At 40.8% G+C, this 60,460-nt stretch overlaps 2 protein-coding genes and 1 pseudogene across 4 annotated transcripts; 2 read left to right on the top strand and 1 right to left on the bottom strand.

Moving 5' to 3' along the window:
- Positions 1–6,029: 6,029 nt before the first annotated feature.
- LOC107305130 lies at positions 6,030–8,453 on the top strand. 2 transcript variants are annotated; one of them, XM_015841780.2, is made up of 3 exons: positions 6,030–6,120; positions 7,224–7,829; positions 7,928–8,453. In XM_015841780.2, the coding sequence occupies exons 2-3, from the start codon at positions 7,298–7,300 to the stop codon at positions 8,068–8,070; spliced, it is 675 nt and encodes a 224-aa protein (XP_015697266.2). In that variant the 5' UTR covers positions 6,030–6,120; positions 7,224–7,297; the 3' UTR covers positions 8,071–8,453. The 2 variants fall into 2 exon arrangements, with proteins under 2 accessions (XP_015697266.2, XP_015697267.2); XM_015841781.2 differs by having other exon boundaries at positions 7,224–7,820.
- A 5,276-nt stretch (positions 8,454–13,729) lies between these two features.
- On the bottom strand, positions 13,730–16,660 carry LOC102707807 (annotated as a pseudogene).
- A 7,809-nt stretch (positions 16,661–24,469) lies between these two features.
- LOC102721481 lies at positions 24,470–54,334 on the top strand. Of its 2 annotated transcripts, XM_006661577.3 has the most exons (33): positions 24,470–24,695; positions 24,798–24,971; positions 26,226–26,321; positions 27,406–27,475; positions 28,417–28,541; positions 29,962–30,102; positions 30,195–30,352; positions 30,467–30,626; positions 30,717–30,815; positions 32,528–32,605; positions 32,709–32,768; positions 32,859–33,016; positions 34,588–34,792; positions 38,377–38,496; positions 38,717–38,802; positions 38,888–38,998; positions 39,129–39,200; positions 39,845–39,930; positions 40,118–40,266; positions 40,496–40,639; positions 40,723–40,830; positions 41,633–41,737; positions 43,593–43,700; positions 43,841–43,951; positions 45,758–45,930; positions 46,181–46,375; positions 46,689–46,932; positions 47,216–47,323; positions 49,376–49,434; positions 50,584–50,968; positions 51,222–52,760; positions 53,837–54,044; positions 54,182–54,334. In XM_006661577.3, exons 1-33 carry the CDS (start codon positions 24,534–24,536, stop codon positions 54,280–54,282), a joined length of 5,898 nt encoding a protein of 1,965 aa, XP_006661640.3. In that variant the 5' UTR covers positions 24,470–24,533; the 3' UTR covers positions 54,283–54,334. The 2 variants fall into 2 exon arrangements, with proteins under 2 accessions (XP_006661640.3, XP_040384027.1); XM_040528093.1 differs by lacking the exons at positions 24,470–24,695; positions 24,798–24,971; positions 26,226–26,321; ... (1 more) ...; positions 28,417–28,541; positions 29,962–30,102 and having other exon boundaries at positions 30,255–30,352; positions 30,544–30,626.
- The last annotated feature ends 6,126 nt before the right edge of the window (positions 54,335–60,460 follow it).

Here is a 60,460-nt window from a genome sequence, read left to right on the forward strand (position 1 = left end):
TTTTACAAAAATGTACTAAGTATGAAAGGGACTTAGCTGTTTGATGTTCCCTAAGTCACCACTTGATGGCGATGAGGGTGTAGCCGATATGGTGAGTAGGTCACCACTCAGCGGCGATGGTCGTCGATGACGATGGTAGATGCAACCGGTGTGGTGATAAGAGCACCACTCATCGGCTATGAACTTGATGCTTCTAGCGCGGTGATGGTGGATACATCGGAGAGGTGATGGGATCACCACTCGGTGACGAAGTTGATGCATCTGGCGTGGTGACGTTGGATGCATTCGGTGGTGACAAAGTTGAAGAACCTACGACCTTCTATTGGAAACTAGGTTCGTTGATGACCACTCGTTTCATCTTGACCACTCGGCGGACTTCACTCATGTCTTGGGTTAATCTGTTTTCTTGGAGTCTTTTACTGTTGTATGTTTCTTAGTCGTGAGATGAGTTGGCTTCGTGGCGTGTGCCCATACCGACAGCTCCCGGGTGGACTTAGCCAGCGGAGCGTAGCGTCGTTTACCCAATTTCAGTATCTGGGCAAGGATATAAAGTTACAAGGAGTATCTACTGATCTCCATCACTGCAGTACGATCAATTATGACCAGGTTCAGGGAATTATCAAGCGGGGGTCACTTCTACATTTGGTTCAGATACAAATGCAAAATGCTGAATTGCCTGCAGAAGTGCCTGATCAAATTAAGGAACTACTGGATCAATATGCTGATATATTTGCTAAGCCTACCGGCTTACCACCTGTCAGGTCATGTGATCACACCATCCCCTGTTACCAGGAAGCAAACCTGTCAACCTAAGACTATACAAACATAACCTAGCTCTCAAGGATGAAATTGAGAAGCAAATTTCTGACATGTTGGCTTCAGGTGTTATTCAACCCAGCCATAGTTCTTTCTCTTCCCCAGCTATTCTGGTCAAGAAAAAGATGGCACATGGAGGATGGTGGTTGACTATAGGAAACTGAATGAGCAAACAGTCAAAAGTAAATACCATGTTCCCATCATAGAGGAATTTTTAGATGAGTTATCTGGTGCACAATGGTTTTCCAAGTTGGACCTGAGAGCTGGTTATCACCAAATTCGCATGGCTCCAGGAGAGGAGCACGAACTGCAGTCCAAACACACACTGGACATTATGAGTGGTGATGTCTTTTGGTGTTACAGGATTACCAGCTGCATTTCTCGCTGCTATGAATGACACTCTGCATCCAGTCCTCAGGAAGTGCGCTCTGGTATTCTTTGATGATATATTGATCTATAGCCCTGATCTACCGTCACACATTTCTCATCTGCAACCTGTTTTTCCGCTTTTCAGGGAAGGACATTGGAATGTAAAGTTAAGTGTTCTTTTGCCCAGCAACAACTATCCTAGCTATTTGGGACATGTGATTGGGGGTGCAGGAGTGTCCACTGAACCCAGTAAGGTTCAGGATGTGCTCAATTGGCTTCCACCCCCAAACCTTAAGAAACTTAGAGGATTTCTTGGGCTCACTGGTGTTGACGTCAAAATGTGAACGTTGAAGTGTCACACACGAAGGCCTAGAAGTCAATCTTAGACCACTCCAGTGCAGGACCTAAATCTTAGAATACGCGGGCGTGCCAGTCAGTTTGATCCTGCAACTAACAAGATGAATAGTAAAACAAGCCGATCGGCTATCGAGCCGATAGGTAACAAATAATCCAGTCGTAGGCCTGGGCATTCGGTCTTTGGTTCGGTCTCGGTCTTTGGTCTCCAGAGAAAATTCGTTGTTCCAGAACTCGGGCCCGATTGGTCTTGAAAAAAACACAAGACCGAGAAATTCGGTCTCGGTCTCGGTCCTGACTGAAGTGGCCAGAATTTCGGTTACCCAGAGGCCGACGGGAGGAGGCGGGGAGGCCGGCGGGAGGAGGCGGCGGAGGGGAGGCATCGGAATTCGGTCTGTTCGGGTATATTGGTTACGCGAGACCTGTACCCGAAGACCGGACCGAATTTTTCGGTCTTTCACCTCCTCCACCTGAGACCGGGACCGAATTTATTAGTCTCAGTCTTTTCGGTCTCGGTCTCGGTCTATTTGGTTTGGTCTCTCGGTTTCGGTCTTTTTTGTGCCCAGGCCTATCCAGCCAATCGAATGTTGATGCTGCAACGGTTAGCCGATAGGATAAACGATCGGCTGTAAAAGCTTGGATCGGCTAGAAACAGACTTGAATTAAATAGTAGACCGACATAATCCGCCAAGTTACTTATTAATCTTAGTCGATCGGATGAGCCCCTATAACCAGATCGAACTAGACATACAGAGATTGAACTTAACCAACACAGTATGTAGTTGAGCACGATATGATTATATGAAACATGAAGATCGATAAGGGTAATAAATAAACCAATGAATTACTTGAAATAAACAATGAATCATATGTTACGATCGGCTAAACCCAATTTGCGTATGATGCCCACAAACCGATGCAACATAAATAACTGCCGATCTAACTAAATCAAGCCAATTGGTATAAAGGTAATGCGGTAGGGCAATCGGCTACTCTATTGATGTAAATATGATAAGCATGTAGATCGGCAAAGATCATCGGCTATAAACGGCAGACAAACAACCAAGATCTATAAAATATCTAGCCCTGATTGCTAAGAATAATTATAGAAGATCGGACCCAACCGAGATAGTTCAAGATTACGTCTAGCAATATCAGGATAGATACTAAACATACCTAGATTGCTATCAAGCCAATGAGTCGATGACCGATAACTTATCGGCTGGTACTCCGATAAAACAATGAGAAAAATACATCAATCTGATATAAACCATCTGATAAACGCAATCTACTAGATCGGACCGAACTGAGACAGTACAAGATTGAATATGTCAAACGGCGAATATCAGACCAACATAGATCACCCAAAGTGGTCGACCAAATCAACTCAAAACACAAAAGTGCTCTAAGCTGAAACTGATATGATAACTAGCAATCGCACAACCAGATTAGAAGATCGGACCGAACTGAGATAGTCCTAATCTAGTCGCACGATTACCGTGGCCTGGCGGCACGATGGACTTACCCCTCCGCTGCAGATCGAAGCGATGCAACCCCGCGTCAGGTGCCAAGTTCCGCTGGAGTTGAAACATCGGTTAGGAGGGTGGCGATGCGCCGAAAGTAGTTGATCTAATTATGATGTAGATGATTTACAATGACTCCGGGCATACATATTTATACCCTCGGCTGGATGCTAATCCGTGTCGGGCACGACTCCTAACAGATAAAAAGAAATAACAAACTCTATCTCTAACACGACACGGCTTCTAATAGATAAAAGAAAGCAAACAAGTCCCGATCGAACTCCTAAAATCCTAACTAATTCTAACTGCCAGATAAAATTACGCCGCCAAGCCTTGGTCTTCACGATTCCTTGTCGAATTCAATTGCATTCTGGTGGTGGTGGATAAATTCTCTAAGTATGCACACTTCCTCCCACTAGCTCATCCTTTTACTGCTCTTGATGTGGCCAAAGTCTTTATGTCTCAAGTCTACAAACTACACGGTTTACCCCTCACCATAATTTCTGATCGGGGCAAGATATTCACTAGCAATCTCTGGGAGCAACTATTTTCTTTAGCTTGCACTTCTCTGCACTACAGTTCAGCATACCATCCTCAAACTAATGGTCAAACTGAACGGTGCCTGGAAATTTATTTGCATTGTTTCGTTCATGCTACTCCTTCTGAATGGTCTGATTGGCTCCACTTGGCTGAGTACTGGTACAACTATTGCTACCACTCATCCCTACAAAAATCTCCCTTCCAGGTTCTTTATGGCCATTCACCCGGTCACTTTGGTATCTCATCTCGAGATTGTTCCATTCCTGACCTGGATGAGTGGTTGAAGTACAGAAATCTCATGCAACAACTAATCCAACAGCATCTCCATCGTGCTCAGCAACAAATAAAGTACTATGCTGACAAGAAGAGAAGTTTCAGAGAATTTGCAATGGGTGACTGGGTATATCTCAAGATTCAGCCTTATGTTCAAACTTCAGTAGCTAATCGTGCAAATCACAAACTGGCATTCAAGTATTTTGGTCCATACCAGATTCTGGATAGAGTGGGCGCAGTTGCTTATCATCTGGATCTACCACCTGACTCCTCATTCATCCAGTCATCCATGTATCACAACTTAAGGGGGCCAAGGGATTCCCAGTTAATGCCATTTCGCCATTGCCAGCTGCTGAAGTGGTTCCACCTTACCCTCTTCAGATCTTGGACTCTCGTTTGTCTCAGAAAGATAATCGCGTTACTTCCCAGATTCAAGTTCAGTGGTCTAACAACAACAGTGTAGATGCAACGTGGGAAGATGAAGTGGAACTACGCTCTCATTTTCCTGGTGCTCCGGCTTGGGGACAAGCCTCTTTTCAAGAGAAGGGGATTGTCAGGGACGAGCAAGCTGTTGCCGGTGACGAGCTACAGGACAACGCGACGACAAGCCAACGCCTGTGCAGGATTCGTAAGCCTAACGCTCGAGTAGTTGGGCCGGAATGGGCCGTGTAACGTTGGCTTGTGCGCCACTGGTCGGCCTGCGTGCCACTTCTCTCGTTGTACAGCTGGTTCGGCGGAGCTGGCTTGTGGTGAACAGTATAAGAACAAATAGAACTAGGAGAAAAGGCTGACTTTTGGCTCGGCGGCGGCGACAGCTCACCCGGTTGGGTTGAGAAGTTGTAATAGCCACAAGTATCTATCTACTTAGCCAGTTCTTCTTCTTCCTGAAAATTCTCATGCTCGGTTGTTGTTGATTGTGCGGTGACCTAACAGACGACTCCCCCACCATCCTGGAGGGCCTCGCCGGCTTAACTTCATGAAATTGATTCTTGTGATGTAATCTTGGTTCTTTGGTAAGTGTAGGACATCATTAGCATTGCAGTAATCTGTGCAATAGTGATTTGTACGCTAAAATATTTGCTGGAAAGAAGCAATGCCATTGTTGCTCAATTTCTTTGAAATATCAATATAAGCTCCTCGACGTGGCTTCTCCTTTAGTTCCATAATTGTTAGGGAAAAATAGAACATTGTGTCCTGTTCTTATTATTTGGAAGGAGACATCCTTAGTTCCTATCAAAACATAATAGTATTGTATGTGCCCTGTCATACGATCACCAAGACATTTTTAGTTTTTATTTTTAATTTTTGGGACTACCCTAATATCAATTGATACCAACCGAGTATCATCTGAGATCTCCCTACTATCAGTTTATAGCAACTAAGTAACAACTAACACCGTGCAGGCATTAGTTGTTATTGGTGTGATCAGGGTTCCCATTACTGCGGTAAAAGTGGTAACCGGATCCTCCGCAGGGGCGTGGTATGGTATGTACCGCGGTTTTGAGTTTAAATATGAGGAGGATTAAAAATTTTTGAGAAAATTTAATGCAAAAAATATATGTTGTATAGGTTGATAAATAGTATAATTTTGTCAAAGAGATTCATGAAAAAGTGAATTTTTGGCGTAATTAAAAATCATAACCGAGAATTTCGGGGAAAAAATTTAAAAATTGCCTATTGCAAATAATATTTCGTACGAAGATGGTTAAGAATATTTTATTGTTGAGTCATTATTAATTTGCACTAGACACGTGTTGTACATAATATTGAAATATAAATATACAATGATGGATATTGGGAAAATATGTATAGAGGAAAATTATATGTGCATGTTAGTACATACATAATAGTTTTGTTTGTAATAATGGGTAGTAGGTATATTTGTGACTGCGGAATACCTTTACTAGGGGTATCCGTAGACTATACATATACATATGGTAGGGGGTTACCGAATAGGAAAGCAATTATATTTGTATGTATCAACCAGAATTTGGTAACTGTAGGATTACATGCTGCATGTGCCGGATCCGAGTTGTAACCAAATTAGGATAAGTCTTAGTCTAATCAGATTAGGAATCTACCTTATCTATAAGCCATATCCCCCACTATATAAGGGGGACAGGGGCACCCCTCATGGGGGACGACATATTCAGATCGGTTATCTTCTCGTTGATCTATCCACAATCGAATACAATCACCAAATAGGAGTAGGGTATCATCTTGTATATCGAGAGCATAAACCTAGGTAACCCTGTGTCTTCATCCTAACCATCTATCTTTGTGCCTGCTAGCCACCACATATATATTGCCGACATCCAAATCGTCGACTGTGACACAACAATTAAAATGAAGTTGTTGTTACTTGTTATTGAGATGAATTATTTGCTGAAGGGTGATATGATGGTGCATGTTTGTATGTTGCAATGTCAAGAATTTACAAAAGATCATGTCCAATTTTCTTGTTTTCCCTGTAACATGTCCTAAATGTCACAAATATAGTCACAAGATATTTTTCTTATTTTTCCTATATGTTTTCAGATTTTTTTAGTTTTTTTTGCATTTGACATCTCATAAATTTTCTTGTTTTTAAATCTTCTTCTCCCCGCAATTTTCTCGCGGTAACCGCGGTTTCTGCCGCAAAAACCGCGCGGGAAACCACGGTTTCCGCCATTCTCATGCGCTATTCCGGCAAGCACTAGCCACGGTTACCGTGCCAAACCGCACGGTAACCATGCAAAACTGTGCGGCAACCGCGATTATCGCAAAGATTTGAATTTAAATTTTTATTTTCAAATTCATCGCGATTTTTACGGCATCCGCGGTTACCTTGGTAACCGCGCTAACGGTTACTGCGATAGGGGCGGTAGGGGCGGGAAGTGGAACCTTGGGTGTGATACCAGATCTTATACCAGTGAGGTATCATGTTTTGTTCCTTATAGTAATCATCTTGTTAAAAAACGAGATACCATGAAATAACAGCCCCTAATTCTTAAAGTTTTAGATAAAATTAGAACCAAAATGCTATCGTTGTTCTTTTTTTTTCAAATATCCATGTAAAATGGCTCCTCTTCACAGCTAGAGAGAAGAAAAAAAGTAGAGAAGATGCACACTATTAATTGCATTGAGTGTCAAGATTATAATTTTACGCACCATAGTAAAATTACGATTGCAAAAACAAAAAAAAAGTAGTTTAGTTTGTAACGGTAAGATCATATGCATGATACAATTGGCTTACGAATTGATTTATAATAGAATTTGGTTTGAAAATATTTAAGATGCTGGTATGAGTGTGTGATTAATGTGGGTCAGATTGCGATATGAACAGTTGGTTTACTTTTATGTATGCAGATGACTTGGAAGTTAATATTGGTAACAGGGTCATGACTAGGCCCAGGGAGAAGCTAAGGTTCAGATGATCGAGAATGCCGGGTGACGATATTCAATACAAAATAACACATGGTGGAAAAACACCGTATGAAAATAAATATATAACGGGCTTCACCAATTGTGTGTGCAAGCACCAAAACAAAATCCACCACCATGGCACCAACCAAATCACGCCCCCGCCTCTTTCCCCATCTAATTTTTCCCTTCCTCTCCCCATCATGCATGCTCCGGCGACTCGCAATTGCGTGGCAGCGGGGGATCCACATCCCACCGGTGTGCCTTCTTCCGTGGGCAGGGTGAAGCGGTGGAGGTACAACCTGGGGAGCACCGACGACTACGAGAGGCTGGACGTGGTCGGCCAGGGCGCCTTCGGGGTGGTGGTCAGGGTGCAGGTCCTGCAGGATCACGGCAAGAACATCGCGCTCAAGCGCCTCCTCGGGACGGATGACGGCGCCCACTTCACCCCCGACTTCGACGCACTCAGGGTCAAGGCCGCCTGCCAGCACGCCTGCCGCAGCCACCCCTCCATCGTCGAGATCAAGAACATCGTCGCTGACGGTAAGACAGGTGAGATCTTTGTTGTCATGGAGTTCGTCGGGAGCAGCCTCCGGGAGGAGATCCCCAGGGCGCGACTGGAGGACCTAATCCGGGAGATGATGTGGCAGCTCGTTACCACCGCCAAGAAGGTGCACGACTCACAGGTCATCCACCGCGACATCAAATCGGAGAACATCCTCATCAGCGTCGTGGGCCATATGATCTCCATTCTAAAGCCAATTCCAATGAAGGTTTCATTTTTATTAAATGAGGTACCACATAAGCAAATTTAATAACATGCCACTGCAGTCACCAATGGAGATATAGAATGAGTTTCATCTAGAAATTAGCTTTATAATCTTTCCAAAACTTGGAAACTGCTCCATACTAGCATTGGAGAAAAAACATTTCATTTCATCGGCAAATCATCCAATCCCTGTCATGTGGGGCCACCATTATAGGCGCCGATCAGGGGCCCAAGATAGGGCGTGAGTTTAGGCATGTACTCGGCATGCATGAAAAGCTTCATTCAGGGAGTTGGTTTCCTTAGTTAGTTAGTCTATTTCCTTAGTTATTTGGGTTGCGTGCCTATATATAAGATGTAATCGGTACTCTTGAGGATTAAGCAAGAAATAATACTTTTACCCCCTCCCCTTTCATCATCGGGCAGCCGGGCAAAAACCTCGACACCGCTACCGGCTGAGGCTACGAGTTACATAGCCGAGGTCCCATCGTCTTGGGCATCGACGCCCTTGACAACTTGGTATCACGTTCCAGCCGATCTGCCTCAACTCCGCCGCCGCCGCCCACTGCGCCACCGCCCACTGCTCCCCTATCCTCTCCATCACCGTCCGTCTCATTACCAATGGCAGACCCGACACCGGCTGACCTTGTGGACCTCGAGAACCTGCACGCCAAGATCACGACGCTCAAGCAACGCACCACCAACTCTTCATCATCCGCTCCACGAGGACCGCACTCGGGCGAACACCATCATGACCGGTGCGAATCCTACTTCCACCAACAACGCATCCACAAGGAGGAAAAAGGTATGGATGGCTTCCTACAACCTCGAGGCAGGCGCCCAGCTGTGGTACATGCAGATCCAGCGAGACGAAGCCACACCGTCGTGGCAGTTCTTCACCGAGCTCCTCAACCCGCTTCGGGCCACCTCTGCGCTCCAGCCCGCTTGGTGAACTCGCGACATGCCGGCGCATGGGTTCAGTCGTCGCGTACCAAGACCGGTTTGAAGCTCTACTGCCCTGCGCCGGTACACTCACATAGGCCTAGAAAGTACAGCTCTTCACCGCCGGTCTGCAACCGCCCCTTAGCCTCGACGTCGAGATCCACAACCCGCAGACCCTCGCCCTCGCCATGAGTCTCGCGCGCAAGTTGGAACTGTGCGATCAGTGCGCGGGGGCCTCCATGTCCCAGCCTCGCCACCAGCACAAGGGCCTCCTGCCGACGCCCCCGCCAGGCCCCGCCTTGCATGCGCCCACCCCACCGGCCGCGTCCCAGCAGGCCCTAGCAACGCTTGAAGGGCACCAAGTCTGGCACCTCTCCCAGGCCGAGATGGAGGAACGCCGCCACCTGGGCCTCTGCTTCAACTGCAACGAAAAATTAGGCGCGGACACAATCGTGTCTGCCAACGCATCTTCCTCCTCAACTTGGTGTGCAAGGATGACGAGGAGGATCCCGTGGCAGACGCGCCCCAACACTGATGAACCGCACATCTCGGTCCATGCCATCACCGGCATCCGCACCAGTGAGACGATGCAGGTATCCATCAACTTAGGAGGTGTCTCCCTCCTCGCCCTCCTGGACTCTGGCTCCACCCACAACTTTGTAGCAAAGGAGGCGGCCACCCGTACCTTGCTGCAGCTCTGGTCCGAGAAGCCCCTGCAGGTTACGATGGCCAATGGCGACCACGTCCCATGCCCGGGCGTGTACTGTGGCGCGCCATTCAGCATCAACGGCGAGTCGTTCACCGCGGACTTCTTTGCCTTGCCACTCGCTGGCTATGATGTGGTCCTGGGCACGCAGTGGCTTGCGTCCCTAGGGCCCATCCTCTAGGACTTCGGCGCCCTCACCATGTCTTTCTAGCGTGGGGACCACCAGGTGTGCTGGCACCGCCAGGCCGGCCCGCCCAGTCCAGCCATCCGGGCATGCACTGGCTCCGACCTTCTACCGGCTCTCCTGGACGAGTTCGCCCCGGTCTTTGCCGAGCCCAAAGGCATGCCACCACCGTGCTCCCACGACCACGGCATCACGCTTCTCCCAGGGTCAACACCGGTGGCGGTCCACCCCTACCGTTACCCCGCTGTGCACAAGGACGAGCTGGAACAACAGTGCGCCGCGATGCTGGAACACGGCATTATTTGTTGGAGCTCCTCGGCCTTCTCCTCGCTTGTACTACTTATGCGGTAGGCAGATGGCAGCTGGCGCTTTTGTGTCGACTATTGCACATTGAACGCACTCACGGTCAAGGACACGTACCCAATTCTGGTGGTTGACGAGCTGCTCGACGAGCTCCATGGCGCCTGCTTCTTCACCAAGCTAGATCTCCGCTCGGGCTATCATCAAGTCCGGATGCGACCCAAAGATGTTCACAAGACTGCTTTCCACACACACGACGGCCTCTACGAGTTCCTGGTGATGTCGTTCGGCTTGTGCAACGCCCCGGCAACATTCCAAGCGCTCATGAACGACATCCTGCGGTCGTTCCTCCGGCGGTTCGTCCTCGTCTTCTTCGACGACATCTTGATCTATAGCACCACATGGACTGATCACCTACGTCATGTCCATGCCGTCTCGATGTTCTACACCAACACCGCCTCTTCGTCAAGCGATCCAAGTGCGCTTTCGGTGCCAACTCCGTCTCCTACCTTGGCCACATCATCTCCGCATCGGGCGTCGCCATGGACCCGACCAAGGTATAGGCCATCGTGGACTGGCCGGTCCCACGGTCCGCACGTACGGTGCGCGGCTTCCTCGGCCTCACCGGCTACTACCGCAAGTTCGTTAAGGAGTTCGGCTCGATAGCCATGCCCCTCGCTGCCCTTCTACGCAAGGAGGGTTTCTCCTGGTCCGACGAGGTTGCGGCGGCATTCACGGCACTCAAGACCACCGTCACTACGGTGCCCGTTTTCACGCTACCCGACTTCCCCTAGCCCTTCGTTGTGGAGTGTGATGCTTCTACACATGGGTTCGGCGCCGTCCTCTTGCAAGGGCAGCACCCGGTGACCTTCTTCAGCCGATCGGTCGCACCATGCCACAGATCGTTGGCGGCCTACGAGCACGAACTTATCGGCCTCGCTCTCGCCGTCCATCATTGGAGACCATACCTATGGGGCCGTCGTTTCCTGGTATGCACTGGTCATTTAAGTCTCAAATTTTTGCTCGACCAGCACCTGGCTACCATTCCGCAGCATCACTGGGTGCGCAAGCTTCTCGGGTTCGACTTCTCGGTCGAGTATAAGGCGGGTGCCACCAACACTATGGCCGACGCCCTGTCCCGCCGTGACACCGAGGAGGCTGTCGTCCTCGCCATCTCCGGGTCGTGCTTTGACTTCATCGACCGGCTACGCCACGCCAACTCCACCAACCCGACCTTGGTGGCGCTCGGTGAATCGATCGCAGCAGGTCAGCGCGCCGCACCATGGTCCATCATCGACGGCCTCGTGGCATTCGCTAGCCGCCTGTACGTCCCTGCAGCGTCACCCCTCCTCCACGAGCTGATCACCGTCGTCCATGAGGATGGTCACGAGGGTGTGCAATGCACTCTACATAGGGTGCGTCGTGATTTCTATTCGCCCCAGCTCCGCCGAGTCGTCCAGGACTTCGTTCGCGCCTGTGCCACTTGTCAACGGTACAAGTCCGAGCACTTGCACCCGACCGAACTACTGCTGCCTCTTCCAGTTCCCTCGGTGGTCTGGGCGAACGTCGGGCTGGATTTCATCGAGGCACTTCCACGCATTGGTGGCAAATCTGTCATCCTTACGGTGGTGGATCACTTCAGTAAATATTGTCACTTCATTCCCCTCGCGCACCCGTACACGGCAGAGTCAGTGGCCCAGGCATTCTTCGCCGAGATCGTGCGCCTCCATGGCTTGCCCCAGTCCATGGTCTCGGATCAGGACCCAGTCTTCACCTCCATCTTCTAGCAAGAGCTCATGCAGCTCACGGGCGCCAAACTGCACATGACGACCGCGTTCCATCCCCAGTCTGATGGACAGACGGAGGCAGCCAACAAGGTGATCGTCATGTACCTCCGCTGCCTCACTGGTGATCGCCCTCGACAATGGCTGTGCTGGCTACCTTGGGCGGAGTACGTCTACAACACGACATTCCTGACTGCCCTGCGCGACACTCCATTCCAAATCGTCTACGGTCATGACCCGCCTTCCATTCGCTCCTATGAACTTGGCGAAACGAGGGTTGCGCCGGTCGCCAAGAACATGGAGGAGCGGGATGAATTCCTCGCCGATGTTCGTTATCGCCTGGAGCAGGCCCAATCTGTGTACAAGCGCCACTACGACAAGAACCACAGGGAACTTCACTTCGCCGTTGGTGATTGGGTGTGGCTCCGCCTTCGACAATGCGCCGCGGCTTCCCTCCAGGCTCTAACCTCGGGCAAACTCAAGCCCCGCTTATACGGACCGTACCGCGTCGCTGCTGTCATCAACGACGTCGCCTACCGCCTCGAGTTGCCACCCCGGGCCTAGCTACACTACGTCTTCCACGTCGGCCTTCTGAAGCAATTCATCGGCACACCGCCAGACGCACCCTCGGCGCTTCCACCGATCCATCACGGTGCTGCTGTTCCAGAGCCGGAGCATGTCACTCGTTCGCACTTGGCCCATGGTGTCTGCCAACTTCTGGTCCACTGGAAAGGTGAACCGACTGCCTCTGCTACTTGGGAAGACGCTAAAAGCTTCATGGATCGATATCCACACTTCCAGCTCGAGGACGAGCTGCTCGTCGAGGGGGAGAGATGTCATGTGGGGCGGCCACTATAGGCGCACTATAGGCGCCGATCAGGGGTCCAAGATAGGGCGTGAGTTTAGGCATGCACTCGGCATGCATGGAAAGCTAGATTTAGGGAGTTAGTTTTCTTAGTTAATTAGTCTATTTCCTTAGTTATTTGGGTTGCGTGCCGATATATAAGATGTAATCGGTACTCTTGAGAATTAAGCAAGAAATAATACTTTTACTCCCTCCCCTTTCATTATCGGGCAGCCAGGCAAAAACCCCGACGCTGCTACTGGCTGAGGCTACGAGTTACGTAGCCGAGGTCCCACCGTCTCGGGCATCGACGCCCTTGACAATCCCTATGTCACGCATTAATTGCTACAATTATCCTGAAACCGTAACGTTTCATTTCGCAAGTCTCCTGCTCCCATTCAGAGAGCACTCATAGCAAATCAAGAGATTTTATCATATGACGTTTTTAACTGAAAACTGTCAAACTGATCATATACCAACGATGTCACTTGCTTTTCCATCTAATCATTTGAAAAAAAAATAATGATGTGTCTCTTCTAGAGTAAGAACAGATTGTATGTGAAACTGGGTCTCACTTCCCAGAGTGACCTTTAAGGCATGTCCAAAGCAGAGACTTGGTTGTCTCTAACATATGTATATAGACAGATATACAGACAGGTAATACTTCGCGCGTCATGGGATCTGAGCGAGCTGTCGCCGGGAGAAGAAGAGGCCGTACAACGCTGCTGCAGCCGCCTGTTCGGTCTTGGAGCACGCGCAAGCATCGTCGTCTCGCGAAACTACGGAGCGCTCGTCTCTTTAGATCGGCGGGGTTTCTTTGCAAAATATGCATCACGGAGACGGCAAATCAACGACCGCTGTACGTGCCCTTAGTGGGCAATGAAAAAGGTGGTTGATAAATCAACTAAAAGTGAAAGCAGGCCATGGGTTGTACCACAACATCAGAAAAACATGCACCTACATTACAGTATTTTGGTCATGTTACCAATGTTTCTGCGAAGAACAAGGTATCCACTCCGGCAGAACCAACATCATCGAACAGCAAAACACTGGCATACATTATACCTTACAAGCAATGGAGCAACTCAACAGCCAAGACACAAGATTGTGTCCACTCAAGTCGTAGCACCAACCAAAAGCGGTTGGTGCCATTGAACTCAGCTGGAATCCATCAACGTATATACCCATCGAAGAAAGAGAGTTATTTTTCTGTGGGACAAGTGAATGGATCATTTGATATTTCATATCTACTCAAACCAGGAAATTGCTCGCTCTCAACGCTGCATCTGGCTCTAGTGTTTGATGTGAATCTGAGCAGGCGTCATACCACTACTAACAAAGAAGTCAACCACGTGGTTGGCCAGGGGATCATTCTCTGAGCATATGACTTCAACGATCCCAAGGTGCTCACATGTAAATGATCTATCATTAAGCTCACCAACAATTCTTTGCGATATTTGCTGAAAACGAAACTATAGCAAGAAAAACAGGTAAGCTATATCCCGAAGACAAATATGCATGTGCAAAATTTTCATGTTGGGTCAGTACACATTTGGAGAAGATCATTTACCGGATTGAGTTTCAGAGTTAACTTCTCCAGTCTTGGTGAGTTCTGCATAAATATAATTAAAGCATAGAAGTTTGCATCCAGGCACCATCGACCAAGAGTCAGGTTCACAAGATTGTGGAATTTCGGACACAATTGCAAATTTCTTTCAATTGTCAGCTGCACAAGATTCAGATGATTAGCTGACTACAAAAAAAAAGAACTAGCCAACAAAATTTTGTGAGCTAACATTATGTGATAGATATTCTGTTTTGCACTGCAGGTATAGCTGTCAGAATGTTAAAAGACCAACTTATCAAAACAAAAATACAACATTAAAACATGCTATAATTTTTTTTTCCATCAGCAGGAGTCCATAGCCAGGAGAATATGTGAATTAATTGTCAGGATGCTTTCTAACAATGTTGGTTACAGAAGTGAAAATACAATGCAAATATGATTCATGAGTAGAAGTACAAGCCAGACTTCAATCATTTTCCATTTGTATGTTGCCTTTGAATAAATAATCACTCAAATATTAGACAAGATGCATTTTCAGTTGCTAACCCCAATATTGCCTCCACATTATAACATACTAGAGTTGTCAAATAGGAAATGCTCCAGTCCCTTGTGAAAACAAGCTTCCAGCTAAGGTATTTCTGATCAAGTAATAAACTAGTTGATTTATCTACAGATGACAGGGGTACATGAACTAGATTACATTGAGTGGTTGAGTCATCGTATTGGCACATAATGATTTCATGACATAACAATTAGCCACGCAATGCATAGTTTTTCAGTAAAGCCATAGAGGTAAATAATATACTACCTACGTTTCATATTGTAAGTCTTTTTAGTCTTACCTAAATTCATTTATTGATGAATGTATATAATTCATATATGTGTCTAGATTCATTAGCATTCATATGAATCTAGGCAATGCTAGAAAGACTTATATTACGAAACGGAGGGAGTAGTTCAATTGTGACGTGTCAAGAAGCATACATGCTTTAAGTTTCACCTTTTCTAGTTGGTACCTAAATTAAGAAGGATGGATATACCAAGACAGGGGGGCTATGTAAGATCAGTAAGCATACCTTTTTCCCCAGATAATAGAACTCCAAACTTTTAACACCAGAAAGGGTCCAGAGATATTGGCACAAACCCCTAGCGTCAAAATCCTCGCTGGACACACTAAGTTGAACTGATGCGGTCACTGCTGATGCCATATCCTTTAGTACAGCTATGCCATCCACAGGATTCCACAACGTCAGAGATGTAACAATTGGAGTAGAAATAGAAGTCTCATGTTCCATGGAGAACTTAGAGTCATTGATGGTCAAAACCTTCAGTGTCAGGGAGGAGATCTCATCGGCGCTAATGGTGCAGTCATGTAAGGAGAGATCTTCCAGTGTTGGACAGCCCATCTCGAGTTGCTTGAAGAAACCATCGCCCAGAATAACATTGGAGAACAAAACTCTTCTCAGGTAGCGCGAAGTGAACACGGAGTGATCGAGCACCAAAGTGTAGAGGTCAGCGTACACGAGGTCAACGTAGACCTCTACAGCCTGGACCTGCTTCTGCAAAGCGTAGCTGATCCACCTGTTGGCGACCGCATCTTGCGAGCCAGTGTCGTCGTCGTCGTCGTCGTCGGATATGGAGTAGCGGAGACAGAGCCTGTCCATGCAGACGACAGGTCGCGGAGCTCCAGCAGCCGGTCGACAAACCTCTTGAACAGCGCCAGCGCCTCGTGCCCCGCTTCGGTGTCCGCCACCTCGAACTGTCTGTAGTCGGCGTCGACGAGGGGCATGGAGCGCTAGAGGTTGCGCCACCGCCGCGACAGCACGCACGTCTGCACTGCCTGGCGCAGGGCGAGGAAGGACATGATGCGGTGGAGGACTCCTTCGGGGAGGCCGGTGAGCAGGTCCGCATCGGGGGCGCTCGTCGGGGCCGTGTACCCCGCCATGGTGGGCGGCGGCGGCGGCGGCGCAGAGGCCTTTCGTCGAACAGCTGGCGTGCGTGCGAAACCGCAGGACGGGGAAAGAAACCAAGCAACAAGAACCATTAGTCCATGAATCCGCAGCTCGACCGTAAGCAAGATTCGAGATCACGGTGCCATATTCGAGCAGAAATTGATTGGGTTTGGGTGAAAGGTCTTCAGCGATCGAAGTGCGGGACACGCAAGAAGGATTTGGAGGAAGAAGAAAAGGAGAAGCAAACCTCAGATTTGGTGATCCCGCCTCGCAACCGCACTCCACCTCGGAAGGGAAAGGCAGGCAAGAAGGAGGAGAAAATGGTCATTCTGCCACGTTCAAATAAATACTGTTTCGCTAGAATGTCATTTTGAAAACGTGTTTTTTTTAAATGTCATATTGAGTGAGTGCTACCAGTCGCTTTGTTATTTTTTTTGGTTTTTTGAGTTTTTTAAAAAATTTTGGCTTATCGGCTAGGCGACATGACAAAAATGTCTCTAGTTCCAATTGAATAAAACGTGCTGGTCGCCATCTAAGTCGGCGTCTTCTTCCTCCTAGGACAGCGACTGAGCACGGGGGCACAGGGGCGGCACGGCGACTGGGGACACGTTTCATTCAACTAGAACAGGGGCATTTTCGTCACATCACCCGGCCGATAAGCTAAAAAATTTGAAAAACTCAAAAAACTAGAAAAAATGACAAAGTGGCTGGAAGCACTCACTCAGTATGGTATTTTATAGAAACACGTTTTCAGAATAGCGTTCTAGCGAAACTACTATTTAAAACGTGGCAGAATGTCCATTTTCTCAGGAGGAAGAGATCAAGCTTTTGTCTAAGAGCAAGGCCGCTTTCGGCAGCCTCAACCAGTTAACTAAACAGCCACTTCTTTCGTGCGCACTTCTCGAACTGTTAAACGATGTATTTTTACGAAAAATTTCTATGTGAAAGTTGTTTAAAAAATTATATTAATCTATTTTATATTTTTAGTAATTAATAATTAATTAATCATGTGCTAATCTATTAGTACTTTTTCGCGCCGGGATAACTAACCCCCTCCCTCCTTCTATCGAACGCGGCCCAAGTTCAATAGTATAGCCAACTACTGGCTCCAATTCATCTATAGTCAATCTAATAGCCAATTCATATAATAATTAACAACAGAATATTAAGTACATGGCCTCACGTGTCATAAACACATTATGTCTTGGAGTCCGTATGCAGCTGGCTACAAATTAGTAGCTCACTTCTCTTCTCTCTCCTCTTATCTCTTTAAAATATGTTTATAGCTGGCTTATAATCTACTATTGTACCTGCTCTAAAGTGGTCTCAAGATCAGCACTAATAGTACTAAGTCAGGTCGTCAATGAAAATCGGACGGTTCAAATTGGTTGATTGATTAATAGTACTCCGTACTATGTATCTTTGCTGCAATGAGTTAATTAGTATTCGCTCCGTTCAGACTTTTTTTTAACATTATTTAGATTCATATGTGTGATAATAGATATAGATATATATAAACATTAAGGAAGTGTTTAGATATCAAAAATTTTTGCCACAAATGTCATATCGAACGTTTGACCGGATGTCGGAAGGGGTTTTTGGACACGAATGAAAAAACGAATTTCACAGCTCGCCTGAAAACCGCGAGACAAATCTTTTGAGCCTAATTATACCGTCATTAGCATATATTAGTTACTGTAGCACTTATGGCTAATCATGGACTAATTAGTCTCAAAAAATTCGTCTCACGATTTCTCACATAACTGTGCAATTAGTTTTTTTTCATCTATGTTTAATGTTTCATTTAAATGTCTAAAGATTCGATTTGATGTTTTTGAAAAAAATTTAATAACTAAACAAGTACTAAGACATGGATGAACTTAGGTAAAGCCATAAACTTATAATCTAACATGGGGCGAATAGTATACTATATTTTTCTTTTGTTATGATTGAAATGACAGTCGTCCTCGTGACACTTGAAAACTGCTTTAGAATTCAGCGCAAATGAATACTCTTATGTAACATAGTTTATTATACAGACGGACAGATGTACGATAAAGGCTGCGTTCGGCAGCTTGGCTACATAACTTTATGCTCTCTCTTTTTTATGTGCACGCTTCTCGAACTGCTAAACGGTATATTTTTTGCAAAAAAATTTTATAGGAAAAGTTGTTTTAAAAAATCATATTAATCTATTTTATATTTTTTTAATAATTAAAAATTAATTAATCACATATTAATCTATTACTACGTTTTCCGCGCTAGATAAGGTAACTTACAACCCCTTATCCTCAAACGCGGCCAAAAAATATTACCTTGTTTCACTATAAGATATTTTAGTTATCGCTAGATTAATATGGATACTCATAAATACGAAGACATATATAAATCATATATTGATTCATGAATAAATTTAGGTAGCACTGAAAACACCTTATAATATAAACAGAGAAAATACTTCTTTTTGAGATAAAAGGATTAACTACATCAAACTAGCTCGTGCTAACGCTACGGCCTAATTATTTGCAATATAGTCGTGCTAACGCTACGGCCTAATTTAATAATGTAAAAAGACCAAAAAATATGTTTCCGTATAATCAATAAGAGCAACAACCAATAGTCGCGGCTAAACCCTTAAACCCTATTGCATTTGCATAGCATGTGTACAATTGCCTTTTTTATGAAACAATAATGATTCTTACTAGTTTAATCTTTGTGAATACACCCCCCCAAAAAAATTCTAACTTCCAAAGGCATTTTTAGTTTCCTGAGACCTCTGCTAGGCACAACAATTTGCCCCTATGACTAGATAATGAGACTGAAATTCTAGGGAGATAGCCTATAGGGGGGTGAATAGGTGACCCAAAAATTCTTTCGAATTGCAGCGGTTAGTAGGGCCGGACCGTCCGGTCTGGGCCTTTGGGTTGAGCCGAGGCCTCTGGCCGGACTGTCCGGTATGAACACCGGACCGTCCGGTCAGTAAAAAAGAGAATTTTTCAGTCCTCCTTTCTTGGTGTGGTTCCAGCGAACGTGTAGTGTGTGTTGAAAATGAACTCAGACAGAACACAGAAATAACGAAAAGTGAAGGAAGGCACAAATATGAACACGAGAGATTTTTACCCGAAGTTCGGATCCTTCAATCCTACTCTCCGTTGAGGCGCTCTACTAGGCGGGATCTCTCTCGATCCTTTTCCTCTCTTGGCTTCTTGACACAAGATCGACACGGGTCTCCGAATTCACTCCTAGCCACTAGCAAGTCCTTGATCGACAACCAAGGTCAAGATCAACCTCTTGCCTAGTCCTTGTATGCAATTCGCTCTACCCTGCAACCTTCTAAGAAGAAGTTCAAGAATTCACTAGAGAACTTGCATTTTTCCTTGCGGAGGTTAGGCGTCACCTTCACAAACTTGATCCCGGGCAATCCACAAAGCTTGGAGGCTCGCGGGTGACGCCTATCCGTCTAGGAGCTCAAGCTCCAAGAGTAATAGGCCTCCACGTCTTCACATGCATCCTTTTGGTCACTCAAAATCAAGTGATCACCCTCTTGAAGGTTCAAGAACTCTCAATGTCACACACTAATCCCTCTTAACGCAACCTAGGCTAGATTCTCTCTTTAGTCACTCTAGGAGGTGTTGGGATTGGTGGGGGAGGCTTGGAAAAGGTTAGAACCAGTCTAGGAACCCTATGATTTGAACTGCAAGCCTCACTAACGGCTAGAATCCCGAGGTGGGTTATATAGGATTGTCAAACGTCAGCTAGCCGTTGGATAAAGTTATATGGGCCGGACCGTTCGGCCCACACTTAGGTTCTGGAAGCTGCCTGGGGCCGGACAGTCCGGTCTAGACTCTTTGGAAATTTTCTTTCCTAGCCTCTAACACTCACTAATCACTCACGAATACATGTGTTGACTAGGTGAACCCTCTTAATAGTACGGATTATCCTATGACTCAAAGCGAAAGAGAACAATACATTTCTAAGGCTTCAAATCCGTTCGCTTTTCATCTAGCGGGTCACTCCTAGTTTAATCTTGAACCTTTCGCAATAGAGCACGAATAAAGCTTCGCTTTACTTCTCTGCAATCACAAGCGCTTAGTGCACACATGCTTTGACTAGCATTGTCATTAATCATCCAAAACCCGCTTTAAGGACTAGATGCACTTTCAGAGACATCACACAAAAATTTATATTCTGAGTTAAGTTCCATGAAACTCATTTTTCTTCTATAAAAGGTATATATTAGCAATACAGGGTATAAGTTATACCACACCATTAGTTATGGTCCAATAATGTCTCTCACTAACTATTTTTGTGATGTTTCTCATTCACTGTGGAATTTTAAAAATGACAACCCCGTGGTGAGCTACTTCATTGTGGGTAGGGTTTGTTTTTTATTTGGCACCCTAATCTTTTTGCTTCTGTTTATGCTTATAAGCCAAAAATTTAATTTTTCAACTTTAAACTTGGAGTTGATTTTATGTTTTTTTATCGTAGCTTATTTTCACTTGATTTTTAGATCACTAAGAGCAACTTCAAGAGTTCCCAATCCCAACTTGTCATTCTCTATCTTTTTTTTTTTGCAAATTGAAACCAACATTGTGTCATACGGTTTCCTAAGATTTAGCATTTTTTCATATCCTCCTGTTTACGTATATATATGGGAGTCGACGTTGATATTCAGAAAAATAGTACGCTGGGCTTCTCTCGCGCGTGACCTGAATTTTCATCGTGCGTATCTCTTCCTCTGCCGACGCCGCCCCCTCGCCACGCCCCGGCCCTGCGCGCCCGCATGTACTGCCTGCCTGCCAAAAGTTAAGCTAGCTTGGCTACGCATGCGTCTGCAGGCTACTGCTGCTGCTGCTCATGTCGATCGGTGTCGACGCGAAACGGGCTCACGTACACATGTTGGCCCGATCGTCCCCGACCCCAGGGCAGCAGTGCACCGCAGGTGACACAACAAAACACCTCGTCGGGGCGTTGTGAGCGTTGGATGGACTCGTTGCGCTGTAGCTAGCAGCCGGTGGCCGCTGCGCTGCCAACTCCGAGCAGGACGCCCGGCCGGCCAATCATTTCCCAGATCACGCGAGTCACTGGGACGGCGCGCCGCGGGGCGCGGGACGACGCACGGGCGGCGCAGGCCGGGACGGGGCGCGCGGCGTTGGGATGGACGGCGCGACGCGTGGGACGGGGGGAGGGGGGGTGGTGGTTTGCACTTATGATGGACCGCTGCTCTTTTTGGCAAGTGAAATATCAAAAACTAAATTTTCTTTACAAACTTTTCAAAACATAGCATTTATAAAACGAAAATTGAGGAACTCTCGTAAATGCTCTAAAAACACGTATATAAAAATGTTATTCATAAATTATAAAAAAAACCAGACAATCACCCCTGAAAAAAAGTAACACCGCACATTTCTAACTATCATACGAGATCATCATAGGATTTCACTCGTCATAGCTCAACTAGTAACATAGTTGTGCTAATGCTACAACGTAAGCTATATCAATTGTTAAATTTTATATCATATGAAAAGCGATCGGGTTTAAAATCGATCCACGTTACATATTAAATATTATAATATAAAGTGCAAATAGTATGATATGTATATATACATATATTGAACATAATATTTGGGTCGATACAGTATTTCGAAGTCATTGAGGCCCTGTTTAGTTCCCAAAAATATCATATCAAATCTTTGGACACCTAAATGGAGCATTAAATATAGATGAAAAAAACTAATTGCATAGTTATGGTAGAAATCGTGAGACGAATCTTTTGAGTCTAATTAGTCCATAATTAGCCATAAGTGCCACAATAACCTATATGTGCTAATGATGACTTAATTAGGCTTATAATATTCGTCTCGCGGTTTCCAGGTGAGCTGTGAAATTCGTGTTTTTATTCGTGTCCGAAAACTCCTTCTAATATCCGGTCAAATATCCGATGTGACCTTTTCCAAAAAAATTGCTATCTAAACAGGACCTGGAATCACTCCATATACAGTTATAGGCCTCAGCTACAATAGAATGTGCAGCCCACTATGTTGGAAAATTTTAGTATAGCTGTGCAGCCTCTAATTATTATAAATTAGTTTGATTGATAAATTAGTTTCACTCCATATATATAGTTCTTGGCCTTTCTTATTGCAGTGGAAAATCTAAATGAGTAGATTGTGCACCCGACATAAACAAACTTATAGTCAATGATTCACCAAACAGCTCCTAGTGAAAAATCTTATCATATTAGTTTTACGAAGCCAAGCATACAAAGGCCACGTTCGTTGGGGGCGATAAGTTAACTTAACCTCCTCGTTTTCCGTGCGCACGTTTTTTGAACGGCTAAACAGTGTATTTTTTGCAAAAAAATTTCTAGAGGAAAGTTGCTTTAAAAATCATATTAATCTATTTTATATTTTCTAAATGATTAATAATTAATTAATCATAGATCATTTTCCGCGCCAAATAAGTTAACCTATCCATACCCTTAGCGAATGCGGCCTAATTGTGTTTTCTTGTGTAACGCACAAGCAAATCCAAAATCCTGAATGCAAAACTTCGGAATAAAGTTTTATTCTATGGCAAAAGTACATCAGCGATAAAACTAAATCATTTCCGTGTGGCCCCTTCTCGTTGCTGAACTATTCCATGGAAGTCTCGATAACAAGATGGTTATCATGTATGTACTCAAAGACCATTTAGATAACATTTTCATGCCCCACATAATGATGCTCCTTTTTAGTGGTGACCTGATGTGGTGAATCATCGATATCATCCATAGAGGCCATGAGTAACTGAGATGCATGATAATACAAAAGTATGAAAATAAATGAATAGTAAAATGTACATAAATGAAAAGAAATATTGAAGAACACTACCAAAGGTCTCGAAAAAGAACACTAAGGATCAAGTAAAGCAGTTATACAAGCAATAAACTTCACCAAGGCTGCAAACAATTTTTATACTAACAAGGATTTATCAATGTATAAAATATCAATTATTGCCATGCACAGATAAGATTTCCTAGGCACTGCATTAAATATAATACTAACATGGATTCTACTTAGGTATGGTAAAATAATTAATGAAACAGATCTGAGAATGTATTTTTTTTTGTACATATCATTTTTCTACTTAGGTGCATGCCAACAAGATAACCAAAGTTGTAGAGGATTAACCTGTGGCTACTATTGTATAATTTGCTCAAATATGATCAATGGATAAACGTGAACATAAAAGTCAGCGACTTCATATAAAAATAGATTTTATATAATACCGTTGACTTTTGAATGTACTCTTGGCCGTTCATCTTATTCAAAAAATTATCCAAATATGAAAAATTACAAATCATTCATCTTATTCAAAAAATTATCCAAATATGAAAAATTACAAATCGTACTTAAAGTTTATATAATAATAAATCAAATTATAACAAAATAATTAATAATTATATAATTTTTTTGAATAAAACGAATGATCAAAGAAAAACATAAAAGTCAACGATATCATATAAAATATAGAGGGACTATTATATACCAGCATTAAAATTAGCATTAAAATCCGGTGCTAACCACATTGACACAAATTCTGATCCGAATCGTGATGCTCCGTTGTTGAAAATATACTCTTTCTTAGGGGCTGTTTGAGACAACGGGCTAAAGTTTAGCCCCTTGTCCCATCGGATATTTAGACACTTATTATAAATAGTAAATATAGACTATTAATAAAATCCAAAGTCGCGAAACGAATCTATTGAGCCTAATTAATCCATGATTAGCATATGTGATGTTACAGTAAACATGCTCTAATTATGGATTAATTAGGCTTAAAAAAATTATCTCGTGGATTAGCACTTATTTATGAAATTAGTTTTTTTATTAGTCTATGTTTAATACTTGAAATTAGTGTCTAAACATCCGATATGATATGGTGCTAAAAAGTTTAGCCCCATATAAACCCCTTAGATGCTGCCGCTGGAAATACCCAAAGAGTACAGCAATGCTTGCAGCACAGAGAGAGGCCACAAGGCCGAAGCCCAGAAGGCCCACAGCTGCGCGGCCCAAGTCCAACGGTGCCTAAACCCCTGGCCACACTCAACACAAAACCCCTTCTCTTCCCCGTCGCTGCTCCTGCTCGGCGGCTCCCAAATTCCGAAAAGCGTCGCGCAGGGAGTCGAGCGCGGGATCTCCACCTAGGGTTTCCGCCCCACCACTCATGGCGAGCGGCGGCGCCTCGGCCCCCACCACCGCCTCCACCTACGCTGCCGCCGCCGCCGCCAGCAAGACTGTGGCCGCCTCGCTGTGGTGGGACCGGTTCGTGGACCTCGCCGATGACCTCGACCGCGCCGCCGCGGCTGGCGCCGTCCCGGACGCCCTCGTGAGCTCTGTTCCAGCGCTTCCGCTCCCTGGCCTCGTCCCTCTGGGTTGCCTCCTGTAGCGGCGGGGTGGGTCAGTGACGTTGTTCCCTGTTTGTTTGCAGGCGGAGCGGATCAAGGCCCACCACGCGTGGCTCCGGGGCTCGGTGTCCGTGTTCGGGAAGCCGAATGATTCGTCGCGGACCGCGTTGGATGCCTCCGAGGTGGTTGTTGGGAAGCACCGTCTCGCTGTCAAGCCCGAGCTCAAGGTGGCCGCGCTTCACCTGAGCAAATGCATGGTACTTTGCTTGCCTGAACTCCATTTCCGCCACCATTACCGCCATTTCGTGCCTCTATGGTTGGGACGCAATTAATAGTGTTCACAACTTCAGAATTTGAAAAACTCAGGCAGGGGTTGCCTAACTCAGTACTTTGTGCGAGCAGTCAAACCTTTTAGATTCCTGTGGAACAACCTTTCTCGTAATTTTGAGGATTATTAGCATCCTGATGTATTCATGTATCCATTAACTCCACTATTGCTGGGAATGCTAATTGTTATTATTGCTGCACTTGTCTTCCTGTTGTAGTTATGAGTTATCCATGAACAATGCTATTACTTGGGAGTTGGGAGTCTTTGGGGCTGTTTGGATGACATACTCAAATTGCCTAAGATTGACACACATTTCTAGCTAACACGCCAAACTTATGGCCAACAAAATTGAAGCCACACTTTAGCTAGAATAGTGTAAATTTGTCACACTTTATGAGTCATTGACGTGTGGGACCCTTATAATGATTAAAGAATCATGTCACAAGTGTGGCATGAACCAAACGGACACCTAATTCAGTCAAACCTGCCTAACTTGAGTTGTGTCATGGTGAGGCAAATCGTGGCAATGAACAAAACAGTCATTTATTCTTTCCCTAAATGTTTTTCAAATAAATTCCAGTGTAGAAGAACAATGTGATTAAGGCCCATGAAATCTATCTTTTGGCCTCAATACAGTTCATTTACCCTGATAACTATACTCATACGCATATGCTTGTGATGTACTGCCTCCGTTTCATAATGTAAGATATTTGACTTTTTTGGTTGCAACGTTTGACCATTCGTCTTATTCAAAAATTTAGTACAAATATAAAAAATGACAAGTCATGCTTAAAGTTCTTTTGATAATAAAGTAAGTCGCAAGCAAAATAAATGATATTTCCATAATTTTTGAATAAAAGAAATGATCAAACATTGGAAACAAAAAAGTCAAACATCTTACATTATGAAACGGAGGGAGTAATATTTACTGAGTGTCCGAGTTACATACAATAATGCAAAATATTCATAAAGAGCACATTATATGTTTAGTGTTTATGATGTTCTTGTATCCTGGTGGTGTAATATTGCCATATGCTGAATGAGCTTATCCCACCCGTCTTTCTGTCTAACTTGAAGTTTGAAGATATTCTTTTTCTGGGGGCCTATTTGTTTTTATTCACAAAACCATTGCAGACCTTGGCTGTGCTGTGGCATTTCATTTTTATATGTTCTCTTCTGCCAGAACTTGGATGAGGTGCAATCATACATTCTGGTCAAGAGAACTTCAGAAAACACTCCAACAGCCCTTGATGCTGGTACTCAAGAGTTTGTTCGTCAGGTATGTTTGTTTGGTTTTCTTCTCCAATAATCGTACTTCATCATGCAATGCAGTTATTGTGGATTGTAGAAACTACTCGCTCTGCCCCAAAATAAGTTCATTTCTAGCCCTTGGGATTTGAAGGAAAAAAAACAAAGTGCCCCTCATCAATAGGAAAGTAGTATTGATGAGTGTGTATCTAATGGGTATTGAAGGGATGAAATTTAGAACTCCTCGATTTGCAGACTGAGAATAGCTAAGTGGATAGAAATGAACTTATTTTGGGATGGAGGAACCGGTAAGTACAATGATGCAATGTAGTTCATTATGCAACGTGGCCTAACTGCATATTCCTTTTGGGTGCCTTTTGTCAGAGAAAGGAAGGCATAGTGTAATTTCAGTTAAAATTAAATTCTAAACTTCTAAACTTGCAACCAGAATAACTCGTGAATAATTTAATTGCTTTGTTCTATCTTGTAACAATCCTCTTTCCAGAGAAATTAATGCATAATTTCATGTGCAAGCATGTTTGCTGTGTAAACTTTGTAAAGCCAATGTATAGAAGTTTCCAATTAATAAAGAAGAGAACACATATAGATTTAGATGTTACATACTAGGCTTGCAATTTCAAGACAGTTTAATTGCTTTTGAAGACATTCTTTTAAAAGAGATTGTTGCAGTTTGCTATATTGTAAATTCGATTGGATTCAATTTTCAATTTTACTTGGTTATACAATGTCACATTCTGAACATCTGGTTTTAAAGATTTTTTTTTCAAAACACGTACACCTTGTTTTCCTGGAGATGGTTAATTTTCAACTGCGTGCTCAAGGTGCAATGAATTATTCAAAATGCATGATGGTATTGAAGGACTTAGCAATTGGTAATTTTGGCTACTAATTGTCTGGACGTGTACAGATTACTTTTTATTGTTTACTCCCTCCATCTCAAAAGGAGAAAACCTAGGACTAGATTAGATATATCCTAGTACAACGAATCTGTACATAGCTCTGTTCAGATTGGTTGTACTATTATATGTCTTATCTAGGACAAGACGAAGGTAGTATGAGGTTCCATCTACTAATAATGTTTCCTTTTTCTGAAGGTCTCTCTACAATATTACCTTGAGCGTCAATGCTTACTGAAGTGCATCCGAAGAATCTTTGTTCATGCAAGTAAGTTTTTATATAGTTGGGTTACAATATGTTGTTTGCAGTATGCAGCATAAGTGAATGGATTTACCCTAACGAATGATTGGACTCTAGGAAATGATGCATCTACATATTCCTAGTCTTCACTTATGGTTAAGAAAGTGAACCATGCGTGTCTGAGTCAGTGCTGTTAAAGTGAAAAGTGCACTCAAGATGCAATGCCCTCGTATTGCTTAGGCACAAAGCAACAAGAAATTGCAGGCACAAAAATGCGAGTCTTTACCCCCAAGAAGGAAGTTCTTGCAGCTATTGTAGATGACAACAAAAAACTTTTAAGAATATATAACGGGTCTTAATATGAGATTAGCAAACTGCTGCATTATACAAGTCTTAAGCTGCTGTATTATACAAAATTTATCATTTTCTGATATAGTTCTCTAAGAAGCATTTTGCTTAATCCTTCCGGACCATATTCTGGGGCTATACACCAACATCCCTTCCCTATTTTCTGTTCTGTTCTACCTGGCAGCTAGTGACCTAGGAGAGGCTGAATAATGCGGCTGTGAGGGTTATTGCTGCACTTAAGCCCTAAAGGCGCAGCGCCAGCCTCGCCAATGGTGCTGCACCTGACGCTACTCAAGATGCTTTAGCTGCTTGCATTGCCTTTGAGGCAAGCGAGCACTTCTTGCTCTTTTGGCCGCGCTGGTCTGAGTAAGGAATGAATTAATGCTCAAAATCATGGGTGGGGTTTTGTTTGACCATGCCATTTTAAACTTTAGTAGTTTAGTTAATGTTTCCTATTCTTAAAGTGTACCTTTTTAACCAACTTTGACATATATAAATGCTGGGAAATATAAATACATTTTCTGTAAATCAGGCATTCTTTTGTTCAACAAATATCACTTGGTTATTGTCCTATTGGTTTTAAATTGTGCATCTCAAGCTATCTTTTTCACCATATGCAGATGATGGTTCTGAATCAATTGCTGCTGTTAAAGAAGAGGCCTCAGTTTTAGTTAGTGAAGGGATGGAACAGAGACTACTATCCATTGTTGGAGATTCCCTTGCATCTGCAGTCTCCGCGAAAGGAGTACGTTATATTACTAGCTTAACACCTGTGCTTTGCTACGGATGAAAGAAAATATAGTACAATATTGTCTAAAATAAATAAAAGTATAATTTCCATGAAATGTGTTACCCAACCTAACTTTATTTTATATGTTGCTATCCTTTTGGATTTGATTGTTTCTTAATGTTAAAAAGTTCAAGGGGTAATCTGAAAAATTCACAGAGTAGATGGGTGGCAGATTCACTTCCACCTCCATTATCTACTTTTAAAGGAGTATAGACAACCCTTGTTCTAGTTTGATGAAAATGTGGCCATTGCATGTATTAGTACCAGCTTATCATTATTGCATCATTCAGTCAACGATTTCTTTATGGTTCGCTATCCATCTTTCAATTGTAATACCAATTTTCTTGTTGGCTATATTGCCTCCACATGTCCATGCCCTTCCCAAGACTTTAGCTTAATGTCATGATTGATTTGACTTCAGTAAGCTGTCTCAACTCTCAAATGCTACTATATTAGGATTTCTACGAACTGAGATTCAAGTTGTCACATTGTGATATATGTATATGCTTTATTTTACATGATGAATTTTTTGAGGGAGTTTGCTAAACTTGATAAACATTAGGAGTTACTTTATTGGAAAGTAGGGAACACAACAATTATTTAAGGAATTGTTACTTGATAAACAATTATTTAAGGAGTTACCTGATAACAATTATTTACGTGCAAGCCAAAATCTCCGTGTTTCCTCTGCTCTATCAGACACCACACCAATTTTGTGCTTCTCTACTGAACCCCCAAAGGTAAAGCGTAAGCCAGGTCAAAACAGTCCCAAAACCATGGGGATTTTGGAAAAACTAAGTGGAACCATCATTATCTAATAAAGAAAGGTAAACTATGCCTAGGGTAAATGGGCCCTAAGGATACTTAAGAAAAATCTAGGTTTGAGGAGGTTAATGAGGAAAGTCCATGTGCCTGGCCTTAAATCTGCTGATTTTATTCCTAAGAGAATGAGAAACACATAAATGACAAATAATTATGTTGTACTCAGTCAAGCTTTTGGACCTTCTGGCTTTTATTTGTGCAGAGCATTTATGCTCATCCTAATTCTATAGGGAAGAACAAAACTACTGTTAGCCCCCCTAGAATTAATTAAAACTGCACTGCAAATATTTTACCATCTTGTTGAATATCGGTTCACATGATGGATACATTTCCCTTAGACTGTAGAAGTTCATTGATAGTATCAGGTCACAATATCTTTCAGCATGTGCTAACGCTCTACTAGTTTAAAATATGTTTATGAGCAATAAATCTGCTTGAAGAGCATAATGTTTGAGGACATAGGCAATCATGTGCAATTGCTATTCTGCTCTTTTGGCACCGCTGTTGTTATGTGGTGTCTTCTATACATGCTGACATGTTCATTATTTTACAGGGATCTGAATTTACGATTTCTTGGCTGGAAGAAACGCTGATTGAAATTAACTTGATTTTTGACATCTTGTTTCTTTTTCTCTATGATAACCTTTCAAGGTGTAATGGTAGGATGTGGATAACCTTGTGTTTGATTTTTAAGGTATGTCTTTTTGGTGTCTTTGCACTCTGTGCGGAGCTCACTTCTTGTCACTTGAATATCAGTTTTTATTTCTTGACTACTTAACCTTTTAGGATATGCTATCTGGTTCTTATGATGTTGGAAAATTTGCTGTATCTGTTGAAGCAAAAAGTTCGTTTCATTATGCTAAAGCTCAACTGCTGTTTATTCTCATTGAAACACTGGATTTTGAAACTCTACTCCGGATGATCCGCGATGAAGTTCCTTTTAGGTATTTTTGACTTACCTTTACTTTGTCCAAAGGCATATTATGTATGGGAGCATGCCACATGAGTATCTTATTTCTGTTTAGGAGCATAAATGATATATATATTTTTTGTCTCAGCGGAGGCTATTCCACATTTTCTCTTGGTGATATTCTTGAAATGGACGTTGAAGTATCAAAATTATCTGAATTTGCAGTGGTAGAATCAGGACCACTTATTCTTGCATGGGCAGCTTTCCTCTGCCTGGTCATGTCGCTCCCAGGAAGCAATACCAATTTAGTAAGGACAATTTAATCTGATACTATTTTAACACCATTAGGCCCATTACAGCAGGCAACACTGTATTCTTCTTACACTCTATACTCTCAGGAAATTGATCACACATCTTATGCCCGACGTGCCTTTGAGTTGGCACCATTCAATTATTTACAAGGGGTTCTGTGCTCAAGCATCTTCAGGGAATCAGATGTAAATGCTCTAAACAAATGTTTTCCTCTCTTATCTCTGTTCTTTTGGCAAGGTTGCCCCTAAATAGTTTGAAGTCATGGATATTTGTATGGAGCAATGCTTTCACTGATGCTAGCTATCTCCATTAATACAATGTAATACTCCCACTCCCTCCGATTCATATTATAAGACGTTTTGGCTATACCTAGATTCATCTATATATCAATGTATATTGTTTATATATATGTCTAGATTCATTAGCATCCATATGAATCTAGGCAATAGTAGAAAGTCTTACATTATGAAACGGAGGTAGTAACACACATTGTTATGTTTAAATGAGAACATAAAAGGAGGCAAGAGAGGTGGTCACAACTGCAAGAAATAATTCATGTAGTGATTATGCATGCACACCTTAGTGATAATTGCGTCGTACATGTTCTATAATAAATGAATGGTTTAAATACTCTTGAATACCCCTATGATAGTCCCAAATTTGGTAGTTTAAATACTCTTAAATACCCCTGTGTCATGTTCATGCTATCACTGTTGAAAAATATAAATATTTGAAAATGAATACATTGCTCGAGCAAGACAGGGGTGTGGCCTGCTGAAATTATGAACTAAAAGTGTGAAAACTGACTCTGCTACTGTATCTGTTCAATGTACATAGCTGCATACTATGTTGTGAATACTCATAAGCAGTGACTGTGTATCTTGTAGTATAAGGCATCTGCGATTCACTTTGTTGTTATATATATGGTTATATAGCTTTGTAGTTGGTCATGTGGCCTATTTCATTTCTGGACTGGTTTGTGTTCAGCATCGCCCATGTGGGGAAGAGTCTACATAGTTTACTGACACATATTATGTGTATAATATATTACTCTCTCCGTTTTTTTAATTGACGATGTTGACTTTTGGATCTACGTTTGATCATTCGTCTTATTCAAAAAAATTATATAATTATTAATTATTTTTTATAATTTGATTTATTATTATAGTAAGTTTAACCATAATTTATAATTTTGTATATTTGCATAAATTTTTTTGAATAAGATAAAGGATCAAACTTAGATCCAAAAGTCAACGGCGTCAGTTAAAAACTCCCGGAGGGAGTAATATTGTTTAGGCCCATATTTTTGTCTGTCAGTGACAACCAAAACTAGGCATAGAAACTGACTAGCCAATTGTCTAGAAATTGGCTTGTAAATTGTCAGTGATCAGATCTTGGAAACTGAAAACTGGTTACATGGCTATGTTCTGGTTTTCAGTTCCCGTCTTTGGTTCCACATACCCAATGCAGCATGAACTAGAGAACTATAATAAAATGATAATGCGATGACTGAAAAATTGATGTGGACAACACTGAGTATTCTAGCTAGGGTATGTCTGTAAACTATGCATTATTTTGACGGATGAAAGATTATCTGATTTTTTTTAGCTATTTAATGGTATAAACAATGAAATTAACTAATATAAAGTTGAAAAATCTACTTTAGAGCAGTGAGATGATGAACTTCTATATAGAAATTCTTTGCAAAAAAAAAAACACCGTTTAACAGTTCGGGAAGCGTGCGTGCAAAAGCTGAGAAATAATCTGGGAAAATCTAATCGTAACAAACAAAACCACATTTATTCGCTCCACATTTATGTATGACGTGTGCGCTAGATTTCTTATTTATTGTAACTTAGAGAGCATTCTGTAAGTGCATGACAAATCTTACTTTCAGGGTCCTGTTTCTGGTTTTCGTGGCATATTGAGAACATTCATTTCAGCATTTGTTGCTTCATATGAGATCTCTTATCAGGTAAATCATGGTTTTTATAGTGTACATTTAAATTGAAATATTTCCTTGGCAAAGCCTCAAAAGGTTGCCTTCATATTGAGTTACTTGTATTTCATCTATGCAGACAGAAGACAGCTCTCTTGGCATGATTTTAAATATTCTATGTGAAGTTTATGATGGAGAGGTTTGACTACCAAACATGTGCTATTGATATGGAACTATTCATGTATTTGCATAATATAATTAAGTCGATCTGATCCTTTTTATGGTCCAGGAATCTCTCTGCATGCAATTCTGGGACAAAGATAGTTTTATTGATGGTCCAATTAGATCTGTTCTTCATATGGTGGAAAAGCAGTATCCTTTTCAGATATCGGAGTTGATTCGCTTCTTATCAGCTGTTTGCAATGGGAGTTGGCCTGCTCAGTGTGTGTATGTATTCATTCATTCTTCTGCTCTTTCACCGTAATATGTCTGTTTATAATCTCTGATGTTGTATTGCTGATGGCTTTGGCTATTTTACCAGGCTTAATGCTTGTAATATTTCTCTGTGTATTTCTTTTTCATCTTTTGAGAACTTTACCGATATTCATGCCCATAGTCATAGGCCCTGTTTGAGGAGCTTTTGCCAGTTGTTGCTTCTCACAGAATCTCCAGCTCCCCCGAACAGTTCAAATTCTCACCTAGGTTCTCACTAGAAGCCAGAAAATCTGGAAATTTTCTGGAAATGATTGTCACCAGCTATCTTCTCACAAGCTTCTTCTCAGAATATTAAGCTCCCCAAACAGGGCATAGTCTCATAGTATATGCTGGGTTACTAACATAATAAAAAACTGGATCTCTCTAGTGGATGTCCCGTATTTGAGGAAAAAAATGGCCATTGTATTATCTCAAATTGGGGTGTCGATGTTTTGTATTGGCAATAAGGGTGACACATAAGACCGAAAGTACACGGGATACCCCATATCCGGGTATTCCACATTAGGATTCGTAGTATTATCTCAATATATTGTCATTTTCTAGTAGTTTTGACTTGTGGATAATGCTCCTGTTACATTCATGCGTTTTCTAACACAATGTGATTTGTAATTTGTAGGTGTCACATTTATTTATAGCTATTGATGAGTATAATTAGTTTTGACATTGTTTTTGTTCAAATCTGTACATGCATACTTAGATTGTGTTGCAATATGCCTTTTGAGATCCAAATGGTTATGATTGCTTGCTAAATTAGGAAATAAAATAAATCTTAACTAGCTATTTCTGCATATTAAGGAGTGGTATCCTATTCATGTCCCAACAAACAATGGAATATACACTCTCTGTTAGATCATCCTTTCCAAGGTTGTTACCCATCCAGTCACAATTCACAATCCTTCTGGCCATATCCAAACACTATCATGTCCACCCAATCCTACTTTTGTTCAACTCCCCTGCTCTCTCTCATTAGTTGATCTGTTGATGGTGTGGTGAGACCGTCATATCTGTGACAACAATGCCACAATGGGTTATGATGCTACAATGGAAAATGCATTAATTAACATATTTGAAGTATGCTAGCTCCTTTGTGAATATTTTCATGAAACCATGTTGAACATTAAGACACATTAAACAGGCTCCATATTTGTAATATTTACATTGAACCTGCCTAAAACATTACTCTTGGCACTTGAAACTTGCAGGCCTTATGCCTTGAACCCCACCTGAAACATTGCATGTGGTACCTGAAACCTGTTAGCTCATTGATTTTTGTTCCAACAGTATTCCATTTTGTCATTGTGTAGCATCTTCCTTGCCATTGAGATGCCCAAAATTCTAATAGCAGATGTCTATACAGTAATGTATAGTTTATTTTTGGGGTTTGGTGCCAAAATGGTCTATTGTCATATTCCTTAGCCAGTTATAAACTTATAATCACACAGTACTGGTAGTTTCTATATTTTTTGATCACCTGCAATGCAATTTTACCTTCTAAAAATTTTCTAGGGTTTACTGTGTTGCAGATATAGTTACCTTGAGAGGATGAATGGGGTGACTACGTTGTATGCAGTTCCTAGTGGCATTAAAGACAATGTGAACTATTATGATCAAATTGAAACTCATCGTCCAATCAGCATTCCTAGTATTGAAGGAATTACAGTTCCTGTTGGAAGCCATGGCTACATCTTGAAAGTTCTTGAAGATGATGTTGCATTAGTTCGCTGGGAGGTAATAATACCTTCTGTATTGTACTGTACTTACCTATATATATGTTTTCTCTCTGATATAAAAATGAGCTTTTTTACCATCCTTAAAAAAGTGTCTCGACATACCACATTTTTTAGTGTAAAAATTTAGTACCTTGAGATACCAGAATTTGGCACTAAAATTTTGGTAACTCAAGGTGCTTCTAAAGGATGGTAAAAAAGCCCTAGAAAAATTGTTAGCAAATATTCTTGTCTAGTGAAATCAGTTGCATGTAGTGTTTCATTGTGCCCAGTATTTACCTTGATGGTGTAAATTGGCTGTTCATTTGCTAACACATATCGGGTTAAACACATTAGAGATGAAACTGGTACTTATGCCTACAAATAGAAGGGAAAAGTCCATTTTACTCTTTTAACTGTTTGACAGATCACTCTACTTCTAAACTATTTCAGTTCACTTTACCCCTTGAATTGCTGAAATTAATTCGCTTAACTGCCTATTGAAATTTCTTGTTTTTGTTTCTAAGTCGTATTTTAATTTGACATTTTGTGGGATGATAGATAGGATACTATGTTATGTCAGCATTTTTTTGTAAATCTTCAAGTCACTACCTGAGTACCTGCATAGGTTGGGAGCACCTAAGACTGACTTAAACATCAAGGTTCAAAACTGTATGTAAACTGGCATGAAAATTTTTGAACTTGTTTTTGTAACACTTTATGTTGTCACCTTTCGTTTTACAAAGTTTTAGCTTTAAACATGTCTTGCATATGGAGAAAAAAGTAAAACAAGATTGACATTATGGAGTAAAGTGAGCCATTTTTTTAAGGGTTAATTAGATCCATGCCATTACAAATATATCAGTTTAGAAAAATGCCATTACAATTCACCTAATAGTAGATATGCCATTATAATTTCTTCTCTTTTAGAGCCATGCCATCTTCTACGTCTTGGAGATGGTTGGACCCACATGCAGACGAGTGTATTTTCGTATAGTCTAAAATACCCCCAACTTCATCTCTCCAATGAACGACGCACTCCTCGCCACGTGCAATGGCGTCACAACCACCGTCGTCTGTCACCGAGGAGTGGCTTGGCCTGCTCGGCGGCGTGGCCGCGACGAAGGAGTGGAGCGTCCGCCACAAGGCCATCCCCAGCATCGTGCCCTCCGAGCACGACCGCGCCAGCCACGTGCTCGAGTTTGCGGAGGTACACCAGGATAGAGGCGCCGTTCGAGCATCGGCTAGGTGCAACGGCGGCGGTGTATCCTCGACCGGCTCGACGCGTGGCGGCGGTGTCTCCTCGACCGGCTCGACGCGACGACGGCGGCGTCTCCTCGACTGCCTTGACGCGACTGCGGCGGTGCCGTTGGCTATCGTGGCCGGTGTCGGCAACCGGAGGGGCGGTGGGGGTGGATCTCCGGTGGTAGCTGGTGGGGATCAGATCCACGGTGGGGGACGTCGATTCAGGCACCATGGACGCTGTCGTAGCCGTAGTCGGCACGAGGAGCCAGATCTGCTACCATGGACGATGACGGCGCCGCATCCCCATCGTCATCGCTCTCCTCGTCGTGCTCTCCGTCCCCTCAACCGGCTTGACGCGACGGCGACGGTGTCACCATGGAAGACGACGACGTCGCATCCCCGTCGTCCTCGCTCTCCTCGTTGCGCTCCCCGTCTCCTCAATCAGCTCGGCGCAACGACATTGGCGTCACCATGGACGTCAACGGTGCCGCATCCCCGTCGTCCTCGCTCTCCTCGTCGCGCTCCCCATCCCCGCTGCCCGTCGCCGACCCCGTCACCGTCGTCGCAGCTCTCCCTGGCCACCTCGCCGTCGCAATCGCCATCGAGAAGCCTGGACTCCACCCGCCGTCGTCGATGGGGCCAAGCAAGAAGAGGGGCCTAGGCTGTGGGGGAGGGGCCCGCGTGTCAGTGAGTGGAGATAAGGGTATTTTAGACAATACGAAATTAGAGTGCCTTGTAGGTGGGTCCAGTTGCCTCCGGAGGGTAGAAAATGACATATCTAGGATAGAGTAAAATTTATAATGGCATCTATGCGAATACGGAAATTGTAATGGCATTTTTCTAAACTGACATATTTGTAATGGCATGAATCTAATTAACCCTTTTTTTAATAGTTTGAGTGGTAGGCCATGTGTGTATGGTGTGTTAATATTACCTAAAAAGTTGTTTTAAGTGCTCTGAAAATTAGTCCGACAGTAAAATGGACCTTTCCCAATATTGAGTTAGTGGCCAGACAAGATGATCCTGCGCAAGAGATAGAAGAGAGCTTGCCTAGGATGGGAGGTAAATTTTGGTGAAACGTAGGAGATTTGTGTATGTATCGTGTGATTATTGATGAGTGTAATGCTACTTTATGTAAGCATGTCAACTGATGGACGGGTATTGACAAATTAAAATTTATCTTACCTAAGACACATAATAAATCAAATTGATCCTAAGATGTAGCTGATACTATCTTACCTATTGCCGTGTTGGCATGTATGGCGTTTTGTATGTAGGATTGCTCAAGATCTTGGAACACTGATTCGCCATCATAATAAGTATTGGATACTAAAGTACCGTGTCTCTCTCTTTCTTCACAATAAACTCCAATACTCCATTATGAGGCTGATGTTTCATGGCAGGATATGTCTTTGCATATAGTCATCGATCTTACCATTGTTTTGTCAAACATAAACAATTAATAGAAACTCATAACTTAATCTTCAAAGAGAAGACTAACTCATATAGGACAACAAGGATCAAAAAAAGAGAAGAATCAACTCAATAATTCTCCAACGGTTATTTACTTTTCTCACTCAGCAACACACATTCACCTGCTATCTAAGTGGGCTCACAACTGATGGTGCACCTAGGGTTCAAATGGCATGCATTGGCTGTTTTGTGCGAACCCCAGAAAAACATAAGAAAAGTCCATTACTCCTTAAAACTATTTCACCATAGCACTTAATGTTGCATCCTTCTCTTGTCACTTTTTACGGTTTTACGACTAGAATCAAGCCACTTCACTCCCTAATGGCATCTGTTTCCTTGTTTCTCCTGTTACAACTTGAAGTTCATATCATATCACAAGAAACTCAAGTTGGCACTGCAAAACTCCTATACAAGTATACGGGCTAACCTAAACATTGATGTGTCATAAAACTCTGAAATTACATTAGCCTGTTTATATTATGTGCACATATAAATTCGGGATTATAACAATGCAGACTTGTCCACACAAGTCCTTATGTGCAATGTGGATTGGTTGACTGACTAGCATATATGTAATTATTGAGGTGGTTCAGTCTTGCGATGTAGTTTTGTAATGCATGTCTGCTATAGAAATGATGCCTATCACTAGACATGAATAACTATTGTTTAAGTGCAATGTAGTAATAATTGGATGCATAGATAGAAATCAGGGAAGACATGCACAATTTGAACTATTTTAAATGCACATGTCCGTTTTTTGTACATGGTTTTGTTGTACCTTTAGAAGCAAAAATCAGTACAATAGTAACTGCCTTAGTGCCTAAAATTCTGTTAATGTATGTACTGGATTTTTTATCTGACATGAGCTGCTGGATCTTTTTTGTCTAGTTTCCACATTCAGGTGTGTTCTTTGTGCTCGTAATTTTGGCACAAGATATTCATGCATGCAACTATGAGGAAGCTTGTGATATAATGGACTTACTGTATAAGATGGTATTGTCAAACAAGGTACTGATCCTTTATTTTGAACCCTATGTCTGACTTGGATGTTAATCCTACATCTTGATACTAAGTTATTTCCCCTTATTTTGATAAATATCCACTTTACACATGGGATCTTCATTTACTTTTCACTCTTGGATTTATTGCAGTTTCCAATGCTGTGTTTCACAGCTTTCATTTATTCTTGAATCCAAAGTCTTGAATATGCATGTTTTATTTTCTTTAGGATCTGTGCTTTGCTTTGCTGCATGCTGACAAGTCGCTAGCTGTTCAAATGTCACAGAACTTGGGGTATACTGAGAAGCATGTCAGGTTTGGACCACGGCTCTGAAACTTTTATTCATAGCGGAACAGTTCCTTGGAATTAAAGTGAATTATTATATTCCCCCCTTTTCAGGATTGATATTGTTAAAATTTTTTGCACGTCCATTTTCAAATATATGGAAGATCCAAATAATGCTTGCATAATGTCTAAAACCCTTGGCATGCTGGCAGAAATGCTCAATTGGTAAGCTGATTTGCCTCTTCGTATGTTTCAATTTTGAAGAAGTGAAGTAGCGTTGAAATAATCTGTCCTCTATTGAAGCCTTGACTATTTGTTTGGTTTCAACTATTTTGGCTAATGAATTTTTTTTTAGTGTTTCATACCATGTGTTCGATGTGGTGTTGGAGTGTGGTTTTTTCACTACACAATCAGGTGGTATCTCAAGGTAATATAGTATATGGGGATCAGAAAAATATGCTCATTTAACCTGTTCTTTGCTGCGCACAACTGTTTATTTTACTTTATGTATTGTGAAAGAAAAGTGGTTCTTTATTTCCAATTGTCATCAATACATTGTTTTTTTTTAAAGTCGGTAGTTCACTGCTTCTTAATTATGTATGGAACAACCTTGTTAAGTTCTATTATTGGGATGACCATCATGATATTTTCATGTGTAGTGTAATGTTTTAACATCAGTGATTTAAATGAGCTTTCAGGCATATTGAGCTAAACTCTCATTGTCTGCTGTACTTCTCTAATATTGTTTCACTGTACAAGCCCAGCCTAACCATGCGGCCACAAAACTTCTGAGAAAATTGGTTAATTAAAGTCGGTGACATTGACCATACTAAACTAAATGGTATATTACAACTGATCAACCTCGTCACTACATTACTGCATGTGTAAACAGTGGTACTTCCATATCTGTAAATAATTTTTGACTTGCATGGTGAAATGGCATGGGCTAAACTAAACTTGAGAAGTTCAAAGTTTGTATAGTTGTGCATTTTCAACTGCTGAGGATTTTTCTGTACAGATATGAAAAAAACAAATCACAAAAAAGTGTGACAATTAAAATTCCCTCTGCAGTGATTGGCTTCTTTCTGGTGCGCTAGCAAAAATGCTTTTTGCTACCTCTGAGGACAATGGAGACTGTTCTCCACTTACAACTGCAGGTATGCAATCTTGCTACCTCTAAAGTTATAAATGGATTAGTAATGTATTTTTAATTAAATTTATGCATATGGTTTTCTCTGTTGGTTCAATATGTAGTGCTCACTGGTCAGTATCTACTTTCCTGTTTGCATTATATATTTATAATTTGCTATACGATGGTCTGATGATTTGCTATATTTTTTTTAGTGCTTGATTTTGCCCTGCAGGTTTTGCGGAAAGGAGCTGCTGCTGATGATATAATATCATCATTCATCGTATTTTCAGTTCAATACATCATGGTTAATCATATGAACTGGAAATACAAGAAGCATAGTCGCTGGAAGATAACACTTAAGGTACAATTTAGTTTCTTTTAATTTGTTTGATCATTTGTCTGATGGCAACTTTATTTGTTAGGCCTTGTTTATTTCACAGTCTTTCTCTTTTTTGTTGGTGTATGTATTTCCCTTTGTTTCACTTAATTCGGTCAAGGAATATCTTAGTTAATGTTGAAAATTCTTTTTCATTGTATTCCTGAATGTGAAAATTGGAAATTAAATATTTTCATTTCTCTTTGATTTCAAGGTGCTTGATTTGGTAATGAGCTGTATTCAAGTCAAATCATTCTCACCAAGGCTCGGTGGCATCATTTGGGAAATTCTACTATATGATTCTTCTATCCACAATGTTCTTTTGCATATTTTGTCAATGTCAACGCAATTGCTGGAAGTAAGTTTCTTTCCTTGAGCAATTTTGTCATACTTTATTTAGCTTCATTACCTTTCCTGTGACAAACAGTTAAATATTTTCAGCACTCACAAGGCAGCTACTGTGGTGATCTTAAGGACACTGAAGACATACACCTTGTCCTTTGCCGTGGACTTGATATTGTATTTTACATGTTATCCAACCTACCAGAGGTAAAACATGGCATTATTATGCTATTTTCACCAAGTTAACAAACTCCAATTATCAGATAACCAGATAAATGATTTATTTCAATTTTCCAAATAATCTGGCAATGTTGCATAATAGCTTTTCAGGTGCTAAACTACTTACCCAGTCGTCACATTGGATGGTTGCTAAACATTGAATTAATCAAACAATAGTACTATCGTTGAAGTACCTCCATTATAGGCTCAACTTTGTTACTTCTATATGAAAGACCATCAGCTATTGACAATTTTTGCCTCTAATCTTTTTCAGACATAATTTTAATTTTCAAAACAAACCCTCTGAAACTTAATTTTAAAAATTACCATTTGGCCACACAACCATGGGTGGCTTCATGGAACAACACAGCCATGTTGCCCACCATGTCATAGCAGCTGTCTGTCAGCCATGGTGGGTGGTGTGGCCGTACTCTTGCTTGCTACTCTACTCCATGATTCTTTCCTTGTGCAGCAGAGATAAGGGGCAAAGAGGTCTAAGAGGCCATTATGTAGACCTTTTAACGTCAACATCAGTCTGTTAGGCCCTTCTCAAGTTCTTGTGGCTTGAATTCAAAAATTGACGAAACATGATATAAGCTAAAACATAGTCACATTCACATTGTTGTTCCAAATATATATTTGTTTGTTATATGTTCATTTCTTTATCAACGCTGTTATGTTTAAGTCATTTAAACTGGTTCATAGTTTTATGGGCATGGCTGGATAAGCAATTACAGAGTTTTTTTAACACTACTTTCTAATGTTTCTCTTAATTCTTGTCAATATTCAGGAGTTGGTTCCATGTCCGCCTTTTGTTACTATGATTTTGTCATCCTCATCAAAACCATTGCCTTTCATCACAGCTGCAATATCGTTAATGTCCATTCAGAATTCAGTAAGTTATTAGATTATTGTATTGATTTTATACCCTTGTGGTTTCATTAGGTCATATAGTTGTTATGTGCTATTTTAGGGAAGGGTAGCTCTGGTATAGATTGGAGGAATAAGCTATTTTAGGGAAGGATCATTGTGGCAGATGAGATGGGGAAATGCATAGAATTGTCTAAATCCATACCTAACCATATGTCTAGTTATATGAAACTAAACAAACTGATTAATCCTTTCCCAAACTGATGAATCCTTTCCTAACCTCGTAGCTAACAACTGGGCAACCTAAGTACCTAACATCTCAAATCCATGGTTGTTAAGGCGGTAAGGCGACCTCACACTGCCTTGAGGCGTAAGGCGAGGCAGCGCCTTAGATGGTTGAAAACAAAGCTGACAAACAAAATAACCTAATATGATAGCAAATTAAACTTTTTGAACAGAGGAGAAAGGAAGAGAGGGGATTAAGGGAGGGAAAAGAGAGCGGAAGCGAACAGATGGGAGTAAGGGAGGGGATTGGAACAGAGGGGAGGCAGACGATCAGTAGATGAAGAAGTAAACTTTTAGAACAGAGAATCAGAGATAGATGGTCACAACAAAGCAGAGTAAGCAGAGGAGAAGATGAAGGAACAAAGTGGAGGAAGGAGAAGAACAGAGGAAGAAGCAGAGCAGGGGAGATGAGAAGAAATACTTGAGAAGGATCGTCGTTGTGGCGTCGCCAGAGGATGGGGTCGTTACTGTCCCCTCTGATCTGATTCTGTTTTTTGGCGCTACTTTCCTTCTAGCGCCAGATTGCCTTCCTGCGCAAAGGACGCCGCCCAATCTTTTTTCGCGCACGCAGGTCCACCATGGAAAAATCGCACCTCCCCCCTCCCTTCTCTTTCTACGACGACCTTATCTCTTGCTATAGTGAGATTACTCGCCATGGCGATGCCCTTGCGACGTCTTATGGCAAAGGCGGACGCCCTACACAATCTGGTAAGGCATGGCAGACGCCATGCCCCCTGGCAGCGCCTTAGCGCTGCATCGACGCCTTAGCGACACCTTAACAACCATGCTCATATCAAGTTGTTTTGGGCTTGGTCTAGGGTTCATAGGGGATGAATACTGTTGGGAGGATATCTTAGGCAGTAAGCCTCTCGGTGCAATGCCATGATATTGCCAACATAATCCCAGTAGTCCTGTAGCACAAGAGGGCGCAGCTTGTACCTCCTCTCTATAAGTCCTATATATACATGGTCATCTGTGGGTTTTCTTTTACAAATTATATTGGTAACATTTTGCCTATCTAACGAGGTTTGGTTAATGCCATGGATGTAGAGTTTGATAAGCAAGTGTTTGGTATAGGGCTATAGCCTATAGGCCGGGTGTGGGTTCATCATCTTCCATTTACAATTTGCATTTATCAATAGATTTAATTCAAATCACATTATGCTTGTTTCACCATTGAATATAACAATAAAACTTCAAATAAAGTAAGTAATAGTCACATAATGCCATGATATATGCCTTCTCTTTTCATATTCTCACCTTTTTTATAACTATAATATGATAATATCCTACTTTATAAAATCTGTGCAATGTTCAGCATCATGGCTTTATGGGGATCTATGCGACTTTTTGCTCAAGAGGCTATTCCATCTATATATGCTCACCAGTTGACTTTACATGCATTTATCAAATGTGGCTGTAAGCTAAACAATTTGTTAAGGTAGTTGGTAACAGTATTTTACAAATTGCAATACTGAAGAAAGATTATCCATGAAGATTAATTCTTTTATTCCTTCTTCCTTTCCTTTTCTGTTGTCTATTATTTTGTAAATTCCTTAAGCCTTGAGACTGACAATACTCATTTATTTCGCAAGGCTATACAAGTTGCTTCTGCTAGAGTATTTTCAATACTGTGCTTCACTGCTTATAAAGCCCAGCCTCAACTCATGGAAAATGCCAACTTTGTTGTTAACGGTTCAGAGGTTAGAAACAGTGTTAACTAATATTTGTCTTGACTGTTATGGTGTTCTGTGCAATCAAGTTTTGTGTTTACCTTGCTGTGCTGACATCTATTTTCTCCCCCCCCCCCCCAACCCCCCACCCCCTTAATTATTGCTCTCAGATTTCGAGACTCCAAACAAGTATTTCCTGCATTCTTGATGAGGTAGAGAAAATTGATGATTGTTTGGTTGTTGCTATATTCAATCTTCTGACTTCTGCTGCCCGTTATCAGGTATTGTTCTTCTGTAGATGTTTTTTCTGTGCACGTGTCCGCACACTTTCTCTATGTAATCTGTGAAAAAATTGTTTCTATTTTATTCTTTTAGAATATGCATGCACATGTTTTCTAATTAGGCTAGTATATTATTTTGTATTAGTAGCTGTTTGTGTTTCCCTATTCCTATGGAAGACAGACAGATAACACCACAGAGATGATCGCCACCATTTCTTGCTCAACCTGTTACGCGGGGGTGCACGTATGTCAGGTGTGGGAAACAACTGTTGCCATCGCCACCGGAAGTTTTTATTTCGATTAACCTTAGAAGGATTTGTTTTTCTAAAGATTGTTGGGAGTTTGTTATCCTCTATTCCTCTCTCATTATACAAAGGAGATGGCAGATAATTAGAATCAAGCTGAAATTAAGTCTGATCTCCTCCTTCAATTCCCTTGTTCATCTGTTTGTTACAGCTCTAGGCCTCTAGGGAGGCAAGAGTATCGGCCTTGCCCTCCGTTGAGCATGACTACCATCTAAGATACCTGGGGTGCTCCCCCAGATCTGAACATAAACCTATTCAGATGCTGGCTGGGAACTGAAAATTTGCTGCAGTACCAAGCCTGAGCCCAGCCTTATCCTGGGGCTTGCACACTTTCCTAAGGCCAAAATGCCACCGCAGTGTCAACTCATGATGCTTCCTCCACATCCACCACCACCCATGGGGCTTCCTTGTCAACTACCACTGCGCTGCCAGTCCTCAGTCGTCATGTCCCTCGCTCCCTTGTCAGCTGCAACCCACTGACACCGCTGAAGACTACTACCGCAGACTGAGTCCTCTGTTGCTGGTCCAAGAGAAGTCAGTCCTTGTCTTCCTCCAACACCGCCTCATTCCTAATGCTCTGTTCTGTTATCGGCACTAGTCCCTGGCTAATTGGACCTGATTGATGACTAATCACGATTAGCTGTCTGATCAGTACCCTTACGACTAGACTTGATTTTACCATTTGAAAACATTGCTCCTTCAACTTGCACTTTACCCACTTCTGTTACTAAACTGTGGAGCTGGACCAAATCCATGTCTGAGCCTGCCTGGATAAGTCTTAAAACATCTGAAAGAAGAGGAAAAAAATCATGCAAGATACCTTGTTGGCACTGGTGGTATAGGGCTGGGTTTGTACTGGGGACAAAGCATCGTTGATATGTTACCAGAATTGTCATGTAGTAGTAGTGAAGACTGAAGAGAACAAGATCCCTCCCCTAGGTTTTGTTTATCTTTTAGATGTTTTTTACATAAACCTAAATAACTAAATACATTTAATATACTCTCTTCAGTCAATTTAACATTTGGGACAAGATTGAATTGAACTTCTAAAACTTCCACTATCAATTTTATATTAGAATAGTTCATAAATCTAATAAATTTATGATAGTATGATACTACCTCCGTCCTATAATAATTTCATTTCTCGTTTTTCCGTGTCCAACGTTTGACCATTCGTCTTATTTAAAAAATTTGTACAAAAACTTAAAAAAGTTAGTCACACATAAAGTACTATTCATGTTTTATCATTTAGTAAGAAGAAAAATATTAATCGCAAAACAAATTCAAATAAGACGAAGAGTCAAAACATTGTATCAAAAAACTGAAAAATGATTTTATTTCGGGACGGAGGTAGTAGTACTTTTCAAGGAAAATCTACGGATACCATTTCTTAATGTATAAACTAAGCAATTGAGAAGTTATAACCAAATCTGGTCCTAAACGTCACATATTTATGACCTAGAGGGAATAGTAAAATAACTTCACTTTTTTTTTTTTGCAGCCTGCTCTTCTTATTTCCCTGGTAGAACAGAGTACAGGGGTGCAAGCTGATTCTGATAGTTCCGTGCATAAGCAGAACAGTAAATTTTCTGTACTCAATCCTTCGGGAAGCACTCCTATACTTGTTGAGCAAATCTTGGGTTATATTGGACGATCCACTGAGCTTATGGATAGGTGATGGATTCTGTTGACATTTCTCACGTTTTTTTTTGTGCTGTATCTTTGTCTTCTCTTGAAGTAAAAATCGAAGGGTCCAATCTTAGTAGATTAGAAGGACACATATTTTTTTACTCCAGAAGAATAAACTTTCCCTGCTTCCTTTGCACAGAGTCTCTAGTTTGATGTTTGCACCTTCCGTTCTACTGCTGATACTTTTGTTCTTTTATTTTATGTGTGTGGTTGAACTGAACAATGTTACTTTCAGATCTCCCTCTATATTATCTGGTGTTCTTGATCTACTGAAGGCATTATGGGAAAGTGGTGTCCAATTTATATACATTCTAGAAAAGCTGAGAAGTTCTAGTACATTCTGGGAGAACTTATCGCGCTGTATTCGTGCCACTTTTGATGGTTACCCTATCGACAGCGTTGAGCCTGTTGATGAAAAATTTTCTTTTAGGTATGGCTGCAGTGCTTTAGCCTTTGAGTGTCTAAATGCTAACTGTATCACCAGCCATGGAGTTTATTAAGTGACATATGAAAAATTTCAAACACTTTTGGGTTTAAAGTTTAAAGCAACCAGTGATAGTTCTATCATATGCAGCAAGGTCACTGTTAGTTCTATCAAATACAATCATTTAATAAATATGTTTTGACATTATGAATCATTTTTATATTATGAATCAGTATAAAAGGTCTTTCATATAAATATATTTTGACATTATGAATCATTTTTATATTATGAATCACTATAAAAGGTCTTTCATATGCAGGTATTATTGTCTTGGTACAATTTTTGAGATAATGTCATATGAGTTGTTCTTGCAAGATAAGCTGCGTACAGAATCAAAAACTTCTGAACCTACCCCTGATGGTTCAAAGCAACCAAAAGAACCTTCTGTTGCATCTTGTCCAAGTGACACAGTGCTCAAATGGCTGGATGGTGCGACTCTGGAGGATTTGATAAAGAATCTGTCGTGCAACGGATACCAAAACGGTCTTCTTCATCGTGCTAAGGTAACTTTCCGGTTCTTGATTTCTGAAGTAATGTGTAGATAATGCCATTTTTTTTAACTTTTATTATGCCCAAGAGAATTTTGTCGCTCATTGGTTATGACTTCCTTAGCACGCATTCTGACTTATATAGGCTTATAAATATTGATCATGCACTTTTATGTACAATCATATCTATGTACTTTTATGTACAATAATATGTATGTATTTATAAACATCAACTTCCAGTTTCTACTTGTACATGCAACTGCAAGCATGATTATTGATACCATCTTTCCTGTCCCAGGTAGCATCCTGCCTTTGCATTATCCGTCTATCAACAAAGCTATCCAGTGGTGAAACTGGCAGCCTGTCTTTCTCGCTAGTGAAGAAGATTCAGACTGTATCTGGCAAAGTAAGTTATTCCCTTTGACATCTTATTATTTATGTATGTAAGGTCAGCCTGTTATATAGCTAAGATGGTGTGGCGTTTCCAAAAATCGTTGAGATGGATTATATCGCGACATGTAAAAACAATGAACACAGGGCTGACTGTTTATAGACAAATAAGTTGATAAGGAAATATAAAGTTTATAAATGTACGGATGGCCTCCAATGGTGTTCGGAAGTCAAATGGCGAGTGGGATGAGTAAATGTTAGATCAACCTTCTAGGATTGATGTGTCTAGCGGTGGTCCTAAACTTTCACGTATATCTTCTGCTGCACTAGAATAAGTAGCATGAATTGGCAACCATGAGTTATTTGTGCCAAAAGATAAGAAACACTTGCATATAAAATTCAATATTCCTACTCAAATTGCAAGTTTAATCAAATTGTAGAAGAACTGTTATTTCAAGTATTCCCACACAAACCTAATATATTTAAGTTTAACTTGCACTCTATCTCCAATGCACTATAAAATGGGTGTTTTGAGTCTCTGTACAAATATTGGCTAGTTCTGCATAGGTTCGTAATCTCTAGTTTTACAAAGAAACACAGCTAAACTGAAGAAATTTCAGCAGACTCAAACATGACAATTCAACATGGTGCACTATCTTCCATTGAATAGCATATGTGCAAATCAATTCTGTGGTGAATAGAGATATGTAGCCATGAGAAGGAAACTAACTTGATTTCTCTATATTCTGCGATGATTTAGTGCTGAGCAAAAACATGTGATTTCAGAATTTCTTGGTTCCCAACTTGATACTTACCTTGTTATTATCTTGAGTATGTTAATATCTTCTAAATGTCGTCTTTGGATAAGCACTGGCATGCTATTATTAAAGGGAAGTGGTATAAAATAGCATACTAGACTTGTCATACAATCCAAATTATTTTTTTGTGGGTCAAATTACAATGTAAAAGCTTCTGATTTGTATGGAATGAAAACTGGAAGCAATATTGGATTCCTTTCCCTCCAGTTGATGCATGCGAACCATATGAAAACAACCCTAATGTGACATGACAAGTTGACAATGCATTTCTCTAAGTATTAAGTCCTGGTCTACCCATAATTTGAACTCATATTCTTGCTCGCATGCAAAATGGTGCATGGCGATGTTTTGTTAGCTCCTGATTCATGGTTGCACCGCCCACAGCATGGTTCAACTTGCATGTGCTGCACCAACTCCATTCCTGAATTACTTTGGTGGTATCATAAGGATAGGGATGGGCATGAGATGTTTTGACCTTTTTTCATCGCATCAGGTTGTATAGTCATATTGTGTGCATTGTTGCTTAAATATAAACTAATCTTATATGCAGCCATTACATATCATCGTATGGTACATATTAGGATGTAGACAAAAATAGTCTAGGCCTATCGGCTGTTGGTGTGAGTGAGGTTCAAAATGCTAAATTTACGTCTGCTTTACTATCATGGTGCTATAGAATTGAGAACGAATTTCATAAGACTATACTCTCTCCATTTCATTCTATGTCATTTTGGTTTGTCATAAGTCAAACGTCTTCAAGTTTGATCAAATTTATAGAAAAATATACCAGTATCTGCAAGGCCAAATTAGTTTCATGAAATCCACCATTAGATATATTTTTATAGCATATTTATTTTGTGTTGGAAATGTTGCTATATTTTTCTTTAAACTTTGTCAAACTTGAAAAGGTTTGACTGAGGATAAACCCAAGGTGACTTATAGTAAGAAATGGAGGGAGTATATTTTAAGAAAGTTCCTATCACTGACCTACTGTTTTGAGTAATTCATGCTATAGCTTTTGGTTTTGGTTTTTCATGTTCACGGGTCACCTGTTAGTCAAATCTTTGACTTGGTAACTGGTGGGCTTTATGTGATGGTTAAGTTATTGCATACAATAGTTTGAAGGATGCTTAACAAAGAGTTAGGGGATAATGTTATTGCATATATTGGCTGTGTGATTTTACCAGTTTTTTGTACACTGTTTTCAGCTGCTGACTAACATTGCTCCTTGCTTTTCTATCATGTTGCAGTTGTTGCAACACCGTGCATTCTTAGCTCTGGTTTCACAATATGCCCTTCATGGTTACAGGTACCTCTTTTAATATCCTTTGATCCACTTTACGAGTAACTTCTGTTTGCACCTTAATGATGTGCTTATTGACTTATTTGTTGCACTAAATACTTGAACATTATTTCTAGAGTCTGTGCATAGCCAGAAATAGCTATATTTTGGGACAGACAGAGTATGTATATATTGTTTGCTGAGTATAGTATACCGAGGAGGCATAATTTCCACCTGTCATTTTGTCAGCTATTCAATGTGAAGCTGACGTGAAGAGACAGAACTGGAAATGGCAATTTAATAAAGCATCTCATAGGACCTGCTGGAATTCAATGGTGTATTTTCCACAGTTTATTTTGAACTTTTGCACCATAAATATCATGCAACTTTACTTGATTAATTTATGATTTATTAGATTAGGCATTCACTTACCATTTTAGATGCTGATACCAATGGGTGAATCAAACATCTTTCACAACTTACCACATCATGGCTGTTTAAAACTAGTAGAACATCTCTCCAAGTGACATAAACAGTAGAGTGACTGCTGGCTCAGCAGCATGACCAGCATACGCATACCAAACACATTTCTGGTGAATTTCAGAATTTGTATGAGCCAGTTTGTTATTTGATCACTGCAATACCATTAATATAAAATGTAAATGTCAGTAGAAGTTAGAACAGACCTTTGGTACCTTTTTGATCGCCTTCTGCGCTGGTGACTGTCCTCTGGTGAACTGCCCCTCAAGGCCTCCACCTGCTGGCTGCTGGCACTGTGCTCATCATTCGCTGACTTCACATGTCAATCTTTTGGTTTGAAGTGTAACGTTCACCACCCTCTGTTCCCTGCGCCCATGTGCCCAGTCCTCCATTCTGGAAAAAAGAACTTTTGCTAAGTTTAAAATCAGCAAAAGCTTTTGAGGATTCATTTGATCTTACAAGTAGGTGTATTTTTTTATTTTGGCAAAACCTATGACTTGTGGAAAATTTTACAAAATTCTGAAATTAATGAAATAATATCCTGTTGACCTATTGAAACACAAAACTTCCTCCTACCTTTGTTTTCTGACCAAATATCATCCTGCTAGCTTTGTGTTAAGCTATTAATGCAGTATAGGTACTAAAATAATTGTGACATTCCTTTTAGAGTTTGATTTTATCTCCTTGAAAATGCAGCGGTGAACAAGATCTTACCAACTTGATAATTAGTGATCTTTATTATCATATACATGGAGAACTCGAAGGTCGTCAGATTACTCCTGGTCCGTTTCAGGAGCTGCTGTGTTTCCTTCTAGAATTTAAAGTTTTTGAACACAATCCTTTCGAGCAAATACAGAAAACCTTCCCAGCTGGCAATGGCATTTCTTTGTTTGATGTTCTGCAAATACATGATGAACTTGGAGTTGAACTTTGGAATCATTCAGACTGGAAGACTTATAAAGACGTAGCTGAAAAGATGTTGGATATTATGCATAAAGCAAACCTGATGAAATGTCAAGTTGATGCAAAGCTTTGCGCATTGAGATCATTAGTAGCATTTCTATCAGTGTGCACTGGAACAGTAAGTTTGATTACTTCAGAACTTCAGATTCTTGCTTTTGTTGTGACACTACTTCTGCATACTGTTTTCTACTTTGTCCTTTGATTACTGAACCACATGTCCCCGAATATGCTCAAATCATCTTCTTTGCAATTCATTATACTTATACTAATGTGTCATGGAATTTTTTTGACACTATTTCTGCATACTATTTTCTACTTTCATGTATATTACCAGTGATTCTGATTGCCTTCTTATCTTCAAACTTCTGCAGAGTTCATATGAGAAGTTTGACTTGCTTGGTGGAGGGATTTCAATAACAACTACACAATCAGCGGTTAGATACGCATGCAAATCTCTGCAGTCAGCTGTTGACTCACTCACTCCTGAATTTGATAACAGTGAGGTTTTATTTCCTCCCTTGTCTGGACAAGTGGATTTATTGCTTACTATTACCAGGATCTTACTTAATCATGCTAGGCAAAGCAAAAGTTCAAGACATCTCTATCCAGTTATCATACTAGTCATAAAAACTTCGGGTGCCAGTGCTTCCTTTTTGTTTAATCTCATGCCATCCAATCCTGCTCTTAAGCAACCAGTGAAGTCCCTCCTTGTCCTGTTTTTGTCATTGTTTGAGTTCATTTACAGCAAGGATGACATGAAAGATAGATCTGAAGATGTCAATACATTTGGGGAATTATCCCTTTTAAGTATGAGCTTCTTACCTGTGCTATGTAAATTGGCAGAGAGCAGAGAATATTCTGATCTTGCTATTGCATCAATGGACATAATATTGAAAGCCTTTTTACCTTCTAATGTATGGGTGCCTATTCTACAAAAGCATCTTCGTCTCCAGGTTATACTACAAAAATGCCAAAATGGGGCTTTATTGTGTACTCAAGTCATATTGAATTTTCTCTTGACCATGGGACGGACAAAGGACGGTGCTAAAATTCTTCAGTCTGCCAATATTTTTGCTTTTATAAAGGTACTTCTGAGTCAGATGTCTCTGGATGACTCCTGTTTGAGAAATTCATTGAGCACCCAAACAAAGGATGTGAAAATCTGGGGTTTGGGTCTTGCTATTGTCTCCTCTTTGAACCATTGCATGGATGATGATATTTCCCGCAACAGTGTTGCGAACAGTACTATCAGCTTCCTTTCAGGACAAGTGCCTTTCATGTCGTCTTATCTATCTGCACAAAGTGTTAACACTCACCAGAGCAAGAAAAGGACACTGGTACAAAAGTCACAGACATCACTGTCAGCCCTGAGCCTTACTGAGAATATCCTCACACTTCTCTGTATTTTGGCCAAGTACCATTTCCCACGGGACACAAGTATGAAGGAAGTAGATTCAGAATTAAGGGAGATTATTATCCACCTGCTTGCATTTATAAGCAGAGGAAGTGCAAGAACTGGTGATTCCCCAAACTGGAACTCATCCTTTATTTGTCCTCCTATTATTAAAGAGGAAATGTCACTTAATGAAGAGCCACCACTTATTAGAAGCAAATATGGATGGTTCCGATTTGCTGCAAGTTGCACCTTGTCAGCTCCATCTGTTCCTGGTCCTCCCAGCGCAGCATTATCGCTTGCAATTAGAGACAAAAGTCCAGGAGGTTCTGATTCTACGAAGCAGACTCGTTTTACGGAGATGCTAGCTGTACAGATCTATAGAATTGCTTTTCTTATTATGAAGTTCCTGTGCAGTCAAGCAAAAGAGGCAGTGAAGAGGGCTGAAGAACTGGAGTTTCTTGACCTTGCACATTTCCCAGAACTTCCCATGCCAGATATTCTTCATGGCCTGCAGGTAACTATTCCTCTAATCCCTTGGTGCTGATAATTTCTAGAATTTTAGGCCATGTTACTGTAAAATCTAGCAGCCACTGGTATTCTTTATACTTCTATTATTTACCTAAAACAATGACCTCTTTCTCAAAATACTAGCCAGTCTTAGTATGATACTCCCCCTGTCCCAAAATAAATGCTCTCTTGTAGTTCAAATTTGAACTAGAAGAGTGCACTTAGTTTGGGACGGAGGTAATAATAGAGAATGGCCTTTATATTTTACTCAGACAAGCATGAAACATATGCATGCATATTCATCCGTGGGGCAAATTGAATATGTACTTACTGGATCAAATGCTCGAAACTGAAACATGGTATGTTGATAATTTATGTGGTGTTTCTAAATCTTGACATTGTTATGAATAGGATAATTGATATATTACATGGGCTCCAAAAGCCAGTTTGCAAGTGCCAAGAGCCAAACGAACAAAAAAGAACACCATATACAAACTAGATATATGCTCTTTGCTTTTGCACTATTTGATATGCATCTCATTCCAAATTGGGGCATTTTAAACATTCCGTACCACTTATTACACAAAGAAATAAACTTGTCTCACTCTAGAAAGATATATATTTGATATTATATTATATTTATTATTTAAAAAAAATGTAATTTGATCTACTGTTCAGCAATTCACCTCCTAGTTTTGAGTGTATTACTTAGAAGTTAGATAAAAATGACACTAAGGAAAAACTTAGTGCCAATGGTCTTAAGAAAGAAGCAACAATATATTCCTTCTAACATTTTAAACCCGTAAGAAATGGTGTGTTGAGGAGAGTCGAACATAAGCAGCAAAACAGCTGCTCTTGCTCTTTGCCATCTGCACCACGCAAGTCTCCTAGAGCTTAGATAATAGTACTGTTAAATTGTATGTTTAAGCTTGTTAGTGGCTTAGTGCTTGTAGTTTTCTCTTATGCGACAGAAAATGTATGCTCCATTTTTCAAAGGACCACCATCAAATCTGTGTCATGACTCAGAACAATCCTGTTTGTTTTTTGTACTTCCCTTATTTCAGTTGTGGTCACTCTTTTCAGGATCAAGTTGTTTCTATTGTCACTGAAGTATTAGAGGCAAATTTAACTACTGCACTCAATGCTGAGACACAGACGGTGTGCCAACTTCTGTTGGTAATACTTGAAACATCACTTTACATGGAACTTTGTGTATCCCAGTCCTGTGGCATCAGACCAGTGCAGGGTCGGCTTGAAGATTTCTCCAAGGGAATCAAGGCCATGGTTTATGGTACGCTTCATTTAATGATCATTATACCATCTGAAATGAGAATTCTAGTATTATTTTAATCTACCTTTAACACTTTTCAACACTACTTCACATCCTATTCAGTGTTCTGATTTCCTGTTTCTTTAATTTCTTTGCAGCTTCAGAGAAGCATTCTGGTTTTAAACCATGGGTCAGGTCACTTGCACAAATTATCACTCTTCTTTATCCTGGAATGGTACAAAGTAACAATCTTGTATAATTCTTGTAAATTGTCTAGTAATGGTAATGAAATTTATTGGCTAGTTTTCACAGATGAAACGGCAGTTAATATACCATTATCAGCTCCCTGGTATTGGGTAGTGTGTGATTGTGTTCAAGTATTTGAAACATTTGACGTGATAGATCAGCACATTGATGAGGAGAGCTCGTCAAGGCTGCAACACCAAGAAGCTCATAGTTCATCAACTTCTGTGCTAAAGTCCTAATCAAATCACCAATCTTACTAGCGCTTAGTGGCAGAAACGTTCATTAGGAAACTGGAATTATGCATTCTAGATTTTTTTTTTGGTTGGTTCGATCTCTTTAGTTGCACCTTGCAGTTAGCATCGAGCTGAACACTTAAACTTGGTAGTAGCAAATGTGGAACAGAATTAGCTTAGCCCTATTGCTATTACCATGGCTCAAGAGTTGAATGTGTATATAGAACTTCATGGCATCCTACAAATTATATTTCAGTAGACCGAGTTCTCATATCCCATAAGCAAAACTTAACCAGTTGGTAGAGATATGGCTGTTTTCTTTTGATGATGAAAAATAAGAATATTTGATTTGTTTAGCTATTTGATCATAAACGTTTATGAAAAAAATCATAAAAATTAAACTGTTTAGCAGTTTAGCAAGCGATGAATAATCGTAGTAGTGCAAACGCAAACAAACGCAGCCTATGTACTCTTTTCAGTACTTTAAGGTGAATTGATTGGGGAAGTAGGAAAAGTTGTATGAGGTTTGGTCCATTAAAAAAGTTATGTTTTATGCGCTACATGTTTTAGAAGGCTGACTCGAATGGCCTTTGGCATAAATTGAACTTATTGTTATACATATTGGTTTGCTAGTGTAAACCCGACACTATAATTAAAGGTAGTTCATCTCACACAGCCTTCCATTTTTGGGGAGAAAATTGGCAATCCAGTTGTCTTGGCAGGATGCATGGTATTAACAAAAGCTTTTGATTTGTGGACCAATTAAGAACAAAAAAAATCATCAATATTTTTGTTTATGCTTATGTTTATGAACCGAAAATTGAATTTTGAACATTAATTTTAGAGTTGATTTTAAGGTTTTTTCATATAGCTTATTTTTTAGCCTTATCTTCTAGATCGCTAAGAGAGTATATATATATATATATATATATATATATATATATATATATATATATATATATATATATATATATATATATATAAGTTTTATTTATATTTTTTCATTTGTAAATATACAGTTTTTGCCTTTTTCTTTTTGACAGAGTAAAGTCGGTAGAAATGAGTTTTTTTTAAACGGAGGGAGCAGTGCCATGCTTTTAATCACCCTACTACGTCCATGCTTCATTTTATTTACACTACTATGCCGCGTTCGTTGTGGTTAAATTTAGGATAAATTATCTGACGCCAAAAACATAATAATATATTAGCACATAATTAATTCATATTAATTATAAAAAAATAAAATAGATTATTATGATATTTTAAAAAACAACTTTCCTATTAATTTTGTTTATAAAAATACATTGTTTAGAAGAACGAAGGAATACATAGATAGTAAGGAGGCCTACGTGCACGCAACATTGGGAACGATTTTATTTTGTTTTTTTTTGGTAGGTTAAAATTTTTATGATTTACGAAATCTGACGTCTTCCACAACTCGTTTGTGTTCGTATGCATCTGTGGAAATTGAACCTGTAAACTGTAAATTTATCGATTTTGACTCGGGCTTGTACTATTTGGGCTTGGACAGTGAAGTAGTCGCACTCGCGGAAATGAAAAGAACGGTGTAAACTACAGTAATCCATGCATCATCCCGGTCAGCGTCGTCACCTTGACCTCTCGCTCAAAGCGGATTCCTTCTTGAAAACAACGTCAATGAAACGCTACGAATATACTCACTGTGGTTAGAAACTCGCTCTCGTTAAAAATATCTATAGTTTATAATAAGATTTGGTTAAACTTTTAAAATTTATCTATAATTTATTAAATGTCTAGTTTAAAGACAATACAAATGATACATGTGTACTCTTCTCAAAAAGAACTATCATAATATCATAAACTTATTAGATTTTATAAATTTATTATAAAAAATTAAGCTGTTTATCAGAATCATAGAAACTTGATCAAATTTTATCCTAAACGGTAAATATTAACCGAAAGGAGTATCATAGACAGAGTATATTGTATACAGATCGCTGTACATCAAATTGAAGTCGATGGCCACCACGAAACTTCGCTTGCCTTGATTATTACGTAGTGGCAAGAGAATCTCTATATATGTTGCATGGCATGGAACCTTTTTATTTTTATTTTTATGCTTTTTGAGTCTTCAGACGACCGGCCGGCCGCCCATGATTATTCGATTCGTTAATCTGTGTATGTTTGTGCGATGCTCTCAAATTGACACAGTAGTTACATATGTCTCATGATCATGAAACAGCTAGCAAATGATGCCGACATATATGCCCTTGTCATCACGGATTAATTTGAAAACCACGTGCACAAAGTATGACAAATATTGGAGAATACTATAATTGCTTCTTCACATTAATTTCTTTAGATTGATCCAAACCAAGGTTTAAAAAATGCTTACAAAAAAAGAATGTGCTCCGTAAAGTGAATTAGCAGTAGTTCTGGAATTTTGGTAGAGCATGGTGTGTTCATCTAGAAGTGTCTTTTTAAATACTGGAGCCTACTTGCAGGGAGGAGCACACAATCGGCCCCTCACTTTTATTTGGATTGTTTCAAAGTTCATTCAAAACAAATTATATACTCCCTCAGTCCCTAAATATTTGACGATGTTGACTTTTTATATACGTTTAAGCATTCTTTTTATTCAAAAAAATTACATAATTATTAATTATTTTTATATAATTTCATTTATTGTTAAATATACTTTTATATGTAGCTTTACATATTTTAAAAAAATTGAATAAGACGAATGGTCAAACGTGTATAAAAAAGTCAACGGCGTCAAACATTTAGGGACGAAGCTAGTAATATTTTTGTGATTTTTTATGGATTCTAACCCTATAATTCCTTAATGGCATTCCTAAAATCCTCTCCTACATATTACATCAATTTATAGGTTATTAATCTAGTCGATCGACTTCTAATATGCCGCGATCTCATGGGAATTTTCGTTAGTGTTCGAATTTCTCTGTCCAGAATCCTGTACTGTTTTCATATCAAGCACATAATGAACAACAAATTTAATCAAATAACTCTTGCGGTTTATGGATTTAACATTTTTTCCTTGAAATGAGCAAAAATGATATTCGATATTGTGTGTGTATTGTTGGTGCTAAGGCTGCTTGTCGTTAATTGTGTTCTATCCGAGCCGGTTTCTAGTTGGATGGATACATGCTTTTTTTTTTTTATAAAGGATTAAATAACTCGGCCTCTACACCTTTGGGGTGTAACTCAAACTCTTCATTAAGAACAAGGACCACTACACCAGAACGTCACACCTGTGACGGGATATCACTGACGGGCCAACCACATCTGTCACAAGTGTGGCATCCTACCTCGGCCTAGCAGCGGCCTGTCACTGGTGTTCGATACCACTGACGGGCCAACGTGAAAAGCCGTCACAGGTGATATCCCATCACCTATGACGGGCCGCGTAGAATAAGCCGTTTCTGCTATGCCGTCACTTGTGATGGCTTTTCCAGTTGCAAACCGTCACAGTTAACTTCCCACCACCTTTGGCAGGTATTTCTTTAAATCCGTCTAAGGCATGTGTTCGTGCTATAAATACCTCTAACTGCCAACTGCTTTCTGTCCCGACTAGTGCACTGTTTACAGTTGGATTGGGAGGACAAAGGGGGTGAATTTTTGCAAAAATTGGAGGTAAAAATAAGATGTTTGACCTTTTTTTTTCTTTCAATGTTTGACCATTCACCTTATTCCAAAAATAATGCAAATATTTTATAATATTTTTTTAATCAAACATCATATAATATTTCTTTATGTTATTTATTGCAGATGGATCGGAAGTGGATGTACCATGTTCATCGTTCATCCACGGAGTATAGGGATGGGGTCACTGAATTTGTTAAATTTGCGGACAATGACATGAAAAGCAGGATGAGCCTGTATATATCATGTCCATGTAATGACTGTAGGAATGAAAAGATGATCCCTGATAGTTCAGAAGTGCATTCTCATTTGATAAGGAGAGGATTCATGGAGAATTATACATGTTGGAGCAAGCATGGAGAGCAAGAGGCAGCTGATGTCGATGCTGATGAAGAAGTGTCGGATCAACATACAGTGAACGTCGCCGTAGCTCCAGAAAACATGTTTGCACCGTCTCCGTTAGGCGGAGATACCATTGATTTTGACACTGAATGTCTATCTCAAATGTTGCATGACATTGAAGACGCAGATGACAACGACAGAGACTTTGAGAAGTTTAGTAAGTTGGTGAAAGATTGTCAGATGCCCTTGTATGATGGATGTAAGTCGAAGCACACCAAGTTGTCCTGCGTGTTGGAACTCATGAAGCTTAAGGCAAGTAATGGATGGTCCGACAAGAGTCTTACAAAACTTCTTGAGCTGTTAAAAGACATGTTGTCAGAGGGGAACAAATTACCCCAGACGACATACGAAGCTAAGCAAGTGTTATGTCCGTTGGGCCTGGAAGTTAGAAGAATTCATGCTTGTCCGAACAACTGTATTTTGTATTACAAGCAATATGCTGACCTGGATGCTTGCTCTATATGTGAGGCTTGTAGATACAAACGAGCAAAAAGTGCAGGTGAAAGAAGTAAGTCAAAGAGGGGAGGACCGACAAAGGTTGTATGATATCTCCCAATTATGGAGCGCATGAAGAGAACATTTGCGAATAAGGAACAAGCAAAGCTCGTGCGTTGGCATGCTGAAGAACGGAAAGTCGATGGTAAGCTTAGACACCCAACAGATTCAGTACAATGGCGGAGAATCGATAGGATTTACCAGGAATTCTTAGAGGATCCAAGAAACATGCATTTTGCCATGTGTACAGATGGAATTAATCCATTTGGTGATTTGAGCAGCCGTCATAGTACATGGCCAATTCTTCTTATAAACTACAACCTTCCTCCTTGGGTTTGCTTCAAAAGAAAGTATATTATGCTTGTCATGCTCATTCAAGGACCGAGACAACCGGGCAATGATATTGATGTGTTCATTGAACCAATAATCGATGACTTTGCGACACTTTGGAATGAGGGCACACGTACATAGGATGCATATGCACAGGAGTATTTCAACCTCCATGCAATGGTTTTTAATACCATCAACGATTATCCAGCCCTTGGCAATCTTTCTGGCCAAACAGTCAAAGGGAAATGGGCGTGTATGGACGAAACAAGAAGCAAATGGTTGAAGCATTCACACAAGATGGTCTACATGGGTCACAGGAGATTTCTCCCACGGTATCACCCTTATAGGAATATGAAAAAAAATTTTAATGGCCACAGAGATACAACCAGACCCTTAGAACACCCAACAACGACATATGTGCACAACTTAGTGATAGGGACATATGTGCACAACTTAGTGATAGGAATAACCAACGAGTTTAGAAAAAAGAGAAAAGCTGTAAAGGCAAAAGATAAGAGCATGTGGAAGAAAAAGTCAATATTTTGGAGACTATCATACTGGAAGGATCTTGAGGTTCACCACTGCATAGATCTGATGCAAGTTGAGAAGAATGTATGTGAGAGTTTGATGGGGCTACTGCTTAACCCAGGCATTACAAAGGATGGTCTAAACGCCCGACGAGATCTGCAAGACATGGGTGTTCGTCCGGAGCTACATCCCGTTACCACAGAGTCCGACATGGTGTACCTTCCTCTAGCCTGCTACACTCTATCGAAAGATGAGAAGATGAATTTGTTGACATGTCTTAGTGGTATAAAGGTTCCATCTGGTTACTCGTCAAGAATTAGTAGGTTCGTTTCACTGCAAGACCTTAAGCTGGTAGGAATGAATTCGCATGATTGTCACGTTCTTATAACACAATTGTTGCCCGTTGCAATAAGGAATATTTTGCCTCCTAAGGTGCGACACACGATAATGCGGTTGTGCTCCTTCTTCCATGCTATCGGCCAGAAGATCATTGATCCTGAGGGACTAGATGAACTACAGGCAGAAATTGTGAGAACGCTATGTCATTTGGAGATGTACTTT

This window comes from Oryza brachyantha, chromosome 10, assembly GCF_000231095.2.
Source record: "Oryza brachyantha chromosome 10, ObraRS2, whole genome shotgun sequence".
Lineage (NCBI taxonomy): Eukaryota > Viridiplantae > Streptophyta > Magnoliopsida > Poales > Poaceae > Oryza > Oryza brachyantha.

Coding starts and splice junctions, on each gene's coding strand:
- LOC107305130 (XM_015841780.2), top strand. CDS start 7,298: ATGCCGGGTGACGATATTCAATACAAAATAACACATGGTGGAAAAACA. Junction 7,830..7,927: donor CGTCGCTGACGGTAAGACAG/GTGAGATCTTTG, acceptor ATGATGTGGCAG/CTCGTTACCACCGCCAAGAA.
- LOC102721481 (XM_006661577.3), top strand. CDS start 24,534: ATGGCGAGCGGCGGCGCCTCGGCCCCCACCACCGCCTCCACCTACGCT. Junction 40,640..40,722: donor TGTCAACGCAATTGCTGGAA/GTAAGTTTCTTT, acceptor AAATATTTTCAG/CACTCACAAGGCAGCTACTG. Junction 49,435..50,583: donor TATGCCCTTCATGGTTACAG/GTACCTCTTTTA, acceptor TTGAAAATGCAG/CGGTGAACAAGATCTTACCA.